At 37.3% G+C, this 72,089-nt stretch overlaps 2 protein-coding genes across 2 annotated transcripts; one reads left to right on the top strand and one right to left on the bottom strand.

Moving 5' to 3' along the window:
* The first annotated feature begins 30,916 nt into the window (after nucleotides 1-30,916).
* On the top strand, nucleotides 30,917-40,213 carry LOC123249704 (probable inactive serine protease 37). The gene is made up of 5 exons (XM_044678838.1): nucleotides 30,917-30,947; nucleotides 31,623-31,767; nucleotides 35,671-35,870; nucleotides 38,144-38,288; nucleotides 40,054-40,213. Exons 1-5 carry the CDS (start codon nucleotides 30,917-30,919, stop codon nucleotides 40,211-40,213), a joined length of 681 nt encoding a protein of 226 aa, XP_044534773.1.
* A 14,610-nt stretch (nucleotides 40,214-54,823) lies between these two features.
* Nucleotides 54,824-70,332, bottom strand: CLEC5A (C-type lectin domain containing 5A). Its single transcript, XM_044679003.1, has 6 exons — nucleotides 70,245-70,332; nucleotides 66,058-66,126; nucleotides 64,295-64,363; nucleotides 59,764-59,900; nucleotides 56,186-56,295; nucleotides 54,824-54,938 (listed from the first exon to the last, which is right to left on the bottom strand). Exons 1-6 carry the CDS (start codon nucleotides 70,330-70,332, stop codon nucleotides 54,824-54,826), a joined length of 588 nt encoding a protein of 195 aa, XP_044534938.1.
* Between the last annotated feature and the right edge of the window lie 1,757 nt (nucleotides 70,333-72,089).

Raw genomic sequence — 72,089 nt, 5'->3', positions numbered from 1 at the left:
GTAGGTTACAAGGATGGAAAGCATCCTCTATGTGGAGAAGACTGACATCTCTTTGTTGAAAAGACTGAAATATTTAGAAAAGCTAATTAAAATCACACAGGATAAAGAGGAGGCTTAAAAATTCTACTTGTCAACCCTGAGAGACTTGGGAAACTTCTGATTTCATGAAAGAAAAAAAAAGGAAAAAAGAGATGGAAGTTTGATGGATTTTAAGAAATATGTGAAAATATTTAATGTCATGTTACTCCTTCCCCAAATTGTCTCATATAATTGAGAGATTTGTAGGTTGGACATTAATAATGCAGTTAATGTTGAAGACTGGCTGACTCTAATGAATGTCTAAGTAAATTGTGAGGTTGGGTACAATTATGAAATAAGTCAAGTTCACAATTTTTTTAAAAAAATGTTGGGTAGGGGGAAGCTGGGTGGCTTAGTGGATTGAGAGCCAGGCCTAGAGACAGGAGGTCCTAGGTTCAAATCTGGCCTCAGATACTTCCTAGCTGTGTGACCCTGGGCAAGTCACTTAACCCTGTTTGCCTCAGTTTCTCGATCTGTAAAATGAGTTGGAGAAGGAAATGGTAAACCACTCTAGTATCTCTGTGAAAAAAAATACCCAACAGGTATTGGGCATGATTGAAACAACTGAACAAAAGTTACAACAACAAAGGTGTCCAGAGAGCCTCAGAAAAAGAATTCAGGCTTCTCTTAGAGCCAAGGAGACAAAGATCTAGATTAGGAACTGACTGGATTTAGTAAGAAATTAGTAGGGATGATTAATGATTCTCTACCACTAACAATAGAAAGAGGTCCTGGTATATGCCTTATGGAATTTGATGAGGACCTTCTCCCAAGACCTGTGCCATTTAACCATCACCTACTGCTGGGGATTCCTGTGGAGCAAAGGGTAACTTGAAAAGAAACCTAGAAAGCACAGTTAGAAATTAGGGCAAAAAACTGACACCTTTGGGTTGATGGAGGTTTTTTTTTTTTTTAATTTTTTCCCAATTACTGATGCTAATTAAATGTAGAAGGAGATTCAGAAAGAAAGGCAGATTAGGGAAGTGAATAGTGATTTAGGATATAGTGCCTGACAATACATTGTCATTTGTGTCACTAAACTCAAGCTGGTCGTATGTTGCCTTCTATTGTGTCTAATTTTTTGTGACCTCATTTGGGATTTCTTTGGCAAAGATGCTAGAAAACTTTTGATTTTCTTCTCCAGATCATTTTATACATGAGGAACTGAAGCAAACAGGGATGAGTTACTTGCCCAGAGTCATACAGGTAGGAAGTATCTGAGTCTGGATTTGAACTCAGGAAGATGAGTCTTCCTGATTCCAGGAATTGCACTCTCTTCACTGCACCTCCTAGCTGCTCAATTTAAAGGCTAAGAGTCTTGGAAATCTGATAAATCTTCATACTAAATAGGAAGTAGGAAAGAAAAATTTATTTATGTTTATTTGCTTAGCTAGTACTATAGAGAATACCAGGTATAAAGCAAGAAGAAGATTTAAAGAGGGCCAGAAATTAACAGGAACCAGGAATAAAAACCAAAGCAAACTGTAGATCTTAATGTAAGGAAGCCAATTTAGTCTCCAAGGTATCCCTCAAATTTGGTAGGGTGAGACCCATGTCTGAAATATGGCCCTGGAAAAGCATGTATTTTCACAAGAAGAAGTGTAGGTAAAGGTGATAGAGGCAAGAGCATAGTTTAAAATTAAACTGATCAGTTTGTTATGAGATGAGGAGGGTGGGGGACAAGTTTGTCGGAAGATGATCTAGGGGTTTTAGATGGATTGTGATCTCAGTGTGAGTGAGATATGGTATAAAAGGTAATACAAACTTAGAATGCTTGAACAAGGTCCACAGTATCTAGGCACAATGAGCTATATTCTGCCCTGGTCAGACCATATATTTGGAGTTTGTGTTCACTTTTCAGCTTTCTATTTTTTTGGTAAGGATAATTCATTTTACCAACTACGCATAATAACGTTTTTTCACAGAAGTTTTCTGACCAAAATTGTCTCCCTCCCCTTTCTCAAAAACTGTAAGCAATTTGATTTGGGTTATATATGTATTATTATGCAAAACATAATTCCATATTATTCATTTTTGTAAGAGATAATCATATAAAACCAAAATCCCCAACTAAACTAAATTTTAAAATAGTATGCTTTGATCTGCATTCTGACTCCAACAGTTCTTTCTCTGGAGGTTGATAGCATTCTTTGTCATAAGTCCTTCAGAATTGTCCTGGATCACTGCATCTTTTATACAATATCTTATACAATTTGATCATTCCACATATCTCCGTTACTGTGTGTAATGTTCTCCTGGTTCCATTTATTTCACTTTGCATCAGTTCAGGTAGGTCTTTCCAGCTTTTTTCTGAAATCATCTTGCTTATCATTTCTTATGGCACAATGGTATTCATCACCAACATATACCACAATTTGTTTTTAGTCATTCCATTCTTGATAAGTATACCATTCTTTCTTCACCACAAAGAGTAGTTATAAATATTTTTGTATAGGTAAATCCCCACCCACTTTTTTCTCTCTTTGGAATGCAGACCTGGTAGAGGTTATTACTGGATGAAAGGGTGTACATTGTTTCTTAGCCCTTTGAGCATAGTTCCAAATTGCCTTCTAGAATGATTGGATCAATTTACAACTCCACCAAAAATGCATTTGTGTCCTAATTTTGCCACATCTCCTCCAACATTTATCATTTTCCTTTACTGTCATATTGACCAATGTGACAGATATGAGGTGTTACCACAGAGTTGTTTTAATTTTTATTTCTCTAATCAGGAGAAATTTAAAACATTTTTCATATGATTATTGATAGTTTTGATTTCTTCATCTGAAAACTGTCTATTCACATCCTTTGACCATTTGTCATTTGGGGAATGGCTTGTAACCATATAAATTTGATTTAATTCCCCATAATTTTGAGAAATAAGACCTTTATCAGAGAAAATTTTTCTAAAATTTTTTCCCAGTTTGCCTTCTAATCTTGGTTACTTTGGTATTGTTTGTTCAAAACATTTAAAATTTAAAAAATAGTCAAAATTATTCCTTTTATATCTTGTAATGTTCTCTATCTCTTGTTTGGTCATAAAATCTTCCATTTTTCATAGACCTGACAGGTAAACTGTTCTATGTTCTCTTAATTCACTTATACTATCACCCTTTGTGTCTAAATCTTGTAGATAGGATAGATATGAGATATTGATCTATACTCAATTTTTGCTATATTCTTTTCCAGTTTTTGTCAAATAGTAAGTTCTTATCATAAAAACTGGGGTCTTTAATTTTATTAAACACTAGATTGCTAGGGTCTTTTACCTTTATCTATTTCATTGATTCATCATTCTATTTCTTAGCAAGTACCAGATTGTTTCAATGATTACTACTTTATGTGTAAGATCTGATATTGCTAGGCCACCTTCCTTCACATTTTTTAAGTAATTCCCTTTAAGGCCACCTTCCTTCACATTTTTTAAGTAATTGACCTTTTGTTCTTTCATAGGAATTGTTATTTTTCCTATTCCTATAAAATGATAATTTGGTAGTTTGACTGGTATGGCACTGAATTAGTAAATTAATTTACATAGAATTGTCATTAACCATGAGCAATTAATGTTTTTCCATTTGTTTAGATCTAACTTTATTTGTGTGAAAAATGTTTTGCTGTTTGGATGGGGAAACACGACCAAGGTATCTGAATGTGGCTTTGTCATTCATTGTCTATGAAAAAAATTTGTCTTAGAGTCAGAAAGACCTAAGTTCAAATCCTACTCCATCCACTTATTAGCTGTGTGACCCTATACCAAGTCAACTTGTTTGTCTCAATTTCCTCATCTGAAAAACGAGGATAGTAATAGTACCCAGAGGGAAGCTATGTTGCACAATAGATAAGAGTGTTGTGCCTGGAGTTTGGAAGACTCATTTTCCTGAGTTCAAATCTGACCTCAATGGTTTCTAGGTGTGTGACTGAGGGCAAGTCATTCAACCCTGTTTACCTCCATTTCTTCATCTTTAAAATGAGCTGGAGAAGGAAATGGCAAATCATTATAGTCTCTTTGCCAAGAAAACCTCAAATGGTATCATGAAAAATCAGTCATTACTGAAATGACTGAAACAACAGCAGCAACTAGCTCCTGGGATTCTTGTGAGGATGAAATGAGCTAACATAGAAAACCTTAAAGTGCTGTACGAATGCTGTTACAACCACCATCACTGCTACTTACAGGTTTTGCATATATTCCAGCTCCAATTGCAGGCTGTAGTACAAAGGCCTTCCACCTTATGATTTTCAAAGGGCAAAGACAAAGTCATGAAAGAGTTTGGGAAGGTGATGGGAGACTCGGTTTGATCAGTACAATGTTGTTCAGATGAATCGTGAAGGATGATTTTCTCATAGCATACCATGTTTTTAGGGTTCTTTTGGCTGTCCTGGATATCCTTTCTTATGACCATTTGGAGGTATCTGGAAAAAGAGGCAGGTGATAAGGGATCCCTGGTCCTTGGCACCTAGCATTCCATTCATTACCTTATATTTAGCATCTTCCTGAGCATCAATCCCAGCATCCTCCTCCCTGCCAGTTTCATGCAATTGCATCCTCTAAGAGCTCTGGGTCCTGAATATCCCAGGAGAAAATAATTCTTCTCAGATCTCCTCCCACTGAGAGTCTTGGGACATCTCCACAGGAGAGCTCGGCCACACAAGGGTCTCTTCCCCATCCTTCTAATGAATTCCCTAGCTGTGATATATCCCATGACTAAATCCATTCACACTCCTATCTTTTCACTTTTACCATCCTCCAGGAAGTTATGATAACTAGGGGATGGACCCCTACCCCCAAACCCATAATTTCCTCTGTGTTCCTTTATAGAACCCAGAAAACCTCTCTAATGTTGCCCAGTTTTGGAGAGATCTGAGTCAAGGTATACGTCTGCCAAAATCTGGTTGGTCCTGAGTTATAGTCATTCATGATAAGAAACAGTAAGTAGTAGTCAACACCTACTGTGGGTGAATGAGGGTCTCCACACAGGACTGGGAGCTGGATCTCAGGTTGATGAGGAAAGGCACTATGGTGTTATTCAAATAGAATGGCTGAACAACTAGAAAGCAAAACAAATTTCAGAACCCAACTGAAGTGAATTATTTATAATAGTTATAGAATATTAAAAATCCCAGCAAATTCCATATTCTCTTTCTCTTCTCCTATTCCTGGACCCTCCTTCCTCATTATTCTTCCTTTCCTTACTTCTTTCTCCTGTTCTGAGAGATACAGAAGTTCATTTCTTAATTTTTATTTTTCCCTGGCCTACCCTTTCCACCTACTATCCTTCCCCCCAATAATAATAAGAGTTGGTTAATAATACTTATTAAGCACCTACTATGTGCCAAGTATCTGGAGAAAGGCAAAAGATATCTCTCCTCTAGGAGCTCATAATCTCTTGAGGAAGATAACTTGCAAATAACCAAGTACAAACAAGCAGGATAATAGCATTTATATATGACTTTAAGGCTTACAAAGAACTCTAATTATATGATCTCATTTTATTCTCATAGGAGTCCAGTGAGGGAGGTGTTATATAGATGAAGAAACTGGCTCAAAGAGAATGTGATTTGCTCAGGGTTGTACAGCTCTACAGCAAGATTCAAACTCAAATCATCTTCCCTTGAGTTCCCTCTGTGCCATTTAGCTACCCATTTAGACCCTTCTCTCCCCTGAAAAACACATCCAGAAACCCAACAGGCACTCACCACACACCATCAGATGGATAAAAAGGAGATCCCACGACATGGCTGCTAACCAGATCCTATCCTGCTGATGAGACAAAGGGTGGGTACCAACAGAGTTGAACTTGACTGCTTGTTTTAGGGGCTTCTGAAGAGCTGAGAGAATGGTTCCTATAGAATGAAGTTGGAAAAGCCTTGGATTGTTGTAGATATGACTCTGATCCCAATTAGGGTATCTATCAGGGTGTCTGTTGCTGACGTTAGCAACATTGACAGTGGGGAAGAAACAGAGAGATCCAGCCTAGTATGGCTCTCCTGTCTTCAGGCCTACATAAGTTTCTAGTCTGATAAATACTCTTTCTGACCAGAGGTGATAACTTATGGGAAGTTTTCTCCTTCTTCCCCAGAGAATATAAGTCCTCAGAAAAGAGCAGGTAGTTCTCCCAGTGTTGCCATGTTCCCTCACACCTGCTCTTCCCCATGATGTATCAACACTTCCCAGTAAGTAACATCTCTTATTTCTATGTAACGGGGACCCCTCCCCTCTCTGTGACATCGTCGATCCCTTATAATTCCTGTGGCAAGGGGTCTGGGCACAGTCATTGCTGTTCAGCCTTCTTATAGTTTAATACATTCCATGTGGGAAGGTGGTTGTTGTTCAGTTGTTTTCAGTCACCTCTGACTCTTTGTGACCCCGTTTGGGGTTTTCTTGGCAAAGATACTGAAGTGACTGGCCATTTATTTCTCTGGCTCATTTTGCAGATGAGGAAACTAAGGCCAGTAGACTTAAGGGACTTGTCTGGTGTCAGACAGCTAGTAAATGTGTCTGAGTATGGATGTAAACTTAAAAAGGATGAGTGATCCTGATTCCGAGTCCAGTGTTGTATCTACTGTACCACTTAGCTGCCCAATATGGGAAAGACCTCGCCTAAATGAACCCTTTGGTAATACTGGGCAAGTTACTTAATTTTTCTGAGCTTTATCTCCCCATCTGTAAAATGGTGATAATATCCTACAGGGTTGTTATTAGGCTCAAATAAGATAATGAAGCATAAAGTGAACCTTTAAGAGCTCTAAACATTTCAGTCATATTTTTGTTTTGGTATCAGTAAGTTGAATAGTCTTAAATTCATGGTCAACCATACATCAGTTCTTTTCTTGTTGATTCTGCTGACTTAATCATGTTGTTTGTAGAATATATCGCAAAAGTGGACTGTATCTGAAGCTGAACTGTATTTCCCTGGGGCCATGAAGGAGGGCCTCCCTCCTTTTGTCTATATCTTTTGTGTTTGGTAAAGACTGGCTGAGTGGAGACAAGTTCTTTGTCTGTAAACAAAGATTCTCCTGGAGAATGAAAGCAGTCAGCTAGCTATATTAGGAAACACTTGCTCTTCAAGGCCATTCTAAATGGCTAGTGGCATCCCGGACTTGTTTTGTTTGAGGTCCAAGTCCTCCAATCAGAGGGGCTTGGAAGGGGACATCAGAGAACATAAGTCTACAAAGGGGACTGGGAATCAGCTCTTTTTTCCTGGAACAGTGGACTTAGAAGGGTGGGATGTTGGACTCTGGGCTTGTTCAGCTCCCAATGGAGCAGGAGACTGGAAACACTGGCTGTCTGACATCCTTATCCTTAGGTTTGCTCTCACTCTCCTACATAGCCAACCAAACAGCTCTTCTCATTTTACCCTACTTTTTGCTATTTAATAAAGAGCCATTATGAAATTTAGAAACAATCTCCAGAGAATTTTAATCATAACAAACAAAAGGTAAGGGTTTAAAAAAAAAAAAAAGAAAAGAAAAGAAATCCAAAATGCAGGTAAGAAATGAATTTTATTTGAGTTTCCAGAGACACTGTTTCCCAAAAAGGCTAGTCTAACACCAGGCCTGGTACATTATTATTGTTCAGTCTTTTGTCAACTCTTTGTGACTTCATCTGGGGTTTTCTTGGTGAATATACCGGAGTTGATTGCCATTTTCTTCTTCAGTTCATGTTACAGATGAGGAAACTGAGACAAACAGGGTTAAATGACTTGCCCAGGGTCACATAACTAGTAGTAAGTGTCTGAGGCTAGATTTGACTCTAAGCCTGGGTACTTTATCTACTATGCCTCTTAGCTACCCTGTACTAAGCACTTAATAAATATGTTTTTTGCATTGAGACTCTGAAGATGAGTCATGATGTCTGGGAGGTGTGGGCAGGCCATAGTGTATCTGAAAAAAAAAAAAAGATTTCTGAATTTTAACAGGTTGAAAATTTCAATATGAATACAGATAGGGATGCAAGAGTAAAAATAAAATTTAAAAAAAAGTATAATCATTTTAAGCAAGAAAAGATGAGACTCTGTCCAGGACAAGGGATGTCACCTTGACTGCATCTTCACCTAAGACTCCCTGGTGAAGCTGTATCTTTTCAGGGAGTATCCTCCCCAGGTTCCAAGTAATCCTCTCTCTGCTTAAAGAGGCTCTATTTCTCAAGGACACTGGGCTTCTTTATAGAGGGGGATTGAGATAAATAGACCTGGAAATTTAGAGAGGACTAGTTAAGTCCTTGCCAATTCCCTTAGGAAGATGGTATCCTTTTTAAAAAGGAGAGCCTTCAAGGCTGGCCACTTAGCCCTCTTTCTCTTTAAAGAGTTCACCTTTCCAAAAGGGAGAAGCTTCTATTTTCATTTTCTTCATCCTAGAAAGACCCAGGTTTGATGTGGAAGTTATATTCTTAGATCAAAGAAGGAGCCTAGGGTTTAGATCTAAGATATGACAATCTCTTCCAAGTTCTTAGGTCATGGGACTGGAAGTCTTGGTATGTCTGTTAACCACACAGCTAGATGGCACAGAAGATGTGCCTAGGCTCATCCTCCTGAATTCAAATCCAACTTCAGATACTAGCTATGTGACCCTGGACAAGCCGCTTAACCCTATTTTGCTTCAATTTCCTCGTCTGTCAAATGAGTGGCAGAAGGAAATGCCAAGAAAACCACAAATGGGGGTCACAAAGAGTTGGACACAACTGAAAATGACCAAAGAATAAAATCTACATACCATACCCTGTGTTAAGCACTGAGGATACATGAAGCCTACCAACAGTCTCTACTTTCCAAGAGCTCAAAGTCTAATGTGATGACAATGATGAATAGAAATCCAGGATATTCCATTTTTATCTATGCTTCTTAAATCATGGTTGGAGATTCTTGAAAAGGCATGGAGAACTCAGAAATATCAAGGGCTATACAATAATAGAAATCTCCATGTGATAGTTTCCAAGTGAAATTTCTGTAGGAAGATAGATCTCACATAAAGGATTTTTGAAATCATTTTGGCATTTTACTAATGAGAAAACAGATTCAGAGAGGATCTTACCCATAGTCATCCAGCTATTTATTAGAAAATTTGGGGCAGGAATCTAAACTTGGCCCCTCATCCCTGTTCTGCAAAATATCTCTGACAATATCTTTAAGTGTCCCAAACATAAATAAATTGATCTGTCTCATTTCCTACATACATTGTAGTTATTCTGCTAGGTACTATGGAATGTGTTTCTGTTGCTAAGAAAAACAGTGATGAGGTGGATAATGAAGATTCTAGTGATAATGGGGAAAAAAAGGTCCAGTGTGTAGAGTATAAAAATGGCTCTTATCACTAGAAAGGAATTATAGTGCCTCTAGATAAGAAGACCTGGTGTATTTGGGGAATAACCTACTTCTGAGTTGTTCTACTTTGGGGAAAATAGAAACAACAACAACAAACACAACCACCTCTGAGTCCTGGAAAGCCCCTGCTCATACATTCAGATTCCTATACTACAAAAACAAAACTAAATAAAACAACTTCTTAATATCACCAACTTCTTTGTAATACCATTGGGGAGGAGAAAAGGAAAATGGGGATACCCTATCCCATCCTCTCACTAAAAGAGAATTCTGATCACAAATGAATTTCATTATTCTCTTCATTCTTTTTATGAGTGTCTGTGCATGTCTGTCTTTATTCGTCAGAAAAATTTTAGTTGTGCCAGATGGGGAGACAGAGGAGTAAAAGTAGGGGAAGAAATTATGAGGATGATCTAGAACCACTTATGGACACCCTTTATTTTCTGCCCAAGCTTGATCTTAACAATGGGTCAAGGCACTTCTGCCCGCCCTCACCACCTTGCCCAATTTCCAACTCAGTGGACAAATTTCTATTTTTCTCAATACTTACTGCTGTCCTCAAAAAATGAAAACAATATGGGGGTCGATCCTTTGAACCTAGATAACTACAAAACACAGACCCCATTTTCCTCTAGTGAAATCCTATTCTAAAAACAAGAAAATAAAACTCAGTACCTTGGCCTTTGCTTGCATCTTAAAAGCCTGTGCCAAATTATTTTCTATACTCTTACCCAGACCACTATCTTTCTGAAAGTATCTGGGGGAAGTTTGGTGGTGTGGGACCACGTCATTCTACCATTCCTATCCTTTCTTTCTTGCTTCCTCTGTTTGATAGCAGAGAGAAAGCAAGAACAAGATAGAGAAATCAGGACCTGGGATGGGTATAGGGATGGAATGGGGTAGTAAGAATGTATTGAGAAAACCAACTGAATAGATGGAGGCAATACACTTTTTCTTTTTGATCCTATAATCTGTCCTCCCCTTTCTTTCCCTCTCTGTCCCAACCAGATTCGTTTTCCTCTGGTTATAAAACTGAATAAGATGAAGGCCTTGACCCCTACATAATACAGATGGAAAACTACTTTAAGTTCTGTGTTTTCTTCCAATAATGCCTGCCAGCAGCTGCTTACTGCTATTTTCAGTGAACAGCCTTCAACTTCTACTTCCAAACTGTGATGTAGTCTCTCCTTAGTCTCTCCAAATGCGTTCTTCCACTACTCTCAACCCTTTCATCTCCTTTGCAGAGACATCAAAGCAATGCTGGGAAATGTCATGAGGATTGAAAAGGCTGATCATTAATTCCAGCCAGATCATTCAATGCTACAACTTCAGTGTAGATTTTTCCAGGCTTATTATGTCTGAATTTGCAGTCCTCTCTGAGGTCCAGTCTATACTCTTACCTACTCAAAGTGTCCCTACAGGTACTAAATGTATGGCATTCAATAGTGGTAAATTGGTAAGTACTTATCTGGAAAGAGAAGGGAGCCTAAGGGGAGAGGAAGAGGGTACTCATAATAATAGTTTCCAACAGACTAATTACTCCAACCTATTCTAGTTTTATTTAATTAAGCTTGAGTGCTCTTCATTTTCTGGATTCAGTTGCTCTGGAAGTGTTCAAAATTCTTTTTCAGGGCCCCTTCAAAACAACAACATTCTCATTTCTTCCCAATACCACCTCAATCCCCTTAATGTTTCTCAAGGGATGAAAAAGGAGAGCACAATGTATCAGGTTGACCAAGAGACAAGTATATTGCTGTAGTAGATTTAGAAATAAGGTAATTAAGATTAATAAATAAATAGGTTGCAAAAGTGATTACTCCAGTATGGAGAAAGCCTTGGACTCTCCCAAAATCAAAAGATAGACAACCTGGTGTCCAAGACATGCCACTGATTTTATTTTATTTATTAATTGTATATAGTCGTAAATTATTCAATCTCTCTATCCTTGTGCCCTTTAATGAAAAATTTGTTCCTTCCATTTATATTATAGTAGCCATTGTGCATATATTTTCTTAGTTCTGTTCACTTTATTTGGCTATCACTTAATGTCTTCCTTTGCTTCTCTGAATTCCTCCTATTTATCTTTTTTTATGGCACAGAACATTCAATGACATTTGTGTAGTCCTTTGTTATGAGAAAAAAAAAAAAGTACTGCTACACCTATTTTCTATCTTTGACAGAAAACAGATTTTCTGTTTTTAGTCTCTTCTTCTTGTCCCCATTGCCTATAACATAGCTGATGTGTTTCTAAGGTACAGCTCTAATCAGTTTATTTTCCTGCTCAAAAACCTCTAATAGTTACCAAATATACTATGGCTTCTGAGGAGTAGGAGATGGTTGGTAATCACAAAACAACTTAAACTTTAAGGTAATGTGTTATTGTTGCTGTGTTTGCACAAGGTCTTCTATCTCAATATCTTTTCACATATCTAGGCACAACAAGAGTTCAGTTGAAAATAATAATGGTTTAGAAGGAAGGGTTAGAAGAAAGAGAGAAATTCTACATCTGACACTATGGAAATTCCTTTCCTTTTTTTCTTCAGGCAAACACACTGTCCTTGGGCCAGTATTAAAATGGTGTGGGACCACCTCATTCTACCATTCCTATCTCTTCTTTCTTGCTTCCTCTGTTTGATAGTAGAGAGAAAGCAAGAAGATTGTAGAGAAAAAATGTCAGAAATTGGAGCTAGGGAAAGCCAACCAGAATAAGAAGTACTTGAAATTCTTTAGATCATTGGTGAAACTTTGTGTGGAAACATGGTAACCCTCTCATTTCTTAGCTTTCATTTGCTATGTAAATCAATGTTTAATTTTAGACAAATTTCATAAATTCACCACAATCTTCTCATTTTGAGAATCTGATGCAGATTCATCTGAAATACATATAATCTCCCTAACTCTCTCTCTGAAGAAAGAGGTTTGTTAAGTGAATTAGCAAGTGATTTGGGATCTGGCATTAAAATTGGTCTAGAATCTTTACATTTTAGCATTTTGTTATGTTAATTTTCATAACTTCAAGTGTTTCTAATCAATTAAGACATTTATTTTATAAATAAGGTTATTCACTAATCTATTTATCCAGTAACTGCTTTTAAGCACCTGCATTAGGAAATATTATGCGAACCATTGGCAGAACTTAGAGATCATTAAGATAGGATCCTTACCCTCAAAGAATTTACAGTTTATCAGGGCAATACTATACATACAAGGCTATTCAGTAAACTATATAATCGTTCTAATGTGGAACAGAAGACAATATAAATTTGATAAGTACAATATTTTGTTCATGCTTTGATAAAAGAAAAAATAGTTTCTGTTTAGATCAGGGAAGTTCCTAAAAATAGGCCTTTTCCCTAAATACTTAGATTTTATTGTACTGTATTTGTGTTGCCTTCTCTCCCAAGAAGGAAATTTTATATGACAAGAATGGTGACTTTTTCTTCTTTAATTCCAGCTTTGCATTTACTCAAGGATTATGTAAAATACATTCATCTGTCCTTGTCTGTGTCTATCCCTTGTAAACTTATATTGGAAGTAGAACAAGTTTTCATATAGTGAGGGACATGGTGTTGAAGTTACTTTCCCACTCTGTGTTAGAAACACTCCCTAAGACCTATGGTTTAAAAATAAACACTATTTAAAAAAAATTTTTTTTTGCCAATAATTCAACCTTCCTCAAAACCAAATATTTTTTGCTTTACTTTTCTTTTATGAATTTTTATCCACTCAGAACATATATATCCTATTTATAGCATATTCTGATTTTACTATCTTCCCCTCTCCCTCATGTTATTTTAATTAATCACATTAGGTAGCATATAATTATATAATGGTGATGCAATCATGCTTCCATTCCCTAGTCTAGTGATTAATGTCTTTCAGGTGGTATGGGGAAGATCAAATCTCAGAATAAATGAGATTAAAGGATTGAATACTTGGCTATCTCTAGGATATACCCAATTTAGAATGATTAATATGGAGTTCATTAGATTAGAAAGTCAAAGCTAGTCTGAGAGTGACTTTCCCATCTCTCACTTCTTTTTTATTTTTATTTGTTTATTTATTAAAAACAACAATAACCCTTAACTTCCACCTTAGAATAAATACTGTGTATTGGTTCCAAGGCAGAAGCATGATAAGGTTTAGGCAATGAAGCATAACATGTATGATCTTAAAGGTGAAACTGCCTCACAGAATACAGTACCCCCCAGAACTCCAGAAGAGGGAGTAGTTGGGGCAGTTAAGAACGTTGGTATAAAAGCCAGGACCCCAGCTTGCAAGACACACTTTGGGGAATAAGGGTGGCTGGGAAAAGGGTAGGATTGCTTTTCTTTTTTGTTAGCTCATCTCTGACCTCAGGGAGCAGGGTGTTCCTTTGCTGTTTACTCCCTACAGACTAATCCAGGCTATGTGCACTGGGAAAAGACCTCATGTGTAGGATCTCAGCTAATTCCTAATCAAGATTATCTTCACCATCTTATACTTGATAGCATTCAATTAAGAGAAAGTCAGTTTGTGAGGGAATTAGAAGTATTAGTTATTCAAAGGCATTTCCCTCTGGGGTTTGTTATATTTAACAAGTGTCCTGAAGATATTAGGTAGTTTTCCTTACCCTCAATTCTGTAATTTACCCTCCTTCCTTGTTCCCCTGAAATTAAAAAATCGTTTCCCTTGTTAAGTTTGTGAGCCTGTGTGAAGTTATATTTAGGCTTTCATACATTACCTAGGCAAAATCCTCATCCAAGCAAGCACTGGGACACAGCTGTTATCCAGAGGGCAAGACTGGTGTTTTGAAGACATCCTGAACCTTTATCTACCTTAGGTTTTGGGGAATAATCTTTTAACAGTGGAAGTTGCCAATCTCAGTGGTATTATTTCTTATCTGTCTACCAATTTAGCCCTGGCATAGCCAAGTCAAAACAGCCTCCATTTCTTGATCCAAGAGGGGTTTCTGTTACAACTGTTATTCAAGGCTGTAACTGCCTCAGGAGGGGGAGGAGAAAGAATTCTTTTCACTCACACCCCTCCCCCCTGCTAGTATAGCCAGCTTAATCTTTTGCTATGACTCCATTGTCAATCATTGCTGATTTGACCCATCCTTACAGGGGGTGTGAAGAGAGAATTAAACTTTGTTTAATTTTAATGTAATCAATCCCCAACCTTTAATTTAATCAATCAAGAATTTAAAGTGCCCCAACTTAACACTTAGTAAATCACTAAGAGAATTCACAAGTCACTTACTAGAAAAAAAAAGTTTTCACCCCCAAAGGCCACAAGCACTGCCCCACCACCACCACCACTTTGGGCAAATTGGGAGGTTGTGATTGGTTCCCATGAAGTGGGGAGAGAGACAGGAAATGACGGGGAAAAAGGACTATAAAAGGTGAGACTGAGGAGAAGATTCATTCATTCCTTCCTTGGCTCTTTTTTGAGGACTGTTGACACTTTGGTGAGATGCTCTTTTCAGCCTCAGATACTTTCTAGCTGTGTGACCCTAGTCAAGTTACTTAATTACAGTTGCATATAGGATACATATATGTATCCTATATGATTTTCTTTTATGTGTAAATGTTCAGATTTATTGGTGTTTGTCAAGTTCAGAATAACAAAAAATTAAGATAAAGAAGAGAGAATTCTCCTAACTTGTCCACAAAGTGCAATACAGTATCTCTACAGATTTGGAGTTCAAAAGGAGCTAGGATCTCTTAAAAAAAAAAAAAGATTACTCTATCAAAGCACAAATGTAAACAGTCAATGATGGACCCTGCAAATTCATTGTTTATAGAATTGGTAATTGGTTCAAACACTCAGAAAATAATTTGGAATTGTGCATAGAATGGTTCTAAACCATTTTTATCCTTTGGCCTTATAATCTTATCAATCATTGGTCATATACTGTAAGAAGTCAATGACAGGGAAAAAAAAGTCCCATTTATATAGAAATATTTATACATAACGGCATTTTCTATGATAAAAAAAAAAAAGGACAGAGAGGGTAGGGGAAATAAGGTGGGTGTTCATCAGTTAGGAAATGGCTAAACAAACTGTGGTGGCATATCTCCAGAATTTATCACAGTGACTAGCAAAAAAGTAAATATTTAGCAAGTGTTTGGTCATTGATGCTTTTGGGGATTATAGAAATAACAATTTACCAAACAAAACAGGAATTCAAGGTTATAGAATGAAGAAAGCAGAATCAACAGAAATAGTATAAATACAATAATATACAGATATACAAATATCTATATGTATATCTATGTAAATATAAATATACGTATATAGAAATTATATGTAAATATATATATGTGATTGTATGTACATATATATACATACATATAAAAATATCTACCTATAGTTTATGTGTGTATATATTGTGAAAGGGAAATGAACACTCCCTTTGGGTTGTTTTTTTAACTTAATCAACCAGGAACTTGGAATTCCCCTTCCTTTTAACTTAATCAGTCAGGAGCTTGAAGATCCTTTATCATTGATAGAAAGAAAGTTCACACTCTCAGAGACAGGAAATTAATCCCACAGGCACTGCCCTCTCCACCAAAGTGCCAGAGAAATTTAGGAATGGTGATTGGTTCCTGAGATGTGACATGGGAGAACTAGTGGGTGGAAGAAAAATGTTTATAAGGTGAGACAGCATGAAGTGGAGCATTCTGATTCACACTCATTATCTGGGATTCTGGCTCTGGCACTGGTGGCCCTGTTGAAGGGACTCATTCTTTAGCTAGTGGCCCTTGCTGAAGGAACTCTTGGACATGCATTCGGATTCCTGCATTGGTGACTCAGCCTGAAAGGAGATGCTTATTCTGGGGACTCTTACTGAAGAGACTCCTGTGCTTTTCTGACAGGAAATTGAACTTTTTGTTGGAGGGGAGCTGGATTTCATCAGAGCAGACTCTAGGATGGTAGGCTAGGCAATCCTCTACTTCCTTCCTTCATTTCCCTTGTTTTACTATCTCTCTATTTCAATTAAACTAAATTGTTAAAGCTGCTAACAGCCTCATAATTTTAATTGTAATTATTATAGTTTGGTGACCACCCTTTTTAACTATTGCAATATTTATTTTCACATTTCTGTGTGGGCATAAAATCACATCTGGTCATGTGTAAAAGCTTTCCTTCCCAAGAAGGAAATTTCCTATTTCCTATTCCTGGCTCTATGTGATTGATTACTGAAGAACTTTGAAATGATATGACCTTGCTTCCCTTTGAGAAGATGACCATGCACAAAAGGATGTGTCCAAGTCTGATTCATTTTTACAGATGACATAGAATGGGAGTTGTTTGGATAATGCAGAACTAGGTGAAACAACAATGACTGTTCAGAGATCCTAAAATATGCTTTTATCATAAAGTTTTTTAAGTATCAATCTCCTTGGAGAATTTCATGTAGATTGCCAGATTTATTGGCATATAATTGGGCAAAATAGCTCCTAATGATTGCTGTAATTTCCTCTTCATTGGTAGTGGATTCACCCTTTTCATTTTTGAGACTGATTATTTGATTTTCTCCTTTTTTAAAAAAAATCAAATTAACCAAAGCTCTGTATATTTTCTCCCCAAAAAACCAACTTCATCTTATATTATTAGTTCAATGGTTCTCTTAATTTCTCCTTTAATTTTTGGGACTTCCAATTTAGTCTTTAATTGAGGATTTTGATTTGTTCTTTTCCTAGTTTTTTTTTTAGTTGTATGTCCAATTCATTGACCTATATTTTTCTCTATTTTATTGATGTAAGCATTTAGAAATACAAAATTTCTGCTAACTACTGCTTTGGCTATAACACAAATTCTGATATGTTGTTTCCTCATTGTCATTCTCATTAATAAAATTATTGTTATATAATTTGTTCGCTAGTGCAAAGTGGTCACGGCCAATGATCTTGTCAGTCGTCCAATTAGCTGTCTGGGCATTTTTCAAATTGAGTTTAGCCTGATTCTCAGCTCTTTCAAGAAACTCTGCCTTCCAGATTAAAAATTGCCCTCGGGATAGGACAGACTGCACAACTTTAGACCATTCGGAGGGGAGCATGTGTCCCTCTCCTCCAAGCCCTTCTAGAATGGTGAGTGTAAAAGGGGCATTCAGACCATAATTTTTAACTGCCGAATGCAGGTCTTTTATTGTGTTATGATCTGAAAAGGATGCATTTATTATTTTTGCCGCTTTAATGTGCTTAATTTTTAACTTTTTATAAATTGGCCGATGATGGTGGGGGAGACCTGAAGTATCTGCAGCCCTGGAATGTCTATGGGATCCGCTTTCCTCCTCCCCCTCTTCCTCCCGTTCCGAGTCAGAGGAGTCATGTGGGAGGGGGGTTTCTAAAGGGAGGTCTTCAGGGGCAATCTCTGTAGCCTGTTGCCTAGTAACGACAGGGAAAGCAAGGGCAGGACTCTTAGATTTTATCATAGTTTTTGACTGTACCGGCTTGATATTACAATTCAGTGGCCGGAGAGTGTTTGACTGCAAGTCCTGTAACTGAGTGGTTAATGCATGAATCTCCCTCTGTAAGTCTAAGAATTGCCTAAGATCGCTGACTTGTCTACCAAGTTGGCTTGTGGCTTTTTTAAGATCAGTCGAATCTGGGAGGGCTGGAAAAATGAGTTGAGGGATGGGAATTGAGGAATTATATAGGGGAGGTCTGTGCCCGAGAACGTCATTGTTATAGTAACGGGCTGCCTCCTCCTCTAATTCTTTCTGAGGAACTGAATGAAATGTGCTTTCCTGAGGAGGGTCTGTGTATAGGACTGGATAAAGGTGAGGCTTTATTTTATCGGGGACAAGAGGTTCCTCAAGAGAGAGATTTTTGCAAGGCTCGTCTAAAAGAGACGAGGGACGCTCCTCTTTAAGGGGCGAGCTTTGTTCTTTAATTAAGCTCCCTTCTTCAGTTTTAATTTTAGATTCCAAGATAGCGTCCTCAGCCAAGCTGAGGAGGTGCGAGGCTTGTTGACTCGTGTCGGCTTCTTTAAGGATATCACGAATCAAGCCATAGAAAGAAAAGTAATTATCTGGAATTTCTTTGCCTGCTCTTAAAAGGCCATTAAGTTCCTTACCCACTTCATTCCAGGTGAGTGGATGAATGCCTAGGCTATGTAGAATAAGCCAAGGGCAGTGCTCCTCTATGAAGCAGAAGAACCTGAACAGGTCCTTCTTTTTTACTCTGATGCCTCTCTCCCTGAGGTTATGCTTTAGTTCAGTCACGAACACTGTTTCCTTTGAGAGTGTCTTTCCCATTTTGCACACACTTTTATGGGAAATACTCTTGAATTCTGAATGCCTATGGGGGATGGGACAACTTACCCTTATCTCAAGGCATCTTGCTCAGCCTCTACCTATTAAGTATATTCGCAGCTGCTCCTCGGTTGTCCGGTAAGCCGTCTTCACCTTGCCCCAGACGTTGGGCGCCACTGTTCGGGTCCAGCCGGAGACAATCGGGGGTCCGGGAGACGGCAACCTAAGATCCCATAGGGAGAGAAAGGGAAGACCTTGTGCGCAAGACAAACAGAGACAATTAGATGGATACAAGGCTCGTTTATTGGAGGTCTATGACAAGAATATATAGGGTGAGGGCAGAATGAGGTCAGCATTTACTAAGGGGAAAGGAATGCGATAAAAAGGTCCTTGGGGTAGTTTTTAATTATTGTTCCCTATGCCTGATTGATCCCATGATCAATATCATCTCTTCAGGAGGTTAACTACTCTTATCTTAAGGCTCTGGCTCCTAGCGGTCTATACCCCACAGGAGGTTGGTTGATTTTATCTTGAGGCCCTAGCCCCTAACACTACTTGATCTATTTTCCAGGTCAGTTATTTTTTCAATGAGATATTTCACATCTTTTTTTTTTGTTCTTTTGATATTGTTTTATTGTTTCTTGATGTCTCATGGAGTCATTTACCTTCTAATTGCCAATTCTAATTTTTAAGAAATGATTTTCTTCCATGAGTTTTAGTCTCCTTTTTCATTTAGCCCATTTCTTTTTGTATTGCTTTTACTTCTCTTCCTCATTTTCCCTCTGTCTCTCAATTGATTTTTGAAATCCTTTTTGAGCTTTTCCGGAATTGGAGACCAATTCATATTTTTCTTTGATGCTTTGAGTGTGGTTGCTTTGCTTTCACTATCTCTTTCTGTGTCTGTGCCTTGCTGTTTGTCACCATAAAATTTTTCTATCATTAGAAAAACTTAACTTTCATTTTTATTTTAAAGGTAGGTTCTGTTCTTAGGGAGGATAGGGCACTCTCTTAAACTTCAGTTCTTCCTTTATGCTATCCTTAGTCTTATTTTGGGGTTTCTGCAAGTTTCAGTTCTTCCAAAGCAGTGTGATGATCTATGGGCTGGGACCTCTGAAAGCCACTTCTCAATGCTGATTTAATCACCCCTTGAGACTGCTGATGGTTCAAAGATTAGCCTCAGGATTGGGAAAGGGCTTTTGGTCTTACTTTGGACTTGAACAGGTCAGGCACATTGTGGAGTATCTTGCCCTGGGATACCACCTTGAGCTTTGATAAGGACAAACTAGGTCTGGGCTTCCATAGGTCAACACTCTGGGTGTCTTTACTGGGGATGTGGTGGCTTAGCTCTAGGTTTACACCAACCTGGAGTGCCTCACAGACTGCCTCAAATTCAGATTCATGTACTCACTAAAAGCTTGGGCTGGGTTCTCTGGCCTTGCTCTGGGCTTGTACAGATCAAATTGTGAAAAAGGAATTCACCTCCCTTTGTTTTCTTTGATATAATCACCCAGCAATCTTTAATGTAATCAGTCAGAAATTTGAAGATCCTTTAACATTGATTGCAAGTACAGACACACCCTCAGAGAAAGGAAATTGAAACCAAAAAGACAAGAAATTGACCCCACAAGCACTGTCCCCCTGGACAGTGCCAGCCAAATTAAGGAACTATGGTTGGTTCCTGAAATGTGATGTGGGAGAACTAGTGGGTAGAGAAAAATGTTTATAAGATGAGACCCAGTACAAAGTGGAACATTCAGATTCTGATTCACACTTCCTCTCTGGAGGGACCTGGATTCAAACTTGAGCACTGACTGAAGACTTTTGCTGAGGAGACTCTAACTTTGGACACTCTTGCTGAAGGGGCTCTCTCACTCTTCTGGGTGGAGATTAGACACCTTTTGTGGGGAGGGTGAGCTGTATTTTCCTTGGATCAGCACTTATGGTGGTAGGCTAGACAACCCTCTATCTCCTTCCTATATTTCCCTCTCTTTACTATCTCTACTTTGCTGTAATAAAGCTACTAAAGCTGCTAACAGCCTCATAATTTTGGTGACCACACCTTTTTCACTATTACAAAACCAGCAGCCCAGATGGCCTCCTGGAATTCTGGACCTCACTACAGGTTTGCTTGGAACTTTATGGAGTATGTGTTGGGTTGCACTGCTATTGACTTAGGCAGGGTTTCAAGGTCTAGATGTTGGCTTGGGTCCAGATTCTGTAAGATTTTAATTAATGTGCAGTACTTCAAGTATAATTTTTATAAAGTTTATTATCTAACAAAAGAAAATCATGTACTAAGTTTTTATACCTGCTCAAAAATCCCTGCTCCACCAAATCCACTACAGGAAGGAAAGAGAGTAAGACACAAAACTCCACTGAATTTATATCCTGTCTATATCAGCATGTAACAATAGGAAGTGAGTGGAGTGATGGGAATCATACTTTTGCTGGGGATTGTATTTTTGCTGGGGATCATAGTTTTTAGGGTAACTGATTCTAATTACACAATTCAGAACCTGGAACAGCAGACATGGGGTGGGGGAGAGCTTGCTGTTGGCTTGCTGCATGCTCCTTGGTTGTAGCCTCCTCCTGGTGGGGCTCCCCTCTCACCCCAGTGAACCAAATGCTTTCTGTCTACCTTTCAAGTTGTTCTCTGCATAATTTGCTTCATTTCTTTTCTTTTTTTTTGTTCTTTCTCTCCAGTATTCATTTTATGGTTTTATTTTAAGATTGGTTAGAGAGAATTCTCATAATGGTTGAGCTTTCCCTGCTTCTACTTTGCCATCTTGGTTTTGCCCCTTAATTGTCCAAATAGTGTAGGTTTTGTTTTGTTTGTTTGTTTGTTTCCTTTTCAATTCTAGGCATAAATTGTAGAGTCCCTAGATTCAGACTTGAATCATGGAGACCTTGAAGGCAGGATTTCAGGCTGTATGTTGTTACCAGCCCAGCAGAAAAACCCCAAGAAGCCAGGCTCCCTGGGACTTTAATACAAGGAGGGGTTTTGAACTTGGAACCTGGTGGGACTACCCTATATAGGAACTGAGCTAAACTATTAACCTATACCCCTTCTACTCCTGAGAGACAGTGGTAGTAGTATAAGAGGGAGATTATTCCCCCTACCCTAGGGTGTTGGATGTTGGTTTTTTGTCTCTTCTTGCATAGCTCAGAAATAGATTTTCTTTGTAAAAACTAACCTAACCAGTAAATGGCTAAGTGAAAATGGAGTGCAGGGGACCCCTAAAATAGAGGGAACACAATTGGAAGAACTTGGAGGCAATGTTAGAGAGATTGAATATTCTGCTCTCAAACCTCATTAAGGGTACCAGTGAATCTTGTGAAAGGTGAAGATATTATAAGACTATGACCCAAATATTTAACTAACCAATCTTGTCAAATACTACTGCATTAAAAAACAAAAACAAAAACAACCAGCACCCTTGGAGTTGCACTGGTGCAGAAAGTAAACCATAAGGGTTTTAGATAGGAATGATGGGATTCTATCAAGAATATTTTTCTCAAAACATAGTAGTAGATATTTCTGTTAGCTCCTGATTCAATATACTAGCTAGCTTTTGATTCCAGATGTTTATGCAGTGCATATAAAAACTGATCTGTGCTTAGAAATATTTATATCATGTCAAGAAAACAAATGTGTGGAAAGATAAAGAAACTCATTTCTTTAAAAAATTAAATTTTATTTTCCTAACATAATAAAAATGATTATCCTCCCCAAATTAATCTATTTATTTGGTGCCATACCTATCAAATTACCAAAAAACCTTTTTTACTGAATTAGAAAAAACTATAACAAAGTTCATTTGGAAGAACAAAAGATCAAGAATATCAAGGGAGGGGGGCATCTGGGTAGCTCAGTGGATTGAGAGCCAGGCCTAGAGATGGGAGGTCCTAGGTTCAAATTCGGCCTCAGACACTTCCTGGCTGTGTGACCCTGGGCAAGTCACTTGACCCCCATTGCCCACCCTTATCACTCTTCCACCAAGGAGCCAATACACAGAAGTTAAGGGTTTAAAAAAAAATGGTACTGGCTAAGAGACAGAAGGGAGGATCAGTGGAATAGACTTGGGGTAAATGACCTCAGCAAAAAAGTCTATGATAAACCCAGCTTTTGGGACAAAAATCCACTATTTGACAAAAACTGCTGAGAAAATTGGAAAACAATATAGGAGAGATTAAGCTTAGATCAACATCTCACATCCTACAAAAAGATAAACTCAGAATGGGTGAATGACTTGAATATAAAGAAAGAAACTATAAGTAAGTTAGGCAAACACAGAATAGTATACTTGTCAGATCTCTGGGAAAGAAAAGATTTTAAAACCAAGCAAGAGTTAGAAAAATATTACAAAATGTAAAATAAATAATTTTACTTATATTAAATTAAGTTTTTTTTTACAAACAAAAATAATGCAACCAAAATCAGAAGGGAAACAACAAACTGGGGAAAAATCTTTATAACAAAAAACTCTGACAAAGGTCTAATTACTCAAATATACAAGGAGCTAAATCAATTGTATAAAAAATCAAGCCATTCCCCAATTGATAAATGGCCAAGGGGCATGAATAGGCAATTTTCAGATAAAGAAATCAAAAGTATTAATAAGCACATGAGAAAGTGTTCTAAATCTCTAATAATTAGAGAAATGCAAATCAAAACAACTCTGAGATATCACCTCACACCTAGCAGATTGGCTAAAATGAAAGCAGGGAAGAGTAATAAATGTTGGAGGGGATGTGGAAAAATTGGGACATTAATGCATTGCTGGTGGAGTTGTGAACTGATCCAACCATTCTGGATGGCAATTTGGAACTATGCTAAAAGGGCTATAAAAAAATGCCTGCCCTTTGATCCAGCCATACCATTGTTGGGTTTGTACCCCAAAGAGATCATAGATAAGCAGACTTATACAAAAATATTTATAGCCGTGCTTTTTGTGGTGGCAAAAAATTGGAAAACGAGGGGATGCCCTTTAATTGGGGAATGGCTGAACAAATTGCGGTATATGCTGGTAATGTGCTCAAAGGAGTAATAAACTGGAGGACTTCCATGTGAACTGGAAAGACCTCCAGGAATTGATGCAGAGTGAAAGGAGCAGAGCCAGAATAACATTGTACAAAGAGACTAATACACTGTGTTAAAATAGAAAGTAATGGACTTCTGTACTAGCAGCAATGCAATGACCCAGGACAATTCTGAGGGATTTATGGAAAAGAATGTTACCCACATTCAGAGGAAGAACTGCAGGAGTAGAAACACAGAAGAAAAACAACTGCTTGAACACATGAGTTGATGCAGACATGATAGGGGATATAGACTCAAATGACCGCCCCAGTGCAACTATCAAAAATATGGAAATAGGTCTTGATTGAAGACACATATTAAAACCAGTGGAAATGCAGGTCGGCTATGGGGGTGGGGTGGTGGTGGTGGTGGTGGTTTTGTGGGGTGGTGGAGGGGAGAGTAAGAACATGAATCATGTAACCATAGAAAAATTTTCTAAAAAATAAAAAGTCAATGTCAAAAAAAATTTAAATTTTATTTTCCTTTCTTGATACTTTTCTTCTCTCCATTCCCTCCACTACTGAGGAGACAAAGGAAATTTGTTTCAAAGCAAATACACCTTTAATTTTCAGAAAAGACCATAAAGATGGTGAAAATGAAGGTTCAAAAAAAGAACAAATTGCAGTTGAGAGTAGTGGCAAATCCTGGCTATCCAGGAAACTAAGGTTGACAGATCTTCACCTAGGAAGTACTGAGTTTCATAGGGCTAAGATAATATGGTGTCTTCACCAAATCTGACACCAATACAGTGAGTTAGGAATCTGGAGAAAGTAGGGGGGTCCACTAGGCTGGGCAAGGTGGCCCATGTAGGAGTTAAAGCATGTTAAAAATCCTATTCAGATCAGATTGCTGCCAGACCTGTAAATCCTGTATTTTCAGCCTGGGCAAAATAGGAAGACCTACTTTTCCCAATCCTTCCAAAAATAAAAGGAGAAAGAGACAGAGAATAAATTGCTACTAATGACAGGTTTAAAATTAGATTGAGAAGATAAGAGTTTCATACAGCAAAGGTTATATTCAGTGAGTTAAGAATTTTTCTTTTTTCTATTTCTGTTCAATAAAATTGAATAAAAACCCCAAGTTTCTCCATCTTTTCATAATTCATTTTCTTGATTCCCCTCACCCCCTATTTTTATATTTTCTATCTGTTTTTCTGGGAAAAATGCTTGACTCATCCTTTTTTTTAATAAGAAATGGATATAATCAGAGTTATCACTTAAAAGTTTTCTTTGTTACCTCTTTCAAATAATTTTCTATTATTTTGACATACATAGGGAACACCTACTTGAGGAGAGCTTTCAGTGTGGCATTGAATGATATTGAATAATTTTTTTTAAATAGTCAACAAATAAGAACAGTGGGGTCTTGTATTATCTGTTTTAGTTACTTGTGAGATGGTAAAGAAATATTCTATTATGGCATTTATATGTATAAGTATATATATTTTGTATATGTGTGTGTCTGCCTATCTTTTCTATTACTATCATCAAGGTTGAACTCAGTGTGTCCCATATGAGTGTGTTCTTATAAAATTTCTATAAAGATGATGTGATAGGAGCAATATCCTAGCTCCTATAAATATAGGTTAGTTTTTCTTAAAAGGAATTGAGACTTTCCTTGGTACTTGGTTATTTCAGAGGACTAAAAGCTTAGACTCTTAAAAAATATTTATTTTTTCCCTTATTACATGTAAAAATAATTTTAACATTCTTTTAAAATAATTCAAGTTCCAAATTCTCTCCCTCCTTCTCACTCTTTCTCCCCCAGTCCTTTCTCTTCCTTCCTTCAGAGAATAAGCAATCTGATATAAATTTTACATGTTCAATCATGTAAAACATTTTCCTATGTGAGTAGTTTCATGGAAGAGATCTCAAACAAAAAGAGAGTAAAATGAAATATAGTATTTTTGGTCTGCAATCAGAAACATCAATTCTTTCTCTGGAGTGGATGACATTTTTCATCATAATATCTTAGAATGTCTTGGATCACTGTATTGCTGAGAATAACTAGGTCATATTGTTGTTACTGTTTACAATGTTCTTCTGACTCTGCTTACTTCACTTTGCATCACTTCATGTAAGTTTTTCCAGATTTTCCTGAAATAATTCTGCTTGTTAATTCATATAGCACAATAGTATTCCATTATAATCATACACCACAACTTGTTCAGTAATACCCATTTGATGGACAACCCCTCAGTTTCCAATTTTTTGTTCACAAAAAGAACTGTTATAAATAATTTTGTGGAAATAGGTCCTTCCCCTGCACCTGCCCCCTTTTTTAAATTTCTTTAGAATACAGACCTACTGTAGTATTGCTGTGGGATCAAAGGGTATGCAGAGTTGTAAAGCCCAAGTCTCTGCTATCCTGTTTTCCAATTTTCCCAACAGTTTTTCTCAAATTGTGAATTCTTGTCCCAAAAGCTTGGATCTTTTGATTTATCAAATACTAAATCACCATGGTCATTTATTACTCGATATTGTGTACCTAACCTGTTCTACTAATCCACTACTCTATTTCTTATCCAGCACCAGATTGTTTTTATATTACTGCTTTGTAACACAGTTTGAGATCTGGTACTGCTAGACCACCTTCCTTCATTTTTTTTTTTTGTTGATTCCCTTGATATTCTTGACCTTTTGTTATTCCAGATGATTTTATTATTTTTATAGCTCTCTAAAACAATTTTTGAGCAGTTGATTGATATGGCACTAAATAAATAAATTTAGGTAAATTGTTTTTGAAAATTATATAAAACCAGTCTACCCATGAACAATTAATATTTTCCCACTATTTGGATATAGCTTTATTTTTGAGAAAAAGTGTTTCATAATTGTGTTTAAATAATTCCCAAGTTGTTTTTTTTTAGGTCAGATAGACTCCCAAGTATTTTATATTGACTATAGCTAATTTATATGGAATTTCTCCTTCTATATTTTGCTGCTGGGCTTGGTTGGTAACATATAGAAATGCGGATGATTTATGTTGGTTTATTTCATATCATACAACTTTGCTACAGTTGTTAATTATTTCAATTGATTTTTTAGTTGATTCTCTAGAATTCTCTAAGTAGATCATTATATCACTTGTGAAGAGTGATGGTTTTGTTTCTTCACTGACATTTCTGATTCTTTAAATTTCTTTTTTTTTTCTCTTATTGTGAGAGATAACATTTCAGGTATAATATTGAATAATAGTGGTGATAATTGACATTCTTGCTTCACTCCTGCTCTTATTGGGAAGGCTTCTAGCTTGTCCCCATTTTAGATATTTGCAGACAGTTTTAGGAAGATACTACTTATCATTTTAAGGAAAGCTCCATTTAATCCTATGTTCTCTAGTGTTTTTGATAGGAATGTATAGTATGTTTTGTCAAAAGATTTTCTTCATCTATTGAAATAATCATATGATTTCTGTTGATTTTATTTTGTATATGGTCAATTATGTGGATAGTTTTCATATTACTGAACCAACCCTGCACTCCTGGTAAAAATCTCACCTGTTCATTATGTAGGATCATTGTAAAATATTGCTGTAATATCTTTGCTAGTATTTTATTTAAACTTTTTTGCATCAATATTCATTAAAGACACTAATCCATAGTTTCCTTTGTTTTTTTTTCCTTTGGTTTAGGTATCAGCACCATATTTCTGTTATAAAAGGAATTTGGTAGGACTCCTTTTTTTCCTATTTCCAGAATAGTTCATAGAATAGTAAGATCAATTATTCTTTAAATGCTTGATAGAATTCATGTGTCAATCCATCTGTTCCTGGGACTTTTTCTTGGGTATTTCATTGATGATTTATTCAATTTCTTTTTTCTAATATGGGGTTGTTTAACTATTCTACTTCATATTCATTTAATCTGGGAAGTTTATATTTTCATAAATATTTATCCAATTCACTTAGATTATCAAATTTATTGGTATATGACTGAGTAAAATAACTCCTAGCAATTGCTTTATTTTTCTCTTCACTGGTAGTGAATTCACCCTTTTCATTTCTGATACTGGTAATTTGATTTTCTTATTTTCCTTTTTAAATCAAATCAAATCAATGCTTTATCTATTTAATTGTTTTTATAAGACCAGTTTTTTAGTTTTATTTATTAGTTAATGGTTTTAATACTTTCAATTTTATTAATATCAATTTTGATTTTTAAGATTTCTAATTTGGTATTTAATTGGAAATTTTTAATTCATTCTTTTTCTATCTTTTTAGTTGCATTCCCAAATCATTGATCAGTACTTCCTCTAATTTATTGATGTAAGCATTTAGATATATAAAATTTCCCCTAAGTCCTGCTTTAACCATATCCCATGAATTTTAGTATGATGTCTCATTGTTGTTATTCTCTTCATTGAAATTACTGATTGTTTCTATGATTTGTTCTTTGACATTTATTCTTTAGAATTAAATTATTTAGTTTCCAATTAATTTTTAATCTGTCTTTCCATGGCCCTTTATGGAATGTAATTTTTATTGCATATTGAACCCAAAGGGATGCACTTAATATTTCTACTTTTCTGTATTTGTTTATGAAGCTTTTGTGCACTAACACAAGATCACTTTTTATGTATGTCCTTTGCACCGATGAGAAAAAGGTATATTCCTTCTTGTTTCCTTTCCAGGGAGCCATCATATCTAACTTTTCTAAAGTTCTATTCACCTCTTTAACATCTTTCTTATTTATTTTTTGGGTAAGATTTGTCTCATTCTGAGAGGGGAAGTTAAGTTCCCCTTCTAGTATAGTTTCACTGTTTATTTCCTCCAAGCCTGGCATTCTATCCATTATGCTGCCTAGCTGTCCCTAATATATTTTGTTTACTTAATGATCCTAAATTCCAGTTTTAGATTTGTCCAATTGTTTTTCAGTTGTGTCAGACTCTTTGTGATCCCATTTGGGGTTTTCTTGGCAAAAATCCTGGAATAGTTGGCCTTTTCTTTTTCCAGCTCATTTTACAGATGAGGAAACTGAGGCAAACAGAATCAAGTGGTTTTCCTAGGCTTCCATAGTTAGTAACAAGTAAGGTTTCAATGAAGAGGCTCAGATATTTGGAAATGACATATAGTGTTAAAAATATATCATTAAAACATTTTAATATAAAAGAAAAACAGATTCTGCTAGGCTATTTCTTTTTCTGATAGGGTTATGAAGTTGATAGACCAGAAGAATGATGTAGATATTGTTTACCTAGATTTTAATAAAACATACAATAAATAATAATAATAATAAAACCTGTCCTATTTTTCTTGGGGGAAAGATGGAGAGATTTGGGCTCTGTGATAGTAAGATTCAATGGATTATGACCCAATTTAATGCCTGAAACCAAAGAATAGTTGTTAATATTTTTCTGTCTAACCAATAGTAATGATCATACTCTTTTTTCTTTTATTTTCTACTCTCTAGATTTTCATGATGATGCTCTCTCCAAGTTTTCTGCTCAACTGGCTTACCATTCCTTCTCAGTCTTCTTTCTTCAAGGCTTAGTCCTGAGCCCTCTCCTCCCTCAATACTAGTTCACTTGTTAATTTTATCAGTTCCCAAGAAATCAATGAACATCTCTTATAGATGATTCCCAGATTGATTTATCCAACTTTAATATCTCTTGATCTCCAGTTTTACACCTCCAACTGCCTATTGGACATATTCAATTGAATGTTCTATGGCATATTAAACACAACATAGCCAAAACAGAACTCATTTTCTATTCCCTCAAACCTTCCTATCTTCCTAATTTTCTTATTGCTGTCAAGACCATCATCATCCTCCCAGTCACCCAGCTCATGTCCTTGACTCCTCACTTTCCATATGTAATCTGTTGCCCAATTCTATCTGTTGATTTGACCTTCACTCTCTGTTATATTGCCTCTCCTATCCTCTGATGCTGTTATCTCTCTGTTATATTGCCTCTTCTCTCCTCTTATGCTGACATATCCCCTTGTGCGTGTCCTCATCACCCTTTGCCTGAACTACTGCGATAACCTTATTGGCCCCCTTGCCTCCACTATTTCCCTAATCAATGCATAATCCATTCATCTATTAAAATGATATTTGTAAATCATAGATTTGACCATGTCACTCAATCTTCTCACTTTTCAATAAACTTGGGTGACTCCCTATTGCCTCCAGAATTATGATATTCCCTTTTTGTCTTTTAAAGCCCTTAATCACACAATTCTTCCTTGCCTTTCCAGACTTTTTACACTGTCTTCCTGGGTACTCTATAATCCAATAACTCTGCCCTCATTGCTATTCCTTGTACTTGGAAGGTGGTTTCTAATGGAGTGCCCCAAGGATCTGTGGTTGGTCCTGTGCTGGGTTCATATTTTGATCAATGGTTTGGATAAAGACAGCATTCTTGTTAGATTTAATAGATGGCATAAATTCAAGAAGGACTGTCAGTAAGATGAAGGAAAGAATCAAGGTTCAGAAAATCTTAATAAGCTAGGTAGTGGGCCATATATAAAATGAAGTTTAATAGTCATAAAAGTAAAATCCTACTGAACTTTAACTTAATTACTGAATACATTAAGCTAATGTATTCAAATTATATTTATTCTGATATGCTTTTATGTGTTTTGGGGTACCTTTGCTGTTTCTGTTCAGTGAATAGAGAGCCAGGCCTAGAGATAGGAGATCGTGGGTTCAAATCTGGTCTCTGACACTTCCTAGCTGTGTGATCCTTGGGTAAGTCAAATAACCCTTATTGTCTATCCCTTTCCATTCTTTTAACTTGGAACCAATACACAGTATGGATTCTCAGATGGAAGGTGAGGGTTAAAAAAAAAAAAAGGTAAGTACTTGCCTGGGCTGTTGCTCAGGACAACAAGGATAATAAAGATAGTGATAACAGGGAAGGGAGAGTGAATGTCATAAAGAGAGGAGGGTCTTATGTAAAGTATAAATATCCGATTGGTTACTTAGAGAAGAACTTGTGAGCCAGTTTCCCTAGAGAGAGCTAGAGATTATCTGTGTCTGGAGCACCTAATCTGGAGAAGAGAAAAAAAAAATACAACTTTGAACCCTGAATACCTTTCTCTCATTTGGGGTCTAGATCTCATTTAAAATCTCCTTTCTAACACTATCCACTATTTCAATGCAGTACCACCATGGGGGCAGGAGGGAGATCCCAAGTTCTACTTCTTTCTGCCTTCCCTACCTGATTACTGGAACAGATTCCTGAAACAACAATGAAGTTTATTCTCTTTGCTCTCCTTGTGGGTGAGTCTGTGAATCAGTCTTGGGTTGTGTTAGATTGGGAGGGGCTCATCTTGAGTGGGAGGTCTGAGCAGAGTCAAGAAACATGACTATGAGCAAAGATGGTTTTCTTTACTTGAATTTCTACCCTAGAAAGAAATGTAGCTATGAGCAGAGATGCCTTTTCTCATATCATAGGAATATAGATTTAGAGCATCATTGTACTTGGAAGTCATCTTATCCATTTTCTTTCTACATGTGGGAACTGATTCCTGGAGAAATTTAAGTTACTTTTGTTGCAGCTTACATAGGTACCAAGTAGTAGAAATACAACTCAAACTCAGGTGTGGTGACTAGGGTTTGGGAGTTTCTCCACTATGCCACACGTTACCACCCCCAACTAGAAGCTTAGGATTCTAGTTTATGTTGAGTTCACTCTCTCCCTCCAGCCCATTTATATTGATAAGACTGTTTAAGGGTATCACTTTTGGTGGTGGGTAGGTTAGTCCTCCTTATCCATTCCCATTTATCTCCTTTGCTGTTTCTATTTGTTATTGATCATAGAATGAAGGGAAATAATGAGGTAGCAACACCAAGGCCTGGCAATAGGGTGCCAGGAATAATTGAGGGAGCCAGCAGGAGGGATGAGAAATGCTATTTTTCTGATCCATTAATCTGCTTCCCTGCTTCTTTCCCCAGGTGCATTTTACTCTGATCATACAGTCAAGCATGACAAGGAAGACCTTGTTTCCTACCCAGTGTGCATCAAAAACCACTTTAGTCCTTGCGTAGGTGTCCTTATCCATAAACAGTGCTTGTTAGCAGCTGCCCACCACTACTTACCGTGAGTAATGGCAACTCTACACTTCAACTTCTACATATAGCCATATGTTTTTCTCTTTTAGCCTGCTTTTCCCCCTGACTTCTTTAACCAAAAAACGTTTGAGGGCATCATTTTCCCTTTCTTCCAGGCAAGGATGGTCACCTGGCCCAAACAAATCATTGTCAAATCATTGAAAAAGCATTTATTAAGGTATCTACTAAGCTCTGGGGATGCAAAGAAGGAAAAACATCACCCCTAACTTCAAAGGACTTTACAACCTAATGGGATATCTATATAAGACTGCAAATGAAAGGCAATCTTAGAGTGAAGGCACTAAGTAGAGGGGAATTCAAAAAAGCCTTAAAGGAAGACAGAGAATCCAGAACATGGAGATAAGGAAGGAGAGAATTTCAGGGACAGGGGACAGCCAGGGAAAAGGCTTGGGATTGGGGGGGGGGGCGGGGTTGGGAGGTTCAGGTGGGAAGAACAGCAAGAAGGATATTATAGTTGAATTGAAGAATAGCTGGAAAGGGAAAACTAAAATGTGAGAAGACCAGACAGGTAGGAAAGGGCCAGATTATGAAGGGCTTTAAAAGCCAGACAGATTTTATGTTTGATCCTGGAGTTAATAGGGAGCCACTAGAATTTAATGAAGAGGCAGGAACATGGTTGGCCCTGTGCTTCAGGAAGATTAGCTGGATAGTTGAATGGAACAGCACAAGTATGCGGTGATCAGGGCCTGTATCAGAATTATTGGCCTTCTAAAGGGAAAGAAGAATATCTATATCTATATGTGTAAGATTGTGAAAATAGAAATGTGTCACTGGAGGATGATATCAAGGCTGTAAAGGCTGGATGACTGGAAAGATATTCAATAGTAGTTTCCATAGTAATAAAGGAATTTTGAAGAATGTAGGATTTCGGGGGAAAGATAATGAGTTCTACTGTGGGCATGTTGAATTTGAGATCTTGTTTGCAGATGTCCAGAAGCATAGTTGCGAATGTAATATTGAAGCTCTGAAAGGTAACTAGGTAGCAGAGTAGGTAGAGCACCAGGCCTGAAGTTGGAAGGAACTGGGTTCAAATCTGCTTCACACACTATGTGACTCTGGGCAAGTCATTTAACCCTGATTGCCTAGTCTTTGCTGCTCTTCTGACTTAGAATTGATGCTAAGACATAAGGTAGGAGTGTAAGAAGACTGAAACTCAGGAGAGAGGTTTAGACTGAAGATTCATAGATCTGAAAATCATTTACATAGGAAACAATGGATGGAACTACCAGAGCTGTTGAGATCACTAAGCAAGAAGAAGAGAAAAGGTCCTAAGACAGAGCCTGAGGGACACATTAGTGGGTGTGTTAACTGAAGGGTGAAACAGCTTAGAAAACTTGAAAAGGAGCATTCATTCAGTAGGAAAAGAGGGGGGAACCAAGAGAGAGCAGTGTTACAAAAACCTAGTGATGAGAGATTATTGAAGAAAAGAGGGTGACCAACAGTGTCAAAGCTCCATAGAGGTCAAGAATGATGAAGACTGAGTTAAAACCATTAAAAATGGTAATTATGAGATTATTGGTAACTTTGAAGAGAGACTATTGGTAACTTTGAAGAGAGACGTTTGAGTTGAACAATGAGGTAAGAAGCCAGAATATAGAATTTAGAACATGAGGAGAAAAGAAGTTGAGAGTCGTCTTTTACAGATGACTTTCTCAAGAAGTTTAGCCATTCTAGAGGAGAGATATAGAGGATGAGACTTAGCAGGTGATGGTCAGACCAAAAGTGAAAGTTTATAAAAGATAAGAAAACACCGGTGTGTTTGTAGGCATCAGGAAAATAGCCAGTACATAGGAAGATATTGAAGATTAACAAGATAGTGAGAGGAATGAGGGAACAACCAGCTAGAAATGATAGGATGGGGTAAGATCAAGGGTGGCAAAGTTTTACCCTAGCCCCTGATTATGAGCTAGAGTTGGGTAGTGATAGGAGATAGATGGGGGGGAGGGGAAAAATGAAATATTGAGGAGAGGAGCAAAGAGGAGAGGGACCTTTTTTATAACTTCATTTTTTTTAGTTAAATCTGAAGCAAGATCCTCAGTTGAGAGGTTGGAAGAGGAGGGAGGGGGAAGGAAGCTTGAAAAAGGATGAAAATTGTGACATAGCTACTGTGGTGGGTCATATGGAGCTAATTGATTAGGAAGTGACGTGAAAAAGGATTCTTAACTTTAGATAGGGCTCAGTCAATGTTTTGTAACATGAATTTTGTAGCATGAATATAATTTTTTCTAACTCTTTCCAGGATCCCATGAATAGGTGGCAGATGGTGGGAAGAGTAATCAAAGTGGGGTTTGGTGAGGATTGATGTTGGTGATAGAACAAGGAAGCAAGCACATCTCAAGTGTAGAATTAAACCAATTCCCCAAGGGTCAAGATAAGGAAGGGAAGAGAGACCATTAAATGCACTCTTCCATTTTTCAGATCTCTTTATGTGTTGTCTATTAAATTGTAAGCTACTTGAGGGCAAGGACTGTCTTTTTTTTTGTTTGTATTTATATTCATATCCCAATTGCTTATCACAGTACCTGACACATGATAATAAATTGAGTATTGACTTGACTGGCCAGTGCAGGGATGATAACCTGGGAAAAAACTGGAGATCACACTGAAGATAAATAACAGAACTGGAAGTGATAAGGCATAGAGAAAAATGAAATGTAAAAGATTATGATCAGGTAAAGGTATTTTGGAGTTCATGAACATGGAGGTACAACACTGAGGAGTGACAGCCATCTCAAGGGTATGACCATCTCTGTGTAGCTGAGGTAGAGCACAGGTCATGGGAAGTTCTAATTATTTCTCATTCTAGATGAATATGTGCTATGGAAAGAATGGTGTGAGGTTTGAAGGTTTATAGATGACACCAGAATCTTAATAAATATAAAATAGGTTGAGAATGGAGGTTGTAAAATGCCTTGCTACCTGTGGGATCCTGGGTCACCTAATTTTCTGTGCTTCAATGCCTCTTTTTAAAAATTGGTATTGGACTAGATCGCTTCTAATTTTCCTTCTAACTCTTGAAATTTATAATTTATTATTTTATGATCCTATGAGGAGTTCATGGACCTGAGAGGTTAAGATATGAAGACTTAGACTTCATTTGGATAGTAATTACAAAAGGGCAGGGTTGTGGGGGAAACAAGGAGGTTTTTAGAGTCTAGTAAGAAGGATCCAAAAGCAAACTGGGTGGCATAGTTGGAAAGAGCATTGAGCTTGGAATCAGGAAGACTCATCTATACGAGTTCAAATTCAGCCTTAGACACATGACCTTAGGCAAGCCAATTACCTGTTTGCTTTAGTTTCCTCATCTGTAAAATGAGCTGGAGAAGGAAATGGGAAACCACTCCTACCTAGAAAACCCCAAATGAGATCATGAATAATTAAAAATGAGTGAAATGACAAAACAGCAAAAGAAAGATCCTGTGGAACTTTAGAGAAATTGTGTGTTTTGAAAGATTGAGGTACATTCCAGAAGAATGATGAGGAAGCATGTGCCCCTCCTTCTGATAGATTGGTGGTGGAATTAAGATGCTGAATTTTAGATACATTTTTGGAAATGGCCAATAGGAATTCTCCGGTTGTTTTATTTTGCTTCACACACACATACACACACACACACACACACACACACACACACACACACACACACACAATGACAATAGGTATAATAGGGGGTGGGGAAGTGGGATGGATAGAAAATAATTTGCTTGTTAAGTAGAAAAACTTAAAATAAAAAAAGATGAATTGAACAAAAGAATAATTTGTATCCACTAAGAGAATAATGAACAAATAGGTGGTTAGGAGAGAAAGGTTATTATAACTTCATAAATTTATTTTCCTCTTACTCTCCATAAAAACTTCATGCCTCTTACAGAAGACTCAAAACGTTTATGGGAAATTTCACGAAGAGAATTAAGGATGCCACAGAACGAACCATTAATTCCATACACATGATACCCTGGAATTTAAGTACAAATCCTCCTGAGCACAAACTCATGGTTCCATCCACTCAAAGTATTCCTCAGGGTACTACCTATCCTGGCTCTGATGTGGACAGGAGTGTACCCAGTGGTGGTAAGTGTCTATCTGGTAGTGGTAGCAAGAGCTTGGTGGAAGGATGGGATAGGAGAAGTAGAAACCATGTGGCTTGGGTCAGGACAGTGATGGCAAACCTATGAGACATGTGTCAGCAGTGACACACATAGACATTTTCGATGACACGCGGCCACATGCGGCCACAAACAGAGAAATATGGGGCTGCATGCCAAGGATAAAACATTTGCTGTAGTGCAGTGTAGACACTCTGTGCACTATAGATGATAATTCTACCTATATTAATTTACCTATTTTGGATCATTAAATAAGTTATATATTGCAATTGTACATTTTTGTTATATAAACTATAAATATTGCGAAATTATGGTTTTTTTCTTGAAGTGACACACCATCTGAGTTATGTTTGGTTTTTTGGCAAATTTTGACACACTAGGCTCAAAAGGTTGCCCATCACTGGGCTAGGAGTAAAACCAGAATCATATAGTATCATGCTTATTACCCAAATTCAAATATACTTACCAAAGACCACACAAAAAACCCTTCTTTATGAGACTTGCAAGCTATCAACTCAGACTGTGATACTATTGGCATCTTCTTTCTTCCGTATTTCTTTGTTTTAAGACACATACTACTTAACTACTAGCCCATACCTTTTCTGTCCTTTTTCTCTACTACTCCCCTCATTCCTTCTCCTAAAAATATGTAAGCATTATTCCAAGGCTCTTTCTTTAACTTTATTCTTTCTTTACAGTCATTCTTGTAGCAATTAGTTAATTAACTACACATTTCAGATGCTAAGAATCTGTGCCCAAATGGCTCAAGATCATGTCAAAACTCAACCTATCATGTTTTCTCCTAAACTTTTCTTTTCTACTGATCTACCTAGTTGATAATAATATTATTTTTCTATTCACTGACATTCCAAACTTCAGGATCAACTTTGACCTCTCTCTGTCTCATACCCTCCGCATCCTAAATGTCTCATTGATTCTTTGTTATATCTTTCAAAATTTGCCTTCACCATTTCCTCAATTCATTCAACTCTTTAATTAACTCTCATATGCACTATTGCAATAGTTTCCTAATAGATCTCTTGAATCAATTCTTTTTCTGCTGTTATTCATGGAAAAATGTACCTTTGTAATAATAAAAGGAGCCAGCCAGAAATGGATGTTGATAGAAGGGAGAGAGAGAAGGTCTGTGTGGTGACTATCTCCTCCAGCACTCCCCTGGGAGACTTTAAGGGGATATCACCCCAAAACTGGGGTGACCTACCCCTCAAGAGTTCGGGGCAATGCTTCCCTACAGGAGTATGTATGTGATACCCCAATCAGATCCTGAATAAGGTTGGGGTTCACTCAAAGCTCCTCTGAGGTCAGTTATTTTCACAGCAGGTGGTCTGGTTCAAAGATGAAGGCTGCCAGACTGGAACACTATCTGACTATTAAATGGCTTTTGTTATTTACAAATCAGGAATTGAGGAAAAGGGTGATGGCCAAGAGGGATTTTGGGGTGCCCTCTTCACTATTCCTATAGGGTTTGTCACAGGCAGGAACCCTAGTGGTTTCAACTCCTAAGCTTCTCCCCACCCCCCTTCCCCTTCTATTTCTTTTTCTATTTCTATTCTTTCCTATAATTGTAAGCTTTGACTGAAAAGGGTCTCTCAGCAAGGATAGGTAAATGGATGAGGGAGACTAAGAGATTGCTCCCAAAGGAGTCCAAAATCTTAGCTGACTTGATGGTTGTAGTCTTGAAAAGATGGGTAGTGTTGAAATGGCTGTGATCAGGGAATCAAGGTTTCAATTATCATGAGAAATATCTTCAGCAAGGCCTCTGGAACAGATCAGAGCTGGCTTGTCTGCCTCCTCACTCCTCCCAGCCCTCACCCCAAAGACCACTCTTTCCCTTCTCCTGGGAGAAATTCCCCAGAATCCTCTATGATCTCAACTGTCAGCAACTGCCAGCAACTGTCTTCTCCTTCTTTGGTTCCATCTCCTTTGCACAAAATCCCATCCCTACACCTTGCACCCAATATATGAACATACAATGTCACTCTTTTGCCAAAATATCTTAGATTTCAAATATATTATGATTTTTGTGGGGCAGGAGGTTATAACCAGAAGGCAACTTAAACTTGGAAGTATTATACAAAAACTAGCAGGTTTTAAAAACATAACTCAATCTTTTATTTTGGCTCATTTCTTTTTATGTCTAGGGTACAAATTTACTAGACTTAGAGTGAAGTGAGAAATCATGGGCATTGGCAATATTTTTCTTTTTCTCTCCTTCAGATAATAACCCTGACTTCCAGCAAGACAATAAGGCCCTTATGATCATAGAGAAAAAATGTCAGAAAAGGGACCTAGGAAAAGTCCGCAGGAAGAGGAGCTGTTTGCATTTCTTAAATCCTTTCAGGAGGCTTTGTGTGGAAACTTGGTAACTCCTTTTTTCTGCTTTTTCTCAAATGATTCTGCTCATAAGTTGATATGTAATTATAATTATTTTTGTTTAGTCATTTCAACTATGTCTAATTCCTCATGACCATTTTGGAGGTTTTCTTAGCAAAGATACTAGAGTAGTTTGCCATTTCCTTCTTCAGCTCATTTTGCAGATGAGGAAACTGAGGCAAACAGGGTTAAGCGACTTGTCCAGGGTCACACAACTGATAAGTTTCTGAGGCCAGATTTGAACTCAGGAAGATGAGTCTTCCTGACTCCAGGAGTGGTACTCTATTGACTGTGCCACCTAGCGGCCCATTATCATAATATCTAATTATAGTAATATCTAATTCTGACCATACTAATTTCAACTTTGGTAAGAATCATTAATATTAATAAAAATTATTCATCCATTCACTTCACAACCATTGGTAAGTACCTGTGTTTTCAAACATGATTTTTACCATGGGAAGAGATCATTAATTCCAAGTTCTGAGCTTATAGTGAGATGGATGCCACATATAAATGAGCGTGTGCTAACTATGCAATAATATGAGGCAGAATAGGATTTGGAAAAGCATTTTCAAAGTACACTGTTATTCAAAGTATCATAAAAAAGATAATTTCTGATGGTGGTGGGGTGATTTTTGGGGGCAGGGTAAAGGAATTTCTTCATGGCTACTTAAAATAGGCCTTCTTGTCAGGTAGTTTTAATTAATGAAATTTTACTTGAGTTTGTATTGTTTTTCTTCCTGAAATTGAGAAATATTGTACAGCAGGAATGGCACCACTTTCTTCCACATCTTCCTGTAGTGCCTTCAGTACTCAAGAAACTCACAATAAATGGTATTATCTGCCTATCCTTGCTTTTCTGTCTCTGTTCTTCAGAGACCTTGTGTGTAAAATGTAGGAGAGGCATCAAGATGAAGTTATGTCCTCTCTATATATGATGAATGAAGCTCAGTTGATAACTTGGTATTGCATAAAGAGTTATCACCTAAAAAAATGGAAGCTTCTTGTTTACATCATTCTCTTATTCTGTTTTATGGTATTAATCTGATCATTGAGAACACATATCTCATTATAACTTTATTTTGAAAGAACTAGTAATAATAGCCCTTTATTATGTTGCCTTTGACATGTTTTCATGAAGCCTAAAGTGCTTACAATGCAAATTATATGACTGTGTTAAATGGGAGGTTGTCATCCTCCATCCTTCTCTGGGTTAAAGATTCAGTTCTTCTAGGCAGATAGGGGAAGGATGAATCTCAAGGTAAATGAGGCTAAAGTTATAGTATGCTTTTTATGTGACTCCTCTGAGGATGTATCTATCTACTTGGGGATGAATGATGTGAGGGTTACGCGAGTGAACCCAGGTCTTGTCACTGTGACCCTCACCTCACTAGGTTCCTCAATAAAGGGCAATGGATCTTGATCACTGGGTCCTTTTGCTAGGTTATCATAAAAGTTTTGGATATTTAAAAAATCTTAGATATTGTTTCAACCTTAAAGAGTGCAAATCCCTCATTTTACAGATGAGAAAACTGGCTCTGGCAAGATGAGTACTTTGCACAGGACCTATAATGTGTAGCTGTGTTCTTGGTGTAGTGGCAGAACTCAGAATCAAATTTGGTCTTTTGATTCTAAGTGTGTAGTATTCACTATTGTCTCTCTAGGGGACATTGAGGCATGTCCTGACTGAAAGGGCTACGAATTCCTCAGGAGAATGATTCTGATAACCTGTCACTTTTTTTCTTTCTTAGGAAGTGGTATTGGCTACTGTCATCTGCAATGACAAGATTCAGATCAAGAAATGTTAGCCATTTCCTTGAAAATAATATCAGCATCTACACCAATATTTTCTGCTATATCCTAAGTATCCAGAAATTTTTCATCAAGATGAGTTACTGCTATGTTTTCTGACATATGCTGTCAGAAAAAAATCAGTGGCGGTAATGAATTGTATTAAAAGGAAAATGACCTTCAGTATTAAAAGGAATATGACCTTCAAAGGCCTAAATAAAATCTTTCTACTGTATTCAACATTAAGCAAATCAATTTGAAAGGTATTATATTTAATCTTAGAAATAATATTTTCAAAAGAATGAAGAAACTAGAATGAGCCCTAATATGAAAAAGGAGTTAGAAAAAAGTCCTATAATGAAGTTACAATAATATTGAGCTTCATTAACCTGAAGAAAAGGGATGGCTAAGGGATAGTATTTATTCTGTTCAAGTAGATAAAAGATTTCTATGGGGAAAACTTTCATATATTCCTTTTTTTTCTGTGAAGGGCTGAGCACAAGAGAGACTACATTTAAATTCAAATAGAAGAAACTGTTGAGTAGAATAAATAATTTTGTGGCTAGCTCAGATTTTTTTTTTGTTTTACAGTAATCTCTTTTTAGATCGACAAGCAGGTAGATTGATGAGAGAGAGAGAGAGAGAGAGAGAGAGAGAGAGAGAGAGAGAGAGAGAGAGAGAGAGAGAGAGAGAGAACATTTAAGTGCTTTCCACATGCCAAGGAACTGTACTAATGACTAATGATGCAAATACTCACAAGCAGGGCAGATCCTGGTCTTAAGTAGCTTATATTCCAATGGAGGAAGACAACACAAACAAGTGAATTGGAAACCAGGAAGAGGTGTGACTCCTCATGAGTCATTGAACATTCATCCAAAGAGGTTTACTTTGCCCCCCACCAAAAGCAAAATTATTTAGTGAGGAATCAATGGCACTTCCATTTTCAGCTTTGGTAGATGCCATGTCCTTCACTTCCAGATAGAAATGCATCTGATCAGCAGGTCTGCAGAATATGGTAGCCCTTGGTCTTAGAAATCCACTAATTCCAGGCCTGGGCTCAATATGGCTGGGACATTTTATTACCACTAGACCAGGAAGCTGTGTCAAGGAATGGACCCTAGGGTATGTGGGAGGAGTTAGGGACTATGGAAGATGGGAGGTAATTAGTAATCAGGTTGTGGGAGAGTGGAAGGAGAGGCTGAAGGAAATGTATTTGGGGAGAGAAAAAAATTTTAGGGAAGGATTGAAGTCATATCTACTATTTCCTCAGTTTATCTTGGTTTCCAATTCCCTTTTAATACAATTACTAAGGAAAGCACCATTTAGTCCTATGATTTTAATGTTTTAATATGAAGCAATGTTTCTACATCTATGGTGTTTTATATTTTAAGTATCAGTCTCCCAAAAGAGTATATTGGAAGCAATATGTTACTGTTAACATGCCTTTGCCATTGTGTACTTATGAAAAATAAGATAGCTTTCCCATCTATACTGTAACACCAGAAAAAGTATCCAGTCTTTAATGAAACAATTGAAGCAGAGCTCTGAGCCATTAACTGTATTAGAGGGATCTGTTCCCCTCTAGCAAATAGGATCTCATACCTTCCTCACAGGCTGAGATCTTTACTTTCTCTAGAGTATAGCTTTTACATCCTTCAGAACCCAACCTAGTCTTTATGTGCCTGGACAGTTCAGGCTGTGTTAGAACAAAGTGTGCAATTTCAATGGTGGATTATCACATTGCTACAAAACAACAAGGTGGGCACTTTGCAACCAGTAGTCCATCCACATGACATCACTTTAGCAACAGACCCAAGGTTGATCTAGCCAAGTGAAGTTGCTAGGTCTTGGGTTCAACCTATTGTCGAAGCCTACCTATAATGAGTCAGAAGGAAGTGACACAGAGTGGAGGGATTCTTAATATATAGCTGAGTTCTTCACTGAAGCTTGTAACATGTCTATCATGCAGTACTTACAAGTTTAAGCCAATGGTGGAGGCTTCTTGCAAGTCATGCTGACAAGCTTAATATAAGAGGAAAGAACCTATTCAATTATAATCTACATTTAATTTCTCCTAATTACATTATGTTTATTTTATTTTTATTTTTAATATTTTCTCCTAGTTACATGTTTCATGTTCTTTCCCTCTGTCCCAACCCCCCCTAACCCTGCTTAGCTGACACACAATTCCACTGGGTTTTACATAATTATGTTTTAAGATTTGTTGGTTATCTTTTTTTAAAAAAAAAATTTATTGCCAATTACATGTCATAAATTTCTACACAAGTTTTCCCAAGTTATATGATCGAGCTTATCTCTCTCCCTCCCTTCCCTTCCCACTCCTGGCACTGGCAGGCAATCGTTATTCATTCTGGGTTATACATGTATTATGTAAAACATATTTCTATATTCATTTTTGTAAATGAGTAATCTTATAAAAGCCAAAATCTCAAACATAAACCCAAACAAACAATTGAAAAATCAAATGCTTTCAACTGCATTTTGACTTGAACGGTTTTCTCTGGAGGTGGAGAGCATTCTTTGTCATAAGTCCCTCAGAGTCGTCCTGGATCATTGTATTGGTAATAGTAGCTAAGTCTATCATAGTTGATCTTTCCATAGTATTGTTGTTACTGTGTACAATGTTCTCCCAGTTCTGCTTATTTCACTCTGCATCAGTTCATGTAGATCTTTCCAGCTCTTTCTGAAACTATCCTGTTCATCATTCCTTACAGCACAAATCAATCACCATCACATACCACAGTTAGTTTAGCCATTCACCATTTGAAGAACATTTCCTTAGTTTTTCTAATTCTTGGCCACAACCAAAAAGAGCAGCTATAAATATTTTTGTACAAGTAGATCCTTCCTCCCTTTTTAAAAATCTTTCTGGGGGGCAGCTGGGTAGGTCAGTAGATTGAGAGCCAGGCCTAGAGATGGGAGGTCCTAGGGTCAAATCTACCACTCGGTGCTCTCCCCCAAGTCCTCTCCCTCCCTAGTATTGCTTCCCTCCCCACCAGTCCCTTTGTTACCCTTCTACTTCTCTATAGGGCATGAATCAATTTTCTGCCCCTATGGATCTGATTGTTCTTCTCTAAGTTGATTTCAATACACTTAAGTATTGAATATTCTCTCTCTCTAACCTCTTTACCCTTACAATGTATTGTTATTTTCCCCCTGTTGATCCCATGTGCTTCTTTATGGAATATAAATTTATTCCTTTTTTTTTTTTGCTTTCCTTTTTTCTTATTGTTATCTTTCCCCCCCTAGTTTTGTATATATCTATACGTACATACATACATACATATATATATTTATATATCTCTTGACATTTCATCCTATACAGTTAGTCCCTGTTCCCTCTATGTAAACTTCTTCTAGTTACCCTGTTGGTAATTATAATTTTTAATATTTACCAATACCTTCTTTTCTTCTTGGGATATAAATTGATTGAATTTGTTGTGTCTATTAAAGAAAAGAATTTTTTTTCTCCTCCCCCCATTCTCTTAATTACCTTATGTTGATTCTCTTGAGTTCTGGGTTTAGGCAGCAAACTCTCTGTTTAAGTCCGGTTTTTTCTTGATGAGTGTTTGGAAGTCCTCAATTTTATTGAATGACCATACTTTCCCCTGCAATAATATAGTTAGTCTTGCTGGATAGTTGATTCTTGGTTGTAGCCCCAGTTCTCTTGCTTTCCAGAATATTGTGTTCCATGCCTTCTGGTCCTTCAATGTAGATGCATCTAGATTCTGTGATTTATCCTAACTGTGGTTCCCTGATATCTGAATGACTTCTTTTTAGCAGCTTGTAATACTTTTTCCTTGGTCTGGTAGTTTTTGAATTTGGCTATAATATTCCTGGAAGTTGTCAGTTGTGGATTAAATGTAGGAGGCGATCTGTGGATCCTGTCAATTTCCACTTTTCCTTCTTGTTCAAGAATTTCTGGGCAATTTTCTCTGATAATTTCTTATAAAATGCCATCTAAACTTTTTCTTTTATCATGATGTTCTGGTAAACCAATAATTCTTAAGTTATCTCTTCTAGCTCTGTTCTCCAGATCTTTGGTTGAATCAATGAGGTGTATCATATTCTCCTCAAATTTTTCATGTTTTTTATTTTGTTTAATATATTCTTGCTGCCTTGTGAAGTCATTTTCTTCTAGTTGTTGAGTTCTGTTTTTTAAAGACTGAATTTCATCCCTGGCTTTTTGGTCATCCTTCTCTTTCTGGTCCGATTTTCTTTGCAGATCATCTTTCGCCTTCTTTGCTTCATTTTCTAGCTGGCCAATTCTGGCTTTTAATACTTTATTTTCTTGTTTTAGCTCATGTATTTCCTTTTTCAAATTGTCTTCAACCTCTCTTGATTGTTTTTTGAGTTCCTGAAGTTCTTGAATTAATTGAGTTTTAAATTCTTGAGTTAATTGAATTTTGAGATCTTCCAAACCCTATGTCCAGTTCACTGGAACTACTTCCTCTTTTTCTATTTCTGTTTCATTTGCTCTCTTTTCACTTCCTTGAAAGAAGCTGTCAATTGTCATTTCTTTTCTCTTTTTCTGTTGCTTGCTCATGTTTTTTCCCCCTTCCTTGTTCTGCTAATTTGAGCAGATGTATTTAATGATCTTTGATGAAAGATCTTCCCCCCAGGGGTAGGTTACTTTCTCTACCCTTGGAAGACTTCTTGTCTGTCCAATTGTTGGGATTAAATCTGTATGGATTGGATTAGTCTGCCCTGAGGCTAAAACCTCAAAGCCTAGAGGGGAGGGAAAAACAAACAAATAAACAAAAAACCCAAAAAAGGTGGGGTGACAAGAAGGGGGGGGGGAGGTTTTTTTTTTTTTTTTTTTTTTTTTTGCTGAACTGAGCTCTCCAGCAGTGGAGTCCCCCTGCACTATCCACTGTGTTTGATCTGGTTTTCTTTCCTCTTGAAACCCTGCAGTTCTCTATCTCGGTATGAGGAAGCCAAGCTGTCTGCGCTCTGGGGTTTGGCTCTCTCTAAGCCACCATCTTCTGGGCGTTTTTGCTGTGTTTCTCTGGTTTTCTCCTCTAGTCACCTCTCCAGTGTCTGTGTTTGACTCCCTGAGTCCTATGCCAGCAAGGCCCTCTCTCCCAACTGGTGCACCCACCAGCCCTGAGATTTCCCGGGCAGCTGGAGACTCCACACAGCATGTGGGGGAGGCATCTTGGGATCCTGGGATTCCTCTTCTATGCCCTCAGGCCCGACAGTTCAAGTGAAGCCTTTTTCTTGGCATACCTCTTTAGTTGTGCTGCAGTAGGGTTCCCCCTGCTCTATCCCATTCTTAGATTCAGTCCTCTTTCTTCTCGAAGCACATTGTTTTCTATCTCGGTGCGTAAGGGTGCGGAGGTTTTAAGATTCGCTCTGTCTACACCGCCATCTTACCGGAACTCTAGAGCCCTAGGTTCAAATCTGGCCTCAGACACTTCCCAGCTGTATGACCCTGGGCAAGTCACTTGACCCCCATTGCCTACCCTTACCACTCTTCTGCCTTGGAGGCAACATTCAGTATTGACTCCAGGACAGAAGGTAAGGGTTTAAAAAAAAAATCTTTCTGGGTTACAGACCTAGTAGTGGTAATACTGGATGAAAGTGTATGCATTGTTTTATAGGTTTTCCAGTGTAATTCCAAATTGTCCTCCAGAATGGTTGGATCAGTTCATAGCTCCACCAATCATAATGCATTAATATCCCAATTTCGCCACATCCTCTCCAATATTTATCATTTTTCTTGGCTGTCATATTGGTCAATTTGATTAGACGTAAGGTGGTACCTCAGAGTTGTTTTAATTTCTCTAATTTCTCTAATAAAGATGGATTTAGAACATTTTTTCCTATGATTATCAAAGCTTTGATTTCTCCGTCTTGAAAATTGTTTATTCATATCCTTTGACCATGTCAACTGGGAAATGGCTTGTATCTTTATAAATTTGATTTAATTATATATTTAAGAAATGAGACCTTTATCAGAGAAATTTGTTATAAGATTTTTTCCCAGTTGTTTCCCTTCTAATCTTGATTTTATTGGTTTTGTTTGTATAAACTCTTTTTAATTCAATATAATCAAAATTATTCCTTTTACATTTTGTAATGTTCTCTATCTCTTGCTTGGTCATAAATGCTTCCATTATCCATAGATCTTACAGGTAAACTATGATATGTTTCCCTAATTCATTAAACCTTTTATGTCAGAATCATATATCCATTTTGAACTTATCTTGGTATAGGGTGTAAGATGTGATCTATACTAATTTTTCCCATACTGTTTTCCAATTTTCTTAGCAGTTTTTGTCAGTGAGTTCTTATCCCCAAGGCCTGGATCTTTGAGTTATCAAACACTAGATTGCTGAGGTCATTGATCCCTAGTCTATTCCACTGATCTACCCTTCTTCTATTTCTTAGCTAGTGCCAGAATGTTTTAATGATTGATGCTTTATAGTACAGTTTAAGATCTGGTACCACTAGGTCATAATCCTTCACATTTTGGTTGATTATCCTTAAAACAAATATCAAGGAATTAATCACAACCCCAATGGAATCACATTAACTGGATAACCCTGATAAAATCATTGATTTAGGATGGGCAGGGGTATACTAAAATAGAATAAAAGTCAAATTGTTTCTCGCAGTACCTGATATCTATTCTTTTTTTACATTGAATAACTTTTCAGGGAGGTTCCTATTTCTTTTATGAGAGACATAAGCCAAAACCTAATCTTTGATTTTCCTAGAACAACTCCAGGATGTGGTAGGCATAATAATCTAGAGAATATGAGAAAAGAGATGAATATATATACTCTTTGGGGTAAATTTCTTCTCAAGATTTAACTTGACCTGAGAACTGGTGAAATGACAAGATTAATAACTTTTATTAATAAAATCAGAACCACAAAGTTTGAGCTGGTTTTAATGAATTTCTGGAGAAGTAGAATTTGAAAGAGTTTTACTAAAGTGCATTGAGATCTGTTTCATAAAAAAAAGATTTTAGCAAGAGCATTTAAGGATCTACAAGCAATATGGAACCAGAGAAGCAAGTCTATTGAAGAGAATGGTTCCTGATTTGAAGGATTTTATAGTCAAGTTGGTAAAGAAGTAGTAAGAGATAAATTCCATTTAAAATAATTATTAAATGGTACAAAATACTTGAGTGGGTCTACCTATGAAGACATCCACAGGAACAATATGAGCATAATTACAAAACACATTTCAAACAAATACAGATATAATAATTGGAGAAATACTGATTGTTCCTGGGTAGGCAGAGAACATCATAAAAGTGACAATGCTACTAAAATTAATTTGGTTATTAAGTGCCATAACAATCACACTACCAAGCTACTTTGTAGGGCAAGAAAAAATTCATCTAGAATAACAAAAGGTTATCAATGGAATATAGATAGAAAACTAATATTGGTAGGGATCAATCAAATATCAAAGGAAATGAAAAAAATGTGAGAAGAAAATGAGCTTAGAAATACCAAGTCTCAGACTGTATTGCAAAATTGTTATCAAAAGTTTAGTAATGGGCAAGAAAAAGAGAATGATCAATGAAATAGATTAGGTACAGAATATACAGAAGCAATTGAGCATAATAACCTATTATTTGATTAAAAAAAGATCTCAGATATTAGAGCATAAACTCACTATTTGACAGAAATTGTTGGGAAAATTTGAAAGTTGTCACCTAAATAATATAGACCAACATTTCATACAGTATACCAAGATAAGCTCCAAATGGTTACATGAGTTTGACATCATAAGCATATTAGTGGAACATAGAAGATTTTATCTATCATTTCTAGAGATAAAAGATGTTGTGACCAAATAAATTCATAGGTGGAAAAATGAATAATTTTGATTATGTAAAACTAAAAAGTTTTTGCCCAAACAAGACTAATGCAACTAAAATTAGAAATGTGAGACTTGAAAAAAATTGTTCTAGTTACTTTCCTTAATAAAAGTCTCATTTTTGAGTTACAGAGAGAAATGAGTCAAATTTTCAAGAATAAGAGCCATTCCCCAGTTGAAAAGTGGTCAAAATATACACATATTTTTTCAGAAAAATAATTCATAGCTATCAGTATCCATATGCTTTAAATTGCTAATAATTAGGAAAATACAAAAACTCTAAGGTACCATCTCACATCCATCAGATTGGCTGAGATGACAAAAAAAAGGAAAATTACAAATACTGGAGGGACTATAGGAAAACATGTATACTAATATGCTGGTGGTGGAGTTGTGAACTAGTCTAATCATTCTGGAGAACAATTTGGGACTATACCTCATGTAATGCAGAGGTGCAATCAACCCGGCAAAATGCTAACTGCAGAATTTCTGGCAGTTAAGAGGGCTTAGAACCCTGACTAAGGGCAGTTGATCCCTGAGGCTTGGTCAGAGAGGAGGGGGTAACTGAGCTCGGCCTTCAGGCTGAAACATGGCCTTGAATCTGTGCTTTTCTCTTGAGATTTTGTAGATTAGCTAAATCCTCTGGATCTCTCTGACCTTCCCTATTTCTTTCCCCATTTCCTTTCCTGATTTCCTGTGGGTTTTGGGAGAAGGGTGGATTTTGGGTGGTAGCAATCAAACTTTGAAGACTTAGTTTTCCTCATAGACAAGTAGGGCTTACCCTTGATGTAGTAAAAGGAGCTAGTCTGCTTGGAGAAAATAACTCAGCCAGTTTCATTTGATACCTTTTGGAGCTCTAAAAATGGCAATCATAATTATCATGGTGCCTTAAGGCAAGCTTATGGAAATAGAATTTATTTGATGTTAATATGATCCCCTTATTCTCCCTCTTAATCCAGCCCCCTTCATTCAGTAATGATTGAAATTCCTTTTAACAAGGAACAAAACTTTTTATTTCACAAAGGCAGACCAATTGTTAAAAACGGAACATAGTGTCTTTTGATGTTCAGTCTAGTTGAATCTGACTCTTCATTACCACATTTGGGGTTTTCTTGCAAAGATACTGGAGTAGTTGGCTAATTTCCTTCTCCAGCTCCTTTTATAAATGAGGAACTGAGACAAACAGGATTAAGTGACTTGCCCATGGCCACAAAGTGAGTAATTGTCTAAGGCCAGATTTGAACTCAGGAAGATGAGTCTTCCTGACTTTAGGCCAGGCACTCCATCCACTGTGCCACCTAACTGCCCCAATATATTGACTACATTCATACTAAAGTGAAAATATTTTATTGTTTAGTCTTTGATATGGGATAAGGAGTGGGGAGTCTAAGGGTATTAAGACTTGAAATGAGGAGGATTGGTGGAAGAGAGAGCTTGACTTGAAGGAAGAGTGAAGTCAGTGGATTCTGTGACAAATTTTATATGACAATCTCACCAATATGACCTTGGGCATAGACATTCAAGTGCAAAGCTTAGAGAAAACACTAGACATAACAGTAATAACAGGATCACTCCTTTAATCACTTGACTCAAGTGTAGCTAGTTTAACAAAAAATGGGGATGATTTAGGTGAGGCAGCCAAGTGGGGCAGTGGATAGAACTCTAGGACTTAGAAAGACCTGAGTTCAAATCTAGCCTCAGACACTTACCAGCTGTATGACCCTGGGCAAGTCACTTAATCCTGTTTGCTTCCCTTTCTTCATCTATAAAATGAGCTGGAGAAGGAATGACAAACTACTCTAATACTTTTGCAGAAAAAACCCAACCACTCTAAACAGGGTCAGGAAGAGTCCAACACAACTGAAACAACAACATAGGTACAAATCAGGCTGACATTTAAGAGACATCAGGTATGATATAGTAATATATTGCATATGTAATAGGATATTTGTTAATTAAGAGTTAAGTAAGAGTTGATTAGGAAATATAGTTGATTACAATAGATAAATATAGAAATTTGAGAAAGCTAGATTTCTTTAAGCCAAAATAGAATTTCAAAGAGAATCATGGGAATAAAAAGAATTTCTCAAAGATTCTTGGAAAGGACATTTAGACCAATGAACTCGCTCTTGGTCTGTCCTGACTCAAGGAAGGTGCTCCAAGGATTTTGCTCAGACAGTTAGAAATTGGAGAAGATCTGGTGAATTTCCTACTTGAGAAATATCCAAATAAGAAGGAAAGAGATTGTGTTGCAATATCATTGCTTTGTTAGTGGTGGCAGAAGAGAGCAAAGCTGTGAAGATTCTGACCAGCCATTTTCCTATCTAAACAACAGGAAAGAAATCCAATCTTTCTCACTGTGGTAAATTATATATTTTTTTTAGTTTTAGAGTAGAAAGTTAGAATTGGGTTAATAAACAGATAGGAAGATAAGTTAGTCTTGATTTTTATCAAGGAGAAGCAGGTTCTTGTGAACCTTAATTTGGGTTTTTGGTTAGAGTTTGAAAATTTAGATTGAGGGCAAATATTCTTGTTTCCTTTTTCTTTCCCTTTTTCCTAAATTTTAATACTGTCAATAAATAGTTATTTATATAAACTGACCTGAGCTGGAATTTTTTAGACTGCTTGGGAAGCCATCTTTCCCAATGGTCAAACTAATAGCCTATAAATACAGGACACAATTATTGATGAGACTATACAAATACCAATAATTTATAAGAGTTAGAAAACCCTTATAACACTTATAATAATATGTTTGTTATTTATTATAATTTGATATTATATATAGTAATATCATAGTAATAGTAATATAGATACAAATCAGTCAGGTATGTAAAAATATATCAAGGGTTCAGAAACCTGCTTTGGGAAGCAAATGAAATATAGCCTCTTACTCTTACAAATAAAGGTAGATGAAACTGAATGAGAAGACTAAAAGGAATTTGATATCCATGTATAAATATTGAAGGGAATGTGCCTTAAAAGGAATACACTAGTTCCATATTGTTTTAGGAGGAGACATTATGACTCACAAATGAAAGCTACAAAAAGACATTAAAATCAATGTAAGCATATAACATAAAGCAAAGTTGTTTAGCAGACTATCACTAGATAATGAACTCTACAAAGGATTTTGCTAATGAAATATTTTATACTGGTTGAGAGGGAAAAAAAATGTATACATGACACATTTTAAAATATAATCTGCCAGGGGCAGCTGGGTAGTTCAGTGGATTGAGAGCCAGTCCTAGAGATGGGAGATCGTGGGTTCAAATCTGGCCTCTGACACTTCCTAGCTGTGTGACCCTGGGCAAGTCACTTGACCCCCATTACCTACCCTTACCACTCTTCTGCCTTGGAGCCAATTCACAGTATTGACTTCAAGAAGGAAGGCAAGAGTTTAAAAAAAAAAAAAAATATATATATATATATATATATATATTTCTCTATATATAATCTGTCCTATTAATATTTCCTCTTAAACCTAGATAATCAACAACACAATAATAAATAATAACATGATTTATAGATATAATATATATTATATATAAATTAATAATAAACAAACAAATAAATAAAAATAAAAGTAGAGTTCGGTGATTTTTTTTTTAAACCCTTAACTTTTGTGTATTGGCTCTTAGGTGGAAGAGTGGTAAGGGTGGGCAATGGGGGTCAAGTGACTTGCCCAGGGTCATACAGCTGGGAAGTGTCTGAGGCTGGATTTGAACCTAGGACCACCCGTCTCTAGGCCTGACTCTCAATCCACTGAGCTACCCAGCTGCCCCCAAGTTCAGTGATTTCTGAGAACCTCTCCAGAGCTAGTTCCAGGGGACTGGACTTCCAGGTTAAGATGGATGCAGAGTAGAAGTAGGGTGCTTAACTCTCCTAATCAACCCATACATGATACCTCAAAAGGACACAAAAAGCAAATCTAGATGAACAAAGGGACCCCACAATAGGGAGCAGCATCAAAGATACATGGGATTTGGGCATTTCCATGTTATAAGGGGGTGAAATAGTTCCTACTAAAATGTGAGCTGATCAGTCCTCCCCCACCCCACCTATGGTGCTAGAACCAGAGCCAGCACACAAGAGTTAGAGCGAGCGTGGGGCATTCACTAAATTCTTGGCAGCTAACTGGGATCACCAGGGACTTGCTCCTGAGAGTTGCACAACTTAAGACCCCCAAGAGGCTAAAGAACATGGACTTTGAGGTCAGACCTTGAGTGTGGACCTTGGGTGCAGACCTAGAGTTGTGGGATGACAGACAGTGGAAGCAGCATGCTGAGATTCAAAAAAGGAGCCTTGGGTAGAGGAGCAAGCATGGGGCAATCTCTGGGGTCTTGGCAGCTGACTGGGACCACCAGGAGGCTTGACCCTGAAAACAGTTAGACTTGAGACCCCAGGAGGCTAGAGAGTACAGACTTTGGGTGCAGGAATAGAGCTGAGAGAGGCAGCAGACAGCAGAAGCCTAGCAGACAGTAGAAGCTGCATTGAGACTCATAAAGTAGCCTCAGGCAAAAACTGCTCCAAAGCTCCATACGCAGAGAGCCTGCCCCCTCACTCAGACTTCTGGCTGAGAAGGAAAAACCAGCATAATGATGGCAAGCAATGTCCAAGAAATAACCACCAGAAAGAACAAAAGGAAAGCACTGACACTTGGTAATTTTTATGGAGAAAAAATCCTGACCACAGAGCAGACATCAGAGGAAGACAAACAAATAAACACATCTAAACCTTCCCCCCCAAAATGAAAATTAGTCACAAGCTCTTGAAGAGTTCAAATCTGAGATCATGAGAAAGATGGAAGAGATGTGGCAAGAAAAGTGGGAAATAGCTCAAAAAGAAATTAACAGTTTAAAAGACAGAAACTCCCAATTGGAGAAAGATGCCCAAAATTCAAACAAAATAATAAGCAAATTAGAGACCCAAATTAAATAGCAGGAAACCATGAAAAACAGAATAGACAAAATAGAAAAGGAAAATCAAAAGATTATAGCAGAAAACCAGTCTCTAATGACCAGAATTGGGCAAGTAGAAGCCAATGATCTCACAAGGCAACAAGAACTAATAAAGCAAAGTCAGAAGAATGACAAAATAGAAGGAAACATGAAATATCTCAATGACAAGATGACAGTCCAAGAAAACAGGTCTAGAAGAGACAATTTGAGAATTATTGGTCTTCCTGAAAAATCAGAAACCAACAGAAATTATGATGTCCACATCATAAGAAATTATCCAAGAAAACTACCCTGATGTTCTTGAATAAGAGAGCAAAATAGACATGAAAGAATCCATAGATCCACCCTCTACACTAAGTCCTCAAAAGACAACCCCAAGGAATATAATTGCCAAATTTAAGAGTTTCCAAGTTAAGGAGAAAATACTACAAGAAGCCAGAAAGAGGCAATTCAGATATAAAGGAGCACCAATCAGGATTACACAGGATCTGGCAGCCTCCACCCTAAAAGACCACAAGGCTTGGAATACTATATTCAGAAAGGCAAGAGAACTGGGTCTATAACCAGGGATCACATACCCATCAAAACTGACTATATACTTCCAGGGGAAAGCACGGGCATTCAACAAATTAGAAGATTTCCAAGTATTTGTTAATAAAAGACCAGAACCAGAGAACTTCAGAACACTCTTGACCCTGTGTAACTGAAGCTATGCAAGAAGAGGCTAGAGGATCATTTGTCAGAGATGTAGAAATAATAACTGGCTATACTAGTGGTAAGGTGAAGCTAGATCTCTGAGGTTCATTTCAACTCTCAATTCAACTCTTCCATTGCATCACAGTGTGACAGTATGTTGGAACACTTCAGAATATTGAAAACCCATCTTTTGTGGCCAATTGCATCCTAGTTTCCTAACTTCCCTATGCTAGGTTTCACCCTTGGAAATTGATGTCTAAAAGAAGTATTAATAAGCATGGAAAGAAGTCAGTGTATTGGTGTGTGTGTGTGTGTGTGTGTGTGTGTGTGTGTGTGTGTGTGTGTGTGTGTTTTCAGAGCTGGTCCTATTTAGTATAGGTAGGCACCCACATAATAAAATTTAAAGAATACCTTTAAAAAATACCACTTTATCTTCCATCTTAGAATCAAATTCTGTATATTGGTCGCAAGATAGAAGAGCAGTAAGGGCTAGGCAATGGGCATTAAATGACTTGCCCAGAGTCACACAGCTAGGAAGTATCTGAGACCAGATTTGAAAACAAGACTTTATATATCTAAATGCATTTCTCAATCCACTGAGCCACCAAACTACCTCCTAAACAATACTTTTAAAGAAATATCCCAAGCCTAAAGGTGGATAATGCTTGTGATTGAAACCTAAACTCCTCCAAATGAGATTTTCCTTAATTTTTAATATTCCACAACCCTGTTGTGGCAACATTTTCCATCAATCTCTGTCTGGCTTCTTGAGAATACCTGGATTTCTAGCTCTAGTGATCCCAGAAAGTAATTGTTTCCCTTATAATTAAATCAAGACACTGATGGTGTGGAAATTTTTTATCAGGCAATTAAGAAATAGGAAAACAAAATAAAATAAAGTACATTAGCTATAGATGATCACGTGTACAGAGAGATGGAGAGTATCTACTGAATTTTCCTCATGAATCCCTACCTTCAAGTCTTTTTATAAGTCTCAGACAGTTCTCCTTCCAAACAAAGCCATCCCTTCTATGTCCAGAGAAGGTGAAGTGTTCTTTCCTAGATGGCCTAGAAATTTCACAGTGTGCCACTGAATGAAGAGGAGATTGGAGAGGCATTTCCCCAGTGAGGGCTCCCCTATGACCTTGGTATATGTTGGGGAGGTTAAGTCCCTCTCTCCTCACTTTAGGGAGTTGGGCTAAAATAATGAGAATTATGTGGCAATCTTCTCACATATCCATCGATGAGAAATCTCACAAGATGATGGTTCCACTTCATCACTGACCCCAATAGTTGCACAGTCAAACTCTGGTGGGCTAATTGACATGCTGAGTGGAGAGAGAAAAGATCAAGATATCTCATAATGAGAGACCAGAGTCATGATCTACACTTGGATATTGAGTTTTTCTCATTCTTTGGTACTTCCTACTGCTTAGCTTTAGTTCAGCTCACTCTACCCAAACAGAATTACCTTTTTTAATGTCATATGCCTTGTCTACTTTGAAACCTGAGTCAAAACTCAAGTTCTCAGTCCATGTGGACAAACACTCAGAGTACAATGAGTTGTTTGTGTGTGTGGGTGTGTGTGGGTGTTTTAATCTTTACCTTCTATCTTGGTATCATACTTGGTATCAGTAGAAGTATTGGCTCCAAGGCAGAAGGGCAGTAAGAGCTGGGCAATTGGGGTCAAATGATTTGCCCAGAGTCATACAACTAAGAAGTAACTAAGGTCAGATTTTAACCCAGGACTTCCTTTTTCTGGATCTAGTTCTCAATCCACTGAACCACCTAGCTGCTCCTATAAGTTGTGTTCTAAAAGCTGATTAATCATTGTTTTGGAACTCAGAACACATTTTCAAGTAGAAAGAATATTCAAAATGGTGAACTGGTTCCCAGGCTATTCCACAAAAGCCTATTTTATGTATAATGGATCTGAAATGTAAAAGTAATTGTGCTACATCCATTTTGGACCTTGGGAACACATGTCATTCAGGAGAATGAAACAGGGAGTGAAGAAGAAAATAGTGGAAGAAAAGGTAAGTTCAGATGGGCAGGTAGGTGGTTCAATGGATAGAGAGCTAATACTAGAGACAGGAAGCCCTGGGTTCAAATTTATCTTCAGACAATCTTCCCTATGTGACACTGAGCAAGTCACTTAACCCCAAATGCTTAGTCTTCACTACTTTTCTACCTTAGAACTGATTCTCAGTATTGATTCCAAGATGGAGGGTAATGATTTGGAAAAAATAACTAAAAAATAAAGATAATGAAATGATCATATTTATGTCCTGACTCATTTCCAGGGAATGATATCATTAAGATAAAAAATTTCTAAGCTAAAGACTTATCTTTGACAAGCAGGTCTTTACATGTTCTTTGGTGTGAGATTCTTCAATTGGAAAAAATGCTTCAAGAGGAAAAAATCACTAAGAAGTGGTTTTGTAAAATGGGCAGGGAGGAGAAGAAGTAATGAGGAGAATTAATTCAATGCCTATTGATAAGTCCTTGACAGCAGAATCATGGATTATGTCCTCTCTATTATGTCAAATGAAATTCTTAAAGTCTGTTGGCTTACGTGATCTCAATGTCTTCTGAACCATCAACCCATCTCCACCTTCTTTGTGATAAGTTATACTGAAGGCCAATGAAATATACCTCTGAGCGAGCTCTGTACTTGAGAAAACGCTAGAAAAGAAATTATGCCAATGTAACACCAAGTTTCATTGCCCCAGACTAAAACCATAGTTATAACTGTTCCTGGTCACACTGAGGGGTTATTTCTCAGTCTTACAGTCGATTCAATTACCCACTAATGAAAGGGTAAAGTGATATACACAAACCAAAAGAATGAATAATTCAGATCTTTTAGACAACAACATAACACTTGGCATATGTGTCCTCCAAGACCCTCTCCATGTAAACAATGACAAAAAAAAAGAATTGATAACAAATGGTAAGCAATAACAACATTATTTTCTGGTTCCATCTATGTTTCCTGGACATATCCTCCAAGAAGGGAGGTTGAGTTAAAACAAAAATTTTCAAATAATATAGAAAAAGATGATAAATAATATACTCCAATAATAATATATACTAATTATATATGCCAGGGTCCAAATCCTGAGTCTACTATTTACTAGATGTCTCTTAGGCAAATCATTAAGATCTTAGGACCTCAGTGTCTTTGAAAAATGAGAGAGGGTCTCCATATGCAACAAGTATTCTGAGGATATACTGAGAACCAGTCTAGGCTTGAGATTCAAAAGATTAGAGCTAGAAGGATACTTAGAGATTGTCTGCTTATACTTCCTTATTTTATCGATGATGAAACCCTAGCTTGGAAAGGTTGATTGATTGACTCGACTGGAAGTCACACTATTTTATATTTATAGTAGAGTTGAGATTTGAACCCAGGTCATCTTTCCATTTTCCTTCCTCTACCCTCTCCTCCTCTTTTCTTTTTCCGCATCTATTATTTTTCTCTTTATACAGGAGAGTACTTAGATTTATTTCTATAAGAGTCCTTTAACAAAGCGTCTCTTTTAACCTATCATTCCTCAGTTGTCCTATCCATGCCTATAGTACCTGGTCCTTCTCTTACCCCATCTTGTTGTTGCTCAGGTGTTTTGGTGATATTTGACTCTTTGTGTCCCCATACTGGAGTAGTTTGCCATTTCCTTCTCCAGATCATTTTACAGATGAGGAAATGAAGGTAAGCAGGGTTAAGTAACTTGCTTAGGATCAACTAGCTAAGGTTAGATTTTAAGTCAGATAGATGAGTCTTTCTGACTCCGGGCTCAACACTCTATTCACTGACTCACCTAGATTTCTATATTAGGAATTACAACATCACAGTTGCAAGGGGGCTTCAGAGACCATCAAGTCCAATCCCTACCAGAAGCAGGAATAATATCTCTGGAAAGTGGTCATCTGATCCCTCCTTAAAGACTTGCAGGGACCATAAGCCAACCTACTTGCCTAGGATCAATGATTCTGAAGTTTGTTTTGTGAGGAGGTGGGAAGCATAGAATGAAGACTCTCCTTCAAAGTTCTTTGTAGCTATCCTGCCCCTGCTTCCACATTTCCAGGCTTCTTATACCTTGTATTCTCCAACACTAAATAGTCTTTGATCCAGTGACACTAGCTTCCTTGTTGTTCCTCTCTCAAACCTATTTTCACTGGTTATCTCCTATTCCTGGAATGTTCTTCCTTCTCATCTTCTAGCTTTCTTCAAATCTCTGTTCAAATATTACTCCTTCCCAATCCCTCTTAATGCTAGTCCCTTCTTTTTGTGGACTTTCCTCAATTTATCCTATTGCTAGCTTGTTTCTACCTAGATTTTTTTTTGCATCTCCTCTCCCCCAGTAGACCAGGAACCCCTTTAGGATATGGACTGTCATTTACCTTTTTTTGTATCCACAATGCTTTAGTAAAAAGTGCTTAGCACAGAGTAGGTGCTTAATAAATGTTTACTGACTAATTTAGATAATCAGAAGTCAAATTGCAGAATCAACTTAAAAGATCATAGGTCTAGAACTGGGAGGGAACCTCAGAGATCTCATTTTACAGATGGAAAATTGAAGTCTAAGGAAGGTGTGATTTACTGATGGTCGCATAGGCAGTAAGAATTAGAAATAGGACCAGCTAGTATTTTTTAAAAATCTCTTTATATTTGAAAAAATTAACAAGCATTTATTTTCTTTCACCAGTGTGTGTGTGTGTGTGTGGGAAGATAAATAATAGCAAAAGAAAAACCACAACAAAATTTTTGTTTGAAAAAAAAACGACAAGCAAAATTAGGGCTTTTTCTATTATACCAGGGAGCTTCTCAAGTGACCTCAGTGATTCTCACATTCTTTTCTTTATAATCTCCTCCCTTTATCTCTAACTCCAGCTAGAATGCCCCTCCCATTTGCTCTAGGTAACTGAGCACAACCCTAGAATACCAGGGCCATTGTCTTATAAGAAAAATGTTGACATTTATGAAAAGGAATTTTTTTGTTCTCTTTTCTGAGTTTACACTTGTAAAAGGGAATTCTTTATTCCCTGTGTCTATTTTCAGTTAACATTTGGTTAAACAATAACTTAAGTACCCCTATTTATTACCTCACTAGTTTATGAAGAAAGGATTAACTCTCCTTTGTCCACTTTTGGATTGAACCAACAAAAGCTTGAACTAGATGGAGGAGTTTAAATTACCTACTATAATGGGTGACAACTTCAGAAACTTGTGAATCTTATGATCAGAGTTGACACCTTCAGAGACTTTTGATAAGAATTCACCCCTCCAGGGGGCAGCTGGGTAGCTCAGTGGATTGAGAACCGGGCCTAGAGACCAGAGGTCCTAGGTTCAAATCTGGCCTCAGACACTTCCCAGCTGTGTGACCCTGGGCAAGTCACTTGACCCCCATTGCCTACCCTTACCACTCTTCTGCCTTGGAGCCAATACACAGTATTGACTCCAAGATGGAAGGTAAGGGTTGAAAAAAAAAAAAAAAGAATTCACCCCTCCAAAAGATGAGAACTGGTTCCTAAAAACCCTACCCCCTGGGCAGTGCTAGCACCATAGAAGCCATGAATCCTTTGGCTTGAGTCAGTCTTGTGGAGATATAGTCTCCTGACTGGAGAGAGTCTTCAAGGGAGCTTTGTTGGAGACTGAGGCTGGGATAGTGGACTTGGAGCTTGGCTTCAACTTGATCTCTTGACTCCTAGAATACTTTGTAGGGTGAGTGAAAGACTGACTCCTTTCCTAGTTTCTGGAGAGACTAGCTTCCATCTTGGAGGAGGCCATGGGGTTACTCACTGCTGACCTTCCTGGTTAAGAGCTAATTAATCTCTGCCTGGATTAAGATAGGCTATATACCCTCTCTAACTCCCTCACATTTCTCTTCTTTATTGTTTCTTCTCTATTTGTATATATTTGTAAATAAATTTCTGACTCGAGATATAATAAATATTGGTGACCACATAATTTCATAAAATTATTGTCCACCCATTAAATTTAACCCTTAGACATTGTAAATACCACCCCATTCATTGACCTTCATATGCACACCAAATGGGTTCCTCACACCTGTTCCAATTGAAGGTACTTCATTCCTAGTCAGGAGTCTAGAATGGTGCCCTATTCCTATTTTAATATGAAGTTCTCACCTGCTCATCTGAATTATTGATAACAGCTAATGTAGCCCCTTCCTTAAGGCACCAACTCTGACTTTTATTCCAGTTTTCTTCATTGGTAGAGAAGAAATAGCATTTGCCATCCTGAAAATCCCACCGAATAGGGCAGCCTGGAGGATGAAAAAAAAAAAAAAAAGATAAAGGGAGACTATGAACAATCAGTGATTTGGGGAGAAGATAATCTACTAGGTTTATGAATAAGTGGATGAATGGAACAAATAGAGATGAATGATCAAGTAGAGATATCTTAGGAAGATATGAAAAAAGGGTTTGGTAAGACATTGGGAAAAGAGGGAGAATAAAAAGGATAGTGTAGAGTCTGGAAAGATAAATGAGAAAAAAATTTTTTAAGAATTTAATATCTTAAAATTTTTTTAATTAATAGAATTTATTTAAAAGAAGCATCTCAGTCCTTCCCTCCCCTCTCTGTATCACAGAAGGTATCATCCATGAGACAGATATGTATATATAAATTCTGCCTTTCATGTTTCCATTTTTCAGTTCATTCTCTGAAGGTAACATTTATAAGTTATTCTTTAAGTAGTAAATCTGTAGTTTTGTATGATGTTCTCTTGGTCTTACTCATTTTACTATTCATTATCCCATGTAGTTCTTTCCAAGTTGTTTTTTTTTTCAATTAGCCTGATTTCCATTTCTTATAGTGCAGTACTATTCCATCACAATCATATAACCACAACTGGTATATAGCATCTCATCAATTTGTAGTTCTTTGCCACTACAAAAAAAATTGCTATAAAAGTTTTGGAACATATGATTTCTTTTCCTTTTTCTTTAATCTCCTTGGGAAACAGACCCAGCAATGGTATTACTGGGTCTGAGGGTATACAGTTATATAACTCTCTGGATATAATACCAAATTACTTTTCAAAATGGATGGATCAATTCACAGCTCTACCAACAGTGTTTTAGTGTCCACATTTTTCCATATCCCCTCCAACATTTGTCATTTTAGCCAATCTGATGGGGATGAGATAATATTTTAGAATTGTTTTGGTTTGAATTTTTCTAATCAGCAGTGATTTTGAGCATTTTTTCATATACCTATATATGACTTTGACTGCTTTATCTGAAATTGTTCATTCTTTTCCCCATTTATCAGCTGGAAGGTGACTCTTATTCCACAAATTTGATAGTTCTCTATGTATTTTAGATATGAGATTCATACTCTAGAGTCTGTCTATAAAATTTTCCCCCTATTTTCTGCTTTCCTTCAAAACTTGGCAACATTTGTTTTATTTGTACAAAAACTTTTTCAATTAAATGTACTCAAAATTATCCATTTTACATCTCACAATGCTCTCTCTTGTTAATTCATTAATCCTTCTCTTATTCATAAATCTGATAGTTAATATATTCTCTATTCTAATTTATGTATGAGGTCTTAATGGAAACAGATCTTGAAGAAGCAGTTTGTAATGCAACAGAAAGATTAAAGATAATAAGATTAGAGAAAAGTCCATTTTGTTTTTTAAGGAGGTCATTGATGACATTCTTGAAAATAGTTGTAATAATAAGTTCTGGTTAGAAGCCAAATTGAAGAGGTTAAAGAGAGATTGGTTGGGGGCAGCTAGGTGGCTCAGTAGATAAGAGAGTCAGGCCTGGGGATAGGAGGTCCTGAGTTCTAATTTGACCTCAGATACTTTCTAGCTGTGTGACCCTGGGCAAGTCACTTAACATTTGTTGCTGAATCCTTACTACTCTTCTTCCTTGGGATAAGTATTGACTCTAAGACAGAAGTTAAGGATTAAAAAAAGATAGAGAGAGGAGTTTTGGTGAGAGAATGGAGATGTTGGCCTAGTTCAGTAGTTCAGGAATTCATCAAATGATAATTACCCTTAAGTTTCTCTATTTTTAACCATATGTACTTTTCCTAAAGAGGCAGTATGGTACCTCTTGTAGTGAAGAGAGCACTGAACTTGGATAAAGAAAGTGGTTTGATTCTTGGTTCTGAAACTTACTATAAATCCAGTTTAATAACTCTGCCTCAGTTTCATCAAATCAAAAATGGAAAAATGATATTTTATTAGCATTCTCTCTTTTTAACTATCTTCTAGTTTCCTTCAAGTAAGTCCTAGCTAAAATTCCATCTTCTGCAAGTAGCCTTTCCCAATCTCTCTTAATACAAGTTTATTCCTTCTAAGATTACCTCTAATTTATCCTGTTCATAGCTTATTTGTACATAATTATTTGCATGTTATTGCCCCAATATGATTATCTCTCTAATCAACCCAAGAAAAATTTCCACACCACCATGACAAACAATATCCAAAGAGTTCTAGGAGAAAGGAAGAAGGAGGGAAAAATTGAAATATTAAGGCATGCGCATAAAATATCTCTCTCTGTGGCAAGGGGAAAAAAGTTTGCTTTCCACTTGCCAATTCACTTCTGAGAAGTTGACTGTTTTCATCAGGTAATTTGGTGGACTAGGAAAGTGATTTCTATCTTAATATTTATTATAATTGAATTCCACAATAATGAAAGAACTTAGATAATCTCCTTGAGTTTATTAGAATAGAATCCTATTTTTACTTTATAACAAAAATCTTTCTCCTCTATCTAAATTGTCTCTCTTCTTTTCAGTACTTGAGGTGGTCTTGGTTCCTCTGATGATGAACAGTATTCAGAACTTAGATGATATTTTATTGATGCTATCATCGAAGCAGTCAAGTATAGTAATACCTTTCTAGTTTCCCCTCATGATCTTATCTTTAGAACTGCTTGTATAATGCAGCATTCTATATTCAACATTCACTAAAATTCAAGGAATTGATGTATAATCTGCTCCTCTGTTCTATAATGTATTTGGACATACTCATTTTATTTGGTTTTTATTCAGTACAAATTTTTTAAAGTAAATTTGATATACTTCTTGTGGCTATATTTGACTCTCAACTTTGCTACTTGTTAACATTCTTAGTTTGGACAAGGAGGTGATTTGATAGGATCACAGATTCAGATTGAGTTTAAAGGTACCTTAAAGGCCATCATGTCCAATCCCTTCATTTTACCGATGGGAAACTGAAAACTATAGAAGTAAAGTGACTTGTCTAAGGTCACACAGGAAATAAGTATCAGAGCCAAGATTTTAATTCAAATACTATGACATCCAGGGGTCCCTACACTGTGCATGTGTCTTCTCTGCATCTCAGTTTCCTCATCCATCAAATGAAGGGGTTATCCTCTCTAATGTCTCTAAGGTTCTTTCCAAACATGATATTTCATAAATCAGTATTGGTTTTTCTCCATTTGAAACCATCATTCATGAATTTCTTTATCTTTTTGCCCTTTTGTGATGCGCCCTAATTTCCTACATAAAACAGGGGCAGAGAAGAGGAATATAAAGAAGGAAAGAAAGAAGGAATAAATTAAGAAAGTAAGGAACAAAGGCAAGGGTGAAAACATGAGTGGCAGTAATTTGACCATTAAGAGAAATGGATGTCAGAAAGGGGATATTGAGGAAAGGTCTGGCCTAGAGGCCAGATCATTGAAGCCACATGGTAATGGTTCTTCCAGAAGTTACCTGTTACTCTCTTCTCTGGGGTTGTGTATTTGAAGTTCTCTTCAGAAGTGGCAGATGAGATTGGCAGAACTGCAAATAGAACCGATTGTTGGTCTTGATCCTTAGGAAGAGCAGGGCTCAAGTCTTGGTTTTTCTATTTATGACATATGACCTGTCTGAACATCAGTGCCCTCATTTGTAGGATGAAGAAGCTGGAGATCTAAAGTCCCTTCCACCTCTAAATACAGATGTCTTTTAAAGTCAAGTTCAAGAATTATCTTCTTTAAGAAACCTTCCTTAGGTATTCTGCCCTTATCCCATCTTTCTTTTAATTCTCTCATGACTTTACTAAGGGTACTGGGCTTCATCCTCCATACTTATTTTGCATGTTTATGCTTAGTGTTCTAAGTATGAGGACTCCTCTTATTTTGTGCCTCCTGTAATACTTGCTACAGCATGGGTGGCAACTGCTGACAACTGGAATGTCAATGTTCCAGCCACTTATTTTCAGGCTCACAAGGCTGAGGTTGGTTAGGATGCTGATCCTGGTTCATGAAGCTAAGATGAGAAGGATGCTTTTGAAAGTGGCAGAAAAGGGACAAGATGTGAGTCATGGTGGTAGTCTATGTGCTATTGAAAATATACAGGCTAGAGTTCACATGCATGTGGAATTGCAGAGTTCTTTATCTAATGCACATTCAAAGAGTGATGAAGTAGGGTAACAAGAGTGAGAGAAGAAAGTCCAGGGAAGAAAGGAAGGAAATGGGAGGAAAGAGAGGGCAAAGGAGGACAGGGAGAAGGGGAAAAAGAGAAAAGGGGAAGAGAAGAAAGAGCAAGGGAGGTGAGGAAGAACAGAATTTGAAAACATGGGTGGTAGTGACCAGATAATTAGGAAAGTAGGATGTTGAGAAAGTGAAAATGGAAAGAGATCACCAAGAGGACAGACCATTGAAGTCAAGTGGGGATGGTCCCCCTAGAAGTTACCAGTTCTGCTGTTTTCAGTGGTAGAGTATTTGAAGTTCCCTTCAAATGTAGTGGGAGATAGTGATGGTGCTGAAACAGAATAATCATAGATGTTAGCCCTGAGAGCAACTTGGGCTTAAAGTGAGACTCTTCTCTTTTTTTTTTTTTCTGTCTGACACTGGAGAGGTAACCTCTAAGAACCTCATTTTCTTCATTTGCAATGGGAAGAGATGAAACTGTAATGTCCCTTTTGACCCAAGATTCTATGAACTTTGCTTCAAAACCTAGCTCAAGAATTGATTTCTATCAAAAAATTTTCTTAGACGTCCCAGCCTTCATCCTCACAACCCCTTGCCCCAGCCACACCATATCTTTGAATTTCTTCAGCACTAAGCTTCACAAGTCAATATTGCATTACCATTTATTAATTTTTGTTCCTCTAGTTATGCCACGTCATTATGCGTAGTGTCCAAAGTATGGACATACTTTTTATTTCTAGTAAATGCAATATACTGCTTTTCCATTTCCCCTTATCTCCTGATTTTTTCGCCTGGTGCATATAAGCCTGCCCAGGTCTCTTCCATCTTTAAACATCTTTTATTTATTATATTCCTTGATATAATTCTGTGTCGCTTTTCCCACAACCAAACATCCAGAAAAGATATTCTATACTCAATATTTTTCAACTATCATTTATTGACATAGACTCCCATTCATGTCAGCATAGTGCAATATAACAGTTTCTCAGTCCATTATATGACTGGAACTGCATTCTCCAATGTTAACCTTGTAGCTCTTATCTGATAAAGCCAGTACTCTTTCCTAAACTCTTATTCTATTTAACCTTTGCAGTTAATGACCCTTTGCTCTTCCAAAATCTTTCCTTCCTTGGTTTCCATGACACTATGGTTTCTTGATTTTCTTATTTTTTGTCATTTTCTTTTGCTAGACCTTCATTCTTCTCCTATGTATTATGTGTAGGCATCCTCCAAGGCTTTGTCCTCTTATCTCTCTGCTCTCTCTCAGTGGGTCCATCAATTCCCATTTGTTCAATTATCATTTCTATGCTACCTTGATCTGCTCTCCAATTCTACATTCCTGCTTATTGTACAACAAGAATAATAGTAGTAATAGTAATTTTCATGACTAATGTTCATATAGGATGTTAAGGTTTGCAAAATACTTTCTAAATATCTTCTTTTATTTTCACAACAGTCCTATGAGGTAAGTGCTATTATTATCTTTATTTTTTTTACTGCTGATGAAACTGAGGCACATAGAGGTTGAACTATATCTTCTAGGCTCCCTACCTTGAGGACCTGTGGTCATCTCAAGCTCAAACTAAAACAATTCATTGTATTTTAGTCCCAACTCATTTCTTCTCCAAATTTCTCTATTTCTGTTGGAAACCAACACCTGGTCAGCTATTTAGGTTCCAAACCACATTAGGAGGGGAAGAAAGTCTACCTTTATTTCACCACCCACATATAGTTAGGTGCTAAGTTTTATTGATTGACCTCCAAACATTTCTCCTATCTATCCTCTTTTCTTTTTCACATAGCCTTTACTTTAGTTCGTGGTCTTGTCACATCTATCTTGGGCTATAGAAATAAACTAATAATTTCCCTCCCTGCCCCAACTGTCTTATCTTTCCAAGGAAATAAAGATGACAATGGAGGGACTATGTAAAGGGTGAAGGAATTCAACAGCCAGTAAAGAATGTCAAGAAAGTGTAATGATAGGAAGAGTCTACTAATAAGCCAGTCCATTGACAGAGATATTACCTGTTATGCTTTTCTCCGTGCTGGTGGAATTGAGGCTCCTTTCAAGGACAGGAGGAAAAATCTGTGGCACTGAAGACATAGTTGCCTGTTAGCATCAACTCAGAAAAAATCTCTAATGATTCCAACAACCAATAATATGATCCAACTCCTCAGAATTGTCTATCGTATAATGCTTCTCTCTCTCTCTCTCTCTCTCTCTCTCTCTCTCTCTCTCTCTCTCTCTCTCTCTCTCTCTCTCTCTCTCTCCCCCTTTTGGCTCTAGTTAAAGGATTAATAAGGTTGGGGAATCTATTGTGATAAGCCAACAATTCTAAAATATTGTCTCTCTATTACTTTTCCACTACCTAAACAAGGATGTCTACTATGTTACAAGGTCAGTCACATCCTTATTCCCTTTTCATCTCTTCAGGGATAGTAGTAGATCTTATAGGTGAGGAAAAATGAGAGTAAAGAAGGAGAATGGTGTGAAAATTCTAGTCGGAGAAGTCAATTCAATCCTTCTTGCCATTGTCAGCCATGGGCACTACCAAACATCTGCTCAGTGACTAAAAGATCCTGACCTCAGAGCTCCCTTAAATTTCCTCCCATTCTGAGTGTACTATTTCCAAGCTGAGAATCACCATCTGAGGAGGCTGACTTTATACACAATTTGGAGGTTCTTAGCATTTCTACTGTCTTAGAGGAGGGATAGAGCAAAGCCTTCCTGTGAGAGAAAGGGGAACATTTTTTTATTTTTAGTTCATATGAAATCTTCCTGGTAAAGGAGGCTGGTGGTGGAGTTGGGGATTGGGATTTCTCTTCTTTGATCCTATCTAATGTAATCAGAATTTTTTATGTGCCTACTATGTTTTAGACTCAAGGGATTCAAAGACAAAACAGAAAATAGTCTCTACCCTCAAGGAGCTTACATTTACCTCTGTGGACAGTGGATTTCTATAGAAGTAGCAGCAATCCACTAAAACACTAAATATAATCTACTCAGTAGTCTTACAACTTGAGGGTTTTTACTGGGAAAGGCTATTCCATCCTACTAAAATATTATTATACTAGGATGAATTATTCCAATCTGACACAATAAGGGACACATAAACCTGTTTGGTTCGAGAGAGTTTGACTTCTTAGTTAGGAAGTGGCAGCTTGATATAGCAAAAAGAATGCTAAAACTTCAGTCATGTGAGATCTGAGTTCAAATTCAGGTTATCTGTATAACCTTTGACAAGTCATTTTACCTCTTGAGACTTTAGTTTCCTCTCCTTTAAAATGTATATATTTGGGTGGCACGTTTATGGCTCAGTGGATTGAGAACCAAACCTGGACCCCAGAGGTCTTGAATTCCAATCTGACCGCAGACACTTCCTAGCCATGTGACCTTGGACAAGTCACTTAACTCTAATTGCCTAGCCCTTACCACTTTTCTGCCTTAAAATATAACTTAATATTAATTCTAAGACAGGAGGTAAGGATTTTTTAAAAGTTAAAATAAAATGTCTGTGTACAGGGTGGGATGAGGAGTATTAGACCAGATGCTTCTAGTTCTAAGTCCTAGAATTCTAAATTTTGCTCATATCAATATGTCTTGTCAATACTGGAATTCCTGGGGTGCTAATTTCTTTCATAAATGCATGTTACTCCTATCCTGTAGGTTATAGTCTTAAATCCTTCCTGAAACTCAAGAAGTTAAAAAATGATAATACTGATAGCTAAAACGTATATAGTGCTTTAGGGTTTATAAGCACTTTACACATGTTAATTCTTTTGATCCCCCCTCATGGGACCCTGGGCAAGTCACTTAACTGGGGGAAGGGTAGGTGCTATTATTATTCCCATTTTATAGATGAGAAGACTGACAGTGTCACATTGCTAGTAAGTGTCTAAAGAAGAATCTGAATCTAGATCTCTCTATGCTCAGCTCTTCATCTTGTGTTCTACTTTGCCTCTCTTAACTTAAGATGAATAAAATAAAAATTATATACATGTCTATTATGCAAATTAATATTAATTTTTTATCTCCTAACTCAGAGACTTTTTTAATGGACTTACATCCCTAATGCCCAAGATCATATTTGAAATTGTCCATCTAGGATGGATAAGTCTTAGTTCTTTGAGGACAGGGATTTTGTCACATTTCTTTGAATCTCTCATTGTGCTTAGAACGATATCAGGAAATAAATAGCAACAAATATTTTCTAACTGATGATTTCTTTCTTTCCTTTATCAGATAGTCAGTATTTATTGAGCACCTACTATGTGCCAAGTCTTGTTATAAGCACTGGGGAATCAAGAAAAGGTCAAAGACAGTCTCTGCTCTCACAGAGTTAATGAGGCAGATAGCATGAAAACAACCAAATATAAGCAATCTATCTTCAGGATAAAAAGAAGGGAATCATTGGCATTAAAGGAAAGATTTCTTATAGGAAATGAATTTTATCTAGCTCTTGAAAGATGCCATGGAAGCCAGGAGGCAGCAATGAAGGAGAGCAACATTCCATGGACAACCAGAGAAAATGCCTGGAACTGGGATATGGAGTGTATTATTTGAAGAACAGCAAGAAGACCTGTACTGTCACTGTACTGAAGATTACATGGGACCCTGGGCAAGTCACTTAACTCCAATTGCTTAACCCTTAGCTCTCTTTTGCCTTAGAACCAATACTTAGTTTATACAGATTCTAAGACAGAAGGTAAGGATGTTTAAAATGTAATGGTAGTTCAGTGGAGTGAGAGTCAGGCCTAGAGACAGGAGGTCCTAGGTTCAAATCTGGCCTCAGACACTTCCCAGCTGTGTGACCCTGGGCAAGTCACTTGACCCCCATTGCCCACCCTTACCACTCTTCCACCTATGAGACAATACACCGAAGTACAAGGGTTTAAAAAAAAATGTAATGGCAATGTAAGAAGACTGGAAATATAGGAGGGGGCCAAGTTGTGAAGGGTTTGAATGTTGAACAGAGGATTTTCTCTTTGATTCTGGAGATGACAGAGAGATATTGGAGTATTTTGAATTGGAGTGGGGAATCTCGTATGCCATGGGCGGATGCCGGGGAAGATAGTTCCAGATTGGGTAAGGAGTGTAGACTACCTCTTGCACAATTTCTGACTCCTAGTAACATTTCCTTCCTCATTTCTCCCTCCGTTGGGTCTGGAATGGAAGTTTTGGCATGGGAGGAGGAGAGAGTTTGTAGAATCTTGCTGCTGCTCTTATGAGACCCTCTCTGAGTTAAGTTGCCTTTTATACCCTGGGTATATAAGAATGCTATGGAAGGGGGCAGCTGGGTAGCTCAGTGGATTGAGAGTCAGGCCTAGAGATGGGAGGTCCTAGGTTCAAATCTGGCCTCAGCCACTTCCCAGCTGTGTGACCCTGGGCAAGTCACTTGACCCCCATTGCCTACCCTTACCAATCTTCCACCTATAAGTCAATACACAGAAAGTTAAGGGTTTAAAATTTAAAAAAAAAAAAAAAGAATGCTATGGAAAACTCACATACTCCATGTCTACTTGGTGTTATGCTAGTTCGGTTGAACATAATTACTATAGCCTATGATGTTATTATTATTGTTCGGTCATTTCAGTTGTGTCCCACTCTTTGTGACCCCATTTGAGATTTTCTTGGCAGAAATACTGGGGTGTTTTGCCATTTCCTTTTCCAGTTCATTTTACAGATGAGGAAACTAAGGCAAAGTTAAGTGACTTGTCCAAGATCATATAGCTAGTAGCAGTCTGAAGCCAGATTTGAACTCAAGAAGATGAGTCTTCCTGACTCCACATCCAGCCCTCTATCCCCTGCTCACCTAATTGCCTTATATCCTATCATACAGGTGTTCTAATTGCCTTTCACCAGCTTTATAAGTATAGTATTGGATCTTCAAAATTCTAGAAGGAAAACCAAAAGCTATTTTAACTCCAATTGCCCAGATTAATAGAGAGAATAGAAGCTAATCGATATGTGGAATCTGAATGACCTTAACCATGTTGTCTACTGAGCCATAACTTATCTGTTTTTTGGTCCTTTCCACCCCATAGCATATAGCACTGACCTAGACCTGTCTTGCCTTTTGTAGACATTTTCAGTTTCACAGACAATTCCAGAGGTAAAGGACTGGACTTGACTTCTATAATGAGTCTCCCATTGCCAATGCAGCGACATGGATAATAAAGAAGAAAGGGATGAGAGGAGAACAAATACTTACAATAAAGGAGAAAAAAGGTTGTACCGGTAACTTTGATAGTCACGACAATGATTACCGAGAGGGTGATGTGCCAGTTTATAAAGGCCATAGTAGGTGGTGTAGGTAGCCTACATGGGGCAGAGAGAAGCATCATTAGGTACACTGCTATTTATCCCGATGGGATCTTTCCTCTATGGAGATCTCTGAGAGTTCTAGAAGACCAGCAAGCTAATGATATAGAGAGATGGCCAAAAGTGCCGATAGAGTCTCTGTCCCCCAAGAGAGCCTTTAAACTTCTCATGTATTGTGCTTCTCCTGTTCTTCCCCATCTTTCCTAATCGAGGGGTAGAAATTGGGAACTCTCTTAGCCAAACCCAATTATGACCTATCCCCACAGTGTGCAGTATTCAAATGGTTTTCAGTTGAAATTTCTGTCTGAAAAAGTGTATTCACACATAATACTCTAACCCCTCAAACACTTACTCTGGACCTGTGGCCATAGCAGTAAAGCAAACACTAAAAGTGCCACTGAGGCAGAATAGATGTGAAAACAAAGCTTACGCATCTACTGTCTGCAATAAACACATCTTGAAGATACATAGAGTATGAAAATGAAAGGCAGGATGGTCATTTAGGTGACTCAGTGGATAGAGAGCCACGCCTGGAGATTGGAGGTCCTGGGTTCAAACCTAACCCTGACACTTCCCAGCTGTGTGACCCAAGAGAAGTCACTTACCCCCTATTGCCTAGTCCTTTTCACTCTTCTACCTTAAAATCAGTACTTAGCATCAATTCCAAGACAGATGGGAAAGATTTTAAAAAAGGAAAGAAAAGTAAAAAATCAAAAATTCCAAAAGAGCACAAATTGTCAGCAGGCTACCAGAGAAAACAAAAATGAAAATTCAAATTATAAACACAGAGTTAGGGGAACTACATTTTATAGAGATAAGGAATAGATGTGCTTCAAATGACTCAACTTCTAAGTTCCTAAAGGAAAGTTTAACTGCATTGTAAAATGTGCCTGGACAGATTGAGGAGGAAACTAAAGTTCTGAAAAGGAAAAAAAAAAGATAAACTCACCCAGGACTTCCCCTGGGAGGCAGCCTGGCTGGACTGTGCTCAGAAAAGACCCCCTCCTCCCAGGTGGGCTTGGGTTTCTGGGTGATTCCAGACCTCTGGTCTTCCTCTAAGTTAGGTTGTTTCCTCTGAGACCTTCTCTTGATCTTGGCAACATTGTTTGCTTCTTCCACCGCTTCCCCTTCTGGCTTTTGAGGGTGGAAAGAAAGGGGGAGGCCAGCCAGGGGGAGGAGGCAAAAGGGTTTTATTTTTTTAAACTCTGGCAGGCAACTGGAAGGAAGAACTCACCAGATAGAGGAGGAAAGGGCTCCCCATACTTTCATCATCCTATTGCAACCTTACCCTGACTGCTTTGAAAGAAATCCAGGCATATTCACTGTTGTTTGAAAACTTTTGCCCACATGAGACAGGAAAGACTAATTTCCTTAGATTCATGTGAATAAAAATAACTCGTCATCCAGGGCTTGAGTATCTGATTATCTATATTTCATCTATATTTATACACACACACACACTTATTTTACACGTAATTCACCCATCCATCCTTCCATCCATATATTTCTACACATGTACATACAAACACATACATAGAGGCATGTATGTTTTAAATATGCTACCTTTTAGCTGATGTTTGGAGTGATTATGCAGTGACATTTGATGAAGTCTGGTAGTTTAGAGGTGGAAGAGGGAAAGTACAGAAGTGAAGATATGGAAGACAAAAATTTTTTTTGAAATGAGAAATCGCGAGGATTAATTGAGTCAGTGAGGAAAAATGACCTCATTCCTCTC

This window comes from Gracilinanus agilis, chromosome 5 (assembly GCF_016433145.1).
Source record: "Gracilinanus agilis isolate LMUSP501 chromosome 5, AgileGrace, whole genome shotgun sequence".
In the NCBI taxonomy this organism is placed as follows: domain Eukaryota; kingdom Metazoa; phylum Chordata; class Mammalia; order Didelphimorphia; family Didelphidae; genus Gracilinanus; species Gracilinanus agilis.
This window is presented reverse-complemented; position numbering and strand designations above follow the sequence as displayed.

What these genes read in the sequence shown, in the direction of transcription:
- CLEC5A (XM_044679003.1), bottom strand. Translation starts at nt 70,332, where the DNA reads ATGGCCTTTATAAACTGGCACATCACCCTCTCGGTAATCATTGTCGTG. An exon ending in AACCTTTTTTCTCCTTTATT is followed by an intron (nt 66,127 to 70,244) that starts GTAAGTATTTGT and finishes CTATGTCTTCAG; the next exon opens with TGCCACAGATTTTTCCTCCT. An exon ending in CACGGAGAAAAGCATAACAG is followed by an intron (nt 64,364 to 66,057) that starts GTAATATCTCTG and finishes ATTCTGTTTCAG; the next exon opens with CACCATCACTATCTCCCACT.
- LOC123249704 (XM_044678838.1), top strand. Translation starts at nt 30,917, where the DNA reads ATGAAGTTTATTCTCTTTGCTCTCCTTGTGG. An exon ending in TCTCTTTGCTCTCCTTGTGG is followed by an intron (nt 30,948 to 31,622) that starts GTGAGTCTGTGA and finishes TTCTTTCCCCAG; the next exon opens with GTGCATTTTACTCTGATCAT. An exon ending in CAGGAGTGTACCCAGTGGTG is followed by an intron (nt 35,871 to 38,143) that starts GTAAGTGTCTAT and finishes TCTCTCCTTCAG; the next exon opens with ATAATAACCCTGACTTCCAG.